Source organism: Amblyraja radiata, chromosome 8, assembly GCF_010909765.2.
Source record: "Amblyraja radiata isolate CabotCenter1 chromosome 8, sAmbRad1.1.pri, whole genome shotgun sequence".
NCBI classification, from domain to species: domain Eukaryota; kingdom Metazoa; phylum Chordata; class Chondrichthyes; order Rajiformes; family Rajidae; genus Amblyraja; species Amblyraja radiata.
The window spans coordinates 62,391,381-62,463,469 of NC_045963.1; the positions used below are offsets into that span (position 1 = coordinate 62,391,381).

Below are 72,089 nucleotides of genomic sequence, written 5' to 3' on the forward strand. Positions count from 1 at the left end.
AAAGGAGTAAAGAGGTTCTTCTGCAGAGGTTACTATAGAGCTCTGGTAAGGCCACATCTGGAGTATTGTGTACAGTTTTGGTCTCCTAATTTGAGGAAGGACATCCTTGTGATTGAGGCAGTGCAGCGTAGGTTCACGAGATTGATCACTGGGATGGCGGGGCTGTCATATGAGGAAAGATTGAAAAGGCTATGCTTGTATTCACTGGAGTTTAGAAGGATGAGGGAGGATCTTACAGAAACATATAAAATTATAAAAGGACTGGACAAGCTAGATGCAGGAACAATGTTCCCAATGCTGGGTGAGTCCAGAACCAGGGGCCACAGTCTTAGAATAAAGGGGAAGCCATTTAAGACTGAGGTGAGAAAAAACGTTTTCACCCAGAGAGTTGGGAATGTGTGGAATTCCCTGCCACAGAGGGCAGTGGAGGCCAAATCACTGGATGGATTTAAGAGAGAGTTAGATAGAGGTCTAGGGGCTAGTGGAATCAAGGGATATGGGGAGAAGGCAGTCACGGGTTATTGATTTGGAATGATCAGCCATGATCACAATGAATGGCGGTGCTGGCTCGAAGGGCCGAATGGCCTCCTCCTGCACCTATTTTCTGTGTTTCTATGCTTCTAATACAGGATATTGGTTGATATGATTTATTCATGGCCAGCTGGAAACTTAACAAGGCTGCACAGACAGTTGGATGTATCTGACTCAAATCACTGTGAACGACATGTGGCTTAGATCAGTGCCTTGAATCATTATAAACTGTGGGAATAATTTAGAAATATCTGAACCATATCCCTCAATATCAATGTTTAACTTCATCTAGATAGTTAAATATATTTCCTAGAATTTTTATGCTGGTATTAACCTAAACATCTCTTTGTGTGGTTGTAAAAATATATAATATGTGCCAGAGACCCGGGTTGGGTGGGAGTGTGAGAGTGTGTGAGTAGGAGAATCTGTGGGGAGGTGGCGGGGATGCGGGAAAAATAAAAAAATAGTCTTATTCAGGATTATTGTAAATGGTTGGCCTAGACTCGGTGCTGGGTGACTCAATGACTTGTGAAGATAACATAGCATTAGGGACCCGAGGTCAGAGAGAGAGAGTTGAATAAGAAAACTTTGATCACATCACTGCAGTGACACGGTGTTTTGTGGAAATGTGGGAGGAACAATATATGAGATTAATGCAGTGTCATTGTAAATGAGTGGGCTGTGGTTGGCCTAACCCGAAAGGCATGTTTCTGTGCTGGATGACTCAACACATTAAAAATAAAACTTCATCACGAGCCACAGAGAGAGTAAGAGGAATAAGAAAACATAGATTACATCAGTTGCCTTAAGTGACACAGTGCCATGTGGCATTACACCATGTGGCACATCACAGTTATCCTGCTCATTGACATCTGAATCTGACCACTCAATCGCCCGCAGCTGATGACTGAAGGTTGTCAGCATGTTAACAGTGTTTGGCTCCAAATGCAGAATCTTCCCCTCTAGCAGGTTAGGCAGCTTTAATATGTGGTCAATTACGTCCTGTACAACAATGATCAGAGCATCCAGATTCAGGAATTTCTCACTGCGCCATTCCAGCACTTCCACTTTCCCGAGCAGTTCACTCATACTGAGTGTTCCATGTTTCAGCTGGCAATCTATAGCGAAGAAATATTCCAGTCGCTCTTGCTGCCTGTTCAGTTGATCGTCCACAGCTTGTATTCTTTTTTCAGTCTGGTGAATCTCGTTTCCCATCTTCTCTATGCGTGAGATACAAGATTGCAGATCTGATGAACATTTTGAAACTTTCTTCTCTCCTCTCCGCACTTCTTCACCAAGCGATCGACAATTGCCCTCTGCCTGAGCTCTGCTGGCTTCACAAACAAGGGCAGATATACCTCCTGTGGGCAGAAATGATTTTACTGAATGAAATATTTAATTTTCATTATTAATTGTTATAACACTCAATGACGAGCTTGCTGTGCTTTGGATTATATACTGATATCTGGCCAGTGGACAAGGCCATTCATGAAAAATGTTGCTCAATAAGCAACAGTTCACCAAATTATGTGACATAGATTTTGCAGCATAGAAATTGGCCCATCAGCCAAACTGTAGGGATAGGAAAGAGCAATCCCTGCCACATCTTCTCTCCGAAATCATCCTCCCTGGAAAGTCTCCATTCCTTGTCTCTGTTCCCTGTCATGTGCCGGGGAGCTGCCAGTAGAGGGAAGTGCCTTGTGAGAAAAGTGCGAGTCTTTGGCTCAAGAGTGTTCGGCGAGGAGGCTGAGGCAAGGAGGCTACACTTGTTGGAAATTGAGACTTTTGTCTTCTGGGAGAAAGGGGAGTAACCATGGAGTGCAGGAGACCCCAGTGGCTGTGCCAGATGGAAACAGGTACACCCCTTTGGGAGCTGTCGAAGCAGACGACACTTCCAGACCAAGCGGCGGACAGGTCGGTGACTCCATGCCTAGTGATGAGACTCGAATGGCGAGACCAACGTCGGGCAGAGCTATAGTGGTAAGCACTCCATTGTCCGAGGTGCGGACAGGCAATTCTGTGGCGTCAGGCGAGATGCGAGGATGATCTGTTGCCTCGCTGGTGCCAGGGTGCAAGATATCACAAACCGAATTCAGAAAATCCGCAAGAGGGAAGGTAAACAGTCCACAGAAGTTGTGCACGTGGGCACAAGCGACGTCGGGAAGAAGAGGAAGAAGGTTCTGCAAAGCGATTTCAGAGAGCGAGGAAGAAAACTGCAAAGCAGGACATCTAGAGTGATTATCTCTGGATTGCTTCCGGTACCTCGTAATAGTGAGGGCAGGAACAGCGAAATTGGGGATCTGAATCTGTGGCTGGTGAAGGGAGCAAGGATTTAGCTTCATAGACTACTGGGATCTCTTCTGTGGAAGGCGTGACCTGTACAAGGGACGGGTTACACCTTAACTGGAGGGGGACCGACGTTCTGGCAGGCAGGTTTGCTAATGCTACACATGTGGGTATTAACTAAATAGTCGGGGGGAGGGATTGACAAATTGGGAGTATAAAGATGGAGTTAAAGGGGAAGTGAGTTTAGGAAAAGTGACAAAGGACTCCCGTGTTAGTGGGAATGAAAGTTCAAGAAGGGATAAGTGAGTAAGGTCAGGGCCAATAGTGACCGGTGTGGGAGGGGAGGTGAATACCGAAGTCAAAGTGATGTATATGAATGGGCAAAGTATAAGAAATAAAGTGGATGAGCTTGAAGCTCAGTTAGAAATTGGCAAGTATGATGTTGGTGGAATTACAGAGACATGGCTGCAAGAGGACCAGGGCTGGGAACTGAATAGTCAAGGATATACGTCCTATCGAAAAGACAGACAGGTGGGCGGAGGGGATGGGGTAGTTCCTGAGAATTGGAGGGTAGCTAATGTAACCCCACTTTTTAAAAAGGGAGAGAGAAAACGGGGAATTACAGACCAGTTAGTCTAACATCGGTAGTGGGGAAACTGCTAGAGTCAGTTATTAAAGATGGGATAGCAGCACATTTGGAAAGTGGTAAAATCATTGGACAAAGTCAGCATGGATTTATGAAGGGAAATCATGTCTGACGAACCTTATAGAATTTTTCAAGGATGCAACTAGTAGAGTGGATAAGGGAGAACCAGTGGATGTGTTATATCTGGACTTTCAGAAGGCATTCGACAAGGTTCCATATAAGAGATTAGTATACAAGCACACAGTATTGGGGGTTCAGTATTGATGTGAATAGAGAACTGGCTGGCAGACAGGAAGCAAAGAGTAGGAGTAAACGGGTCCTTTTCACAATGGCAGGCAGTGACTAGTGGGGTACCGCAAGGCTCAGTGCTGGGACCCCAGCTATTTACAATATATATTAATGATTTGGACGAGGAAATTGAATGCAACATCTCCAAGTTTGCGGATGACACGAAGCTGGGGGACAGCGTTAGCTGTGAGGAGGATGCTAGGAGGCTGCAAGGTGACTTGGATAGGCTAGGTGAGTGGGTAAATGCAGTATAATGTGGATAAATGTGAGGTTATCCACTTTGGTGGCAAAAACAGGAAAGTAGACTCTTATCTGAATGGTGGCCGATTAGGAAAAGGGGAGATGCAACGAGACCTGGGTGTCATAGTACACCAGTCATTTAAAGTAGGCATGCAGGTGCAGCAGGCAGTGAAGAAAGCGAATGGTATGTTAGCATTCATAGCAAAAGGATTTGAGTATAGGAGCAGGGAGGTTCTACTGCAGTTGTCAGTTACAAATCACAACTCAAAACACACCTGTTTAATTAGCATACCCGACATAACTTCCATCATGTTCACCCTGATTTTAATGACTTAAAATGTTTTGTGTATTTTTTGTTATTTTTGTTTTTTGTTTTTAATCAACTTGATTTTAATATTGATAAATGTATTGTGATTTTATGTCCTGTAAGGTGTCCTTGGGTGTCCAGAAAGGCGCCAGCATATAAAATGTATTATTATTATTATTATAGTTGTACAGGGTCTTGGTGTGACCACACCTGGAGTATTGCATACAGTTTTGGTCTCTTAATCTGAGGAAAGACATTCTTGCCATAGAGGGAGTACAGAGAAGGTTCACCAGACTGATTCTTGGGATGTCAGGAAGTTCATATGAAGAAAGACTGTATAGACTCGGCTTATATTCGCTAGAATTTAGAAGATTCTAAAATGCTAAAAAGATTTACAAAATTCTTAAGAGGTTGGACAGGCTAAATGCAGGAAGATTGTTCACGATGTTGGGGAAGTCCAGAACAAGGGGTCACAGTTTAAGGATAAGGGGGAAATCTTTTAGGATCGAGATGAGAAAAACCTTTTTCACACAGAGAGTGGTGAATCTCTGGAATTCTCTGCCACAGAATGTAGTTGAGGCCAGATCATTGGCTATATTTAAGAGGGAGTTAGATGTGGCCCTTGTGGCTAAAGGGATCAGCGGGTATGGAGAGAAGGCAGGTACAGGATACTGAGTTGGATGATCAGCCATGATCATATTGAATGGCGGTGCAGGCTCGAAGGGCCGAATGGCCTACTCCTGCACCTATTTTCTATGTTTCTATGTTTCTATGTCTATGTTGGTGAGGAATGAAATTCAGTCCCTTGTGAGGGGTGACATAGAATCAGGAGATATAGTCAGTATGGATAGAACTGAGGAATTGTAAGGGTAAAAAGACCATAATGGGAGTTATCTACAGACCTTCTTGGATTCTTAGAGCACCTTGTACTGGAGCCTACCAGGAAGGCAATTCTGGATTTAGTGTTGTGTAATGAACCAGATTTGGTTAGGGAACTCAAGGTAAAGGAACCATTAGGAGGTTGTGACCATAATATGATGTTTTAATCTCCAATTTGAGAGGGAGAAGGGTAAAACAGAGGTGTCGGTATTACAGTTGAACAAAGGGGACTATGGAGCCATGAGGGTGGTGTTGGCCAAAGTTGACTGGAAAGATACCCAAGCAGGGATGACAGTGGAACAACAATGGCAGCTATTCCTGGGAAAAATACAGAAGCTGCAGGATCGGTTCATTCCAAAGAGGAAGAAAGAGTCCAATGGGAGTAAGGACCAACCGTGACTGACAAGGGAAATCAAGGACAGTATAAAAATAAAAGAGAAGAAATATAACATAGCAAAGATGAGTGGGAAGCCAGAGGATTGGGTAACTTTTAAAGAGCAACAGAAGATAACTAAAAAGGCAATACAGGGAGAAACGATGAGGTAGGAAGGTAAGCCAGCCAAGAATATAAAGGAGGAGAGTTAACGCTTATTTAGATATATGAAGAGAAAAAAATAGTTTGGGCAAAAGTTGGACCTTTGAAGACGGAAAAAATGTGAATTTATTATGGGGAACAAGGAAATGGCAGATGAGTTGAACAGGAACTTTGGATCCATCTTCACTAAGGATGACACAAACAATCTCCCTGATGTACTAGTGGCCAGAGGATCTAGGGTGACGGAGGAACTGAAGGAAATTCACATTAGTTAGGGAATGGTATTGGTTAGACTGATGGGACTGAAGGCTGATCAATCCCCAGCGTCTGAATGTTCTGCATACAAGGGTACTTAAGGAAGTGGTTCTAGAAATCGTGGATGCATTGGTGACCATTTTCCAATGTTCTATTGATTCAGGATCAGTTCCTGTGGATTGGAGGGTAGCTAATGTTATCCCACTCTTTAAGGAAGGCGGCAGAGAGAAAAGAGAAAATTATAGACCAGTTTGCCTGGCATCGGTGATAGGGAAGATGCTGGAATCAATTATAAAAGATTAAATAGCGGCACATTTGGATAGCAGTAGCAGGATCGGTCCAGGTCAGCATGGATTTACGAAGGGGAAATCATGCTTGACTAATCTGCTGGAATTTTTTGAGGATGTAACCAGGATAATGGACAAGGGAGAGCCAGTGGATGTAATGTATCAGGACTTTCAGAAAGCATTTGATGAGGTCCCACATGGGAGATTAGTGGCCAACATTAGAGCACTTGGTATTGGGGGTAGAGTGCTGACAATGGGTAGAACATTGGTTGGCTGACAGGAAAAACAGGGTAGGGATTAACGGGTCCCTTTCAGAATGGCAGGCAGTGACTAGTGGGGTACTACAAGGCTCGGTGCTGGGACCGCAAGCTATTTGAAATAAATATTAATGATTTGGACGAAGGGATTAAAAGTAACATTAGCAAATTTGCAGATGACACAAAGCTGGGTGTCAGTGTGAACTGAGAAGAGGATGCTATGAGAATGCAGGGTGACTTGGGCAGGGTGGATGAGTGGGCAGATGCATGGCAGATGCAGTTTAATGTGGATAAATGTGAGGTTATCCACTTTGCTGGCAAAAACAGGAAGGAAGATTATTATCTAAATGGTGTCAAGTTGGGAAAAGGGGAAGTACAACGCGGTCCTTGTTCATCAGTCACTGAATGCAGGTACTACAGCAGGCAGTGAAGAAAGCGAATGGCATGTTGGCCTTCATAACAAGAGGAATTGAGTATAGGAGCAAAGATCTCCTCCTGCAGTTGTACAGAGCACTGGAGTGTTGTGTGCAGTTTTGGTCTCCAAACTTGAGGAAGTACATTCTTGTTATTGAGGGGTGCAGCATAGGTTTACAAGGATAATTCCCGGGATAGCGGGACTGTCACATGTTGATAGATTGGAGCGGCTGGGCTTGTATACTCTGGAATTTAGATGGATGAGAGGGGATCTTATTGAAACATATACGATTATTAAGGGTTTGGACATGCTAGAGGCAGAAAACATGTTCCAAATGTTGGAGAAGTCCAGAACCAGGAGCCCTAGTTTAAGAATAAGGGATAAGCCATTTAAATTGGAGATGAGGAAAAACTTTTTCACACAGAGAGTTGTGAGTGTGTGGAATTCTCTGTCTCAGAGGGTTGTGGAGGCCGGTTCTCTGGATGCTTTCCAGAGACTGTTAGATGGAGCTCTTATGGATAGCGGTTAAGGGATATGGAGAGAAGGCCGGAACGGAATACTGATTGTGGATGATCAGCCTTGATCACATTGAATGGTGGTGCTGGCACGAAGGTTCAAATGGCCTACTCCTGCAACTATTTTCTATTGTCCTTCAAGCATGTCAGATGATAAGGAAGATTTGACACAAATGTTTTCACCACAGGGAGAATGTGGTGCATGAGACATAACTACAAGATAAGGAACTGGTCGCTTCAAACTGAAGTAAGCAGAGCCTTGAACTACTGAAGAAGAGTCCGAAGATGGGACCCAACCTGAAACGTCATTTATCAGTGTGACGATTGAGGATAAATGGGGATCCTGTGGATAGGGTGAGCTGTTTTAAATATCTGGGAGTCCACATCTCTGAGGATATGACATGGACATCACACGCCACAGCACTCGTGAGTAAGGCAAGGCAGCACCTTTACCACCTCAGGCAATTGAGGAAATTCAGAGTGTCTCCGAGGATCCTCCAGTGCTTCTACGCAGCGGCTGTGGAAAGCATCTTGTCCGGTAATATTACCATCTGGTTTGGGAATTGCTCTGCCCAGAACAAGAAGGCTCTGCAGAGAGTAGTGCGTTCAGCCGAACGCAATATGGGAATTTCACTCGCCCCCCTGCAGGAACTATACATCAGGAGGTGCAACTCCAGAGCCAATAAAATCATGGGAGACCCCTTCCACCCCTGCAACGGACTGTTCCAGCTGCTACGGTCAGGCAAACGCCTCCGTTGCCATGCTGTGAGAAAGGAGAGGTTGAGAAGGAGTTTCTTCCCAGAGGCCATTCGGACTGTAAATCTCACCAGGGACTAACTTTACTGAACGTTTTTCCTTCCAATATTTAATATGTAAAAGAATATGTGTGTGTTTATGAGTGTGTTTATAGTTTGTTTCTTTGTCTTTTTGCACAAAGTTCACGAGCATTGCCGCTTTTCATTTCACTGCACATCTCGTATGTGTATGTGACGAATAAACTTGACTTGACTTGAACGAAGGGTCCCGACCCAAAACATCACATCCATTTTCCCCAGAGATGCTTCCTGACCCTCTGAGTTATTCCAGCACTTTGTGCTGTTTGAAGTAAGCAGAAATTCTCTCTTACAGCAGCAGGATAAGGCCACGATCCCTCAGGTCTGTCCCTAATCTAATGTAATTGTGGCCAGTCAGTATTGACATCAACTTCGGACACACTTCCTCCAGTACCATGAGCTCTTCATTTATGCCCTGGACTTATGTGGCATCTTGTCAAACGAGTTTTGGAATTCTAGAGGGCCACAGAGAACATGGAAAAGTACAGCACAGGAACAGGCGCTTTGCCCCACAATGTCTGTGCCAAACATGATGCCAAGCTGAACTAATCTCGTGTGCCCACATGTGATTTATACTCCTCCATTCCCTGTATGTCTAAATGCCTATCTAAAAGCCTCTTAAATGTAATGATTGTATCTGCCTCCACCACCATTCTTGAAGGTTTGTTCCAAATACTCACCATCCACTCTGAAAACAAAAACTTAAAAAAAAAATCATTTAAAAAAATATTTCACCTTGGGTAAACCTGCACCCTCGCTGAAACAAACTTGAAGATATATTGTATTTATTAAGTTTCCCTGTCAAATTCCCATATAATGACAGCAAATTGGTCAAACAGGCTTTACCTATCATAAAACTGTGTTGACTTGGTTTCCTACAAAATCAGCTACTTCATCTTTTGATTTCTCACTAGCACCCTGCCAACAAAAAAATGTTAGATTAATTGGACCATAACTACCTCCTTGAACACGGGAGTCATATATGATACTCTTCTCAAAAGCTTCTCTTGAGATCCTAATTTTTGTTTTCATTCATGCATCCACAGCAAAAAAAAACAAAAGCAAATTGCGTCAATTGTTGGATATTCGGAAGACATTTTCTTTCCCATTCCCACTTAACCGAGGCTGCATTCACCACCACTGCTCTAATGAAGCCCATTTAAGCTCAGGGACTGCACCTCATCTCCCAATGGGACACAACTTTGGGAATCAACACTGAGTTTGGGGCATTGAGATAATCAACCATCCCAGTCACCTGTTGTTATTCTCGATTCCCTTTACCACACACTTTCACTGAACACCTTTTGTCATCTAAAACCCTCTGTCCTCCACCCGATCACAGATCTTGCCGGTCTCTCAAGATGTACTCCACATCTTGAAACTGATTTATTTCCATTTTTTACACAGTTCTGATGAAAGGTCATAGACCCTTCATCAGATAGCTTGTAGCGTTAACGCATCTTCTTTGTCCACAGATCCTGCCTGACCCACTAAATGTGTCCAACAGTTTTATTGGAAAGGAACGAGTCAGTGTTTAACATCTTTTCATTTACTCTCAAGATCCGTTGCAATGTCCATCGTCTGAGAACTGCTGCTGGATGTTCTAAACTTCCCTCTCACTCGGACTTCTGACAAATCAAAATGAGGATGAACTAATACATTCAATCTATATTTGGATCTTCACTTCACATTAACTCACCTGCTATGGTGCCAATAATGGGAATAAGCATTATCCACATGCTCACATTCCGCCCAGTTTCCATAGACTTCTCATGTTCCCTTTGTCTCTCCAATGCTTTCTCTGCCACTCTCAGTGACTCTGTTAAGCTATGCATGTAATGTTCTTGCTTGTCCTTCTCCTGTCTAATGGTTGGTAGCTGTCCTTGTAAAGCGCTCAGTTCCTGTTTCTTCCGTTTCATCTCTTCTTGCATTCTTCCTTTCTCTTCCATTAGGTTCTCACAGACTGATTGAACCTCTCTCAGATAGCCATCAGCCATGCCATAGGCCTCCTTTGCTTCACAGTGTGCTTTCTGGACCAGCCGCTGGATCACATCAATATCTGCTTTATTCGGGGCTCTGTTCCCAATCCTGGTCAGTTTGCTGGCCAGCAACTCCACAGTTTCGATCTGTTTTGAGAGACGCTCTCCAATCTTGTTGGCAGCTTCTTTCTCCGTAAAACACTTTGCAACCGCCATGGTCCTTTTAGAAATACAGAGGAGGGATATTAATAACGTTGGGGGCTCCAGGGTCCTGAATTATCCTTATTTCCTCTTTTGAACAAGCTATATTAATTGCTCTCCAATCCTCCATGACCTGATCTGTTAATAGTGAGGATGCAAAGATCTTCATCTGGGCCCCAGTATTCTCCCATTTTGTCTCTTTTAATAATCTGCGATAGATCCAATCATACTCTGAGGACATGTCCACCTTAATGCTCTTCAACACACCTAGCCCCATGCCCTTCTTGATCTCATACTGCCTCAGCCCACAAGATCCCTTTCCCAGCTCGTATGTCCTTCTCTTGGTGAATCCTGATGCAAAGTACTCATTTCCTACCTTTCCCATGTCCTGTGTAGATCAATAGTAAGATTAAATGAGAACTTACCAGTTTGAAGTTTGATCTTTATTTTATGAGGAGTTACGATGAGGGATTACGTGAAGAAGACCCCGGTCGTTCGCATGCGCGTCAATCTTCAAAGCAGCGGTGTGAAATCACAGATGATAGCAAATGAAGTAACATAGTAAGACCAGAGAAGATTAGAACTACCAGATGGCCTTCATGAGGGTTGGGAGCGGAGGGCACGTAATCCCTCATCGTAACTCCTCATAAAATAAAGATCAAACTTCAAACTGGTAAGTTCTCGTTTAATCTTACTATTTTACTTCGGAGTCACGTGAGTGACTACGTGAAGATTTCAAAGCTCTGTGATTTCATGCCGTGAGAAACGAGTCTACACAACCACAATTGCTTCATTGACAAATGAGGGAAACATTCATAATGCATTGAGTCATGAGAAATCATAGATTTAAAAACATGCTGATGCTGTTAAATGAAGTAATCATAATAGTCACACCTCTTATCCGGATGGAAACTATAAATAGAACGTAAAATATAGTTGACAAATACCCCTGGTTCTGTACTCTTAAAATATAGTTGACAAATACCCCTGGTCTGGCAATGGGTTATTATAAAATGTTTGGAAATTCGTTTGTTTGACCATGCTGCAGCCGTTAGGATGTGGTCCAGTGGAACATAAATAACCCTTGCTGCTAATGTTGTAGCAGCCCTGGTGGAGTGAGATCTGGAATCAGTATCTACTCCTGCATAATCAAACTTTGTTTATCACCTGGAAATGGTCTGAACAGATACGTTCTTATAAAGTTTTTTCTAACTAACAAGCATAGCTAGTTCAGAGCTTTGAAGGCTCTTGGTGACCTTGATGTATTGTTGTATATGTGTGCCCTCACATAACCAAAGGTCCCTGGGTATGCCTTGAACTATTTTGAGACCTGACACCCCTGCTGCTCTGCTTAAGTAAATTATAAACATAAAATACTATACATATTATTTACAGATGTAATCATCCTGTCCCGTCGCAATTATGTAGCGACTGACCTGTTGCGCTAAACCAGCGCCAGGAGGATAACTTACCTAAACTAACCCTGGTGAAATAGTGTTAACACAATGTCAATATCCCATACTGTATTGTACTTGTCCTGGGAGAACTTGGGTTAAAGATATTGTAGATGGTTTATGCATGCAACCTATAATGTAGCTACCTCATCACCATTAACCACGCCCCATCATATTAGTATAACTGTGGTATCCTCCCTTTGTTCCTCCCACTAGGTCCCGGTACGCCTGAAGGCTGGATGCATTCAGTGCTGGGACGTGTGTGCCATGTGCTATAATAAACTCCTAGTAAAGGTTACAGTGTGTCAGCTATCACTCCTTTACATGGTGTCAGAAAGTTAAACTCGCGCCTCCCGTTTACCGGTTTTCTTTTATTTGTCCCCTGAGTGCCCTGTGTTGGGCTTCCCTTGATGTGGCATCCTCATGCCAAAAGCCATCTCCCCTTGTCTTTGACGCTGATATTGCGGAGTGATGGTCGACTTTTGTGATGGACTACACTCACTTCGTCAATATTGCGCACCGGCATGACCCAGCCGCGGTCAAAGCATCACTCCTGCTCAACCTGGCCGGTCCCGACGCAATGAAGAGAGCTCAGGCTTTCGTCTATGATCCAGCAGTACTGGATGACAACGGCCAGCCTGTCGAGCCAGCTGAATCTGCCGATGACCCGGTATGTCTTTTGCGCAAGTTTGCGGAGATTTGCGACCTGCCCTGGTCTATGGAAGGGATGTGGCTGAACATGACCGCCACCTCCGACAGATTCTGGACCGCGCACGGCAGATCAATCTAAAGCTGAACCAGTCAAAATGCAGGTTCCGGGTGCCTGAGGTCCCATATGTTGGCCACATTTTCACGGCCCACGGGTTAAAGCCCGACCCGCAAAAGACCAGCGCCATCTCAGAGCTGCCTGCCCCGACAGATGTTACCAGTCTACAGCGCTTCCTGGGTATGGTCAACTACCTGGGCAAGTTTATCCCTGACCTCAGCGAGTTGAGCGCACCCCTGAGACAACTTACTAAAAAGGACATTGCTTGGTCATGGTTTCCACACCACCAGCAGGCGTTCGATCTGCTAAAGACGAAGCTGATCAGCACACCTATTCTGAAGTTCTTTGATCTACTGCGTCCGGTCGTGGTTACGTGCGACGCTTCTCGTTTTGGACTGGGTGCTGCTTACCTGCAGCCCCATGATGGTGGTTCGCTGCAGCCTATCTCTTATGCCTCCAGGACCATGATGGACACAGAGCAGCGCTATGCGCAGATAGAGAAGGAGCTGCTGGCGGTGGTGTTCGCGTGTTCAAAGTTTATGGACTTCCTCTTTGGCACCAGGTTCACCGTTGAGACGGATCACCAACCCCTGGTGATGATACTGAACAAGCCTATACACAGCGCTCCAGCCAGGCTACAGCGGATGATGCTGCAGCTGCAGCGCTTTGACTTTAAAATCGTATATAAGAGGGGCACCGAAATGCATGTGGCTGACGCGCTGTCCCGGGCCCCCCGGACCTCCTACGACCAGCATCCCTTCGAGCAGTCAGACCTACAGGTACTGAACGTAAACTTCGTCCCTTCTAAGCAACTCCAGTGCCTGGTTGAGCACACCGCTAATGACCCCGACCTGCAACAGCTTGCTGCTGTCATTAAGCACGGGTGGCCTACCAAATGGACTTCATTGCCTGCTAGCGTCCACCCCTATTTTCTGGGTCACGATGAGTTGGTCCTCCGGGACGGTATTATTATCAAGGGACACAAAGTGGTCGTCCCTGCCTCGCTGCATGGTTTGTACTTCAAAGCTGCCCACATGGGGCATCCCGGGGCAGATGCCACCATCTCGCATGCCCAGGAACAATATTACTGGCCGGGCATGGCAAAGTACATCAAGGCCAGGGTGGCCTCCTGTCCGGACTGCAACTCTCTTGCCCCGCATCAGCAGCGACAGCCGCTTCTACAACAGCCTGCCCCTGACATGCCCTGGTCTTCACTGGCTGCTGATATTTTCGACTGGCGTGGGAAGAAGTACCTTGTGTTGGTAGACTCTTACTCAAATTGGTTCGAGGTGGACCTTCTCCCTGCCATCACCTCCGAGATGGTAATCAGTAAGCTACGCCGTCACTTTGCCACGTTTGGTCCCCCTGTTCGGTTGCAGACAGACAACAGCCGCCAGTTCACTAGCGCCGAATTTCAAGCTTTCGCTGCGAAGTGGGACTTCAATCATTTCACCAGCAGCCCGGAGTACCCGCAGAGCAATGGACTGGCTGAACGGGCGGTCCACAGTGCAAAGCACTTGCTTGAACAATCCCGTCTCTCCAACGGTGATTTCTATCAGGGTCTCCTGAACCTTCGGAATATTTCCAGAGACAGTACAATGCGATCCCTTGCCCAACGCCTCATGTCCCGAGTTATTCGCCCTCCGATGCCGATCGCCCAGCAGTCCCTGATGCCCAAAGTCCTGCAGCCTGCTGATGTCCAGCAACGAATTGCTCAGAAGCACGAAATCCAGCTCCGCTCGCACGACAAATCTTGCCGCCCTCTATCCCCACTGCTGCCTGGCCAGGTCGTCCGTTTGCAGACGTCTATCGGTTTTTCCCGACTCGCCACCGTGGTCGGGTTCGACAGCTCGCCACGGTCCTACCTGGTGGATTTTGAGGGGACTATATACTGGCGCAGCCGCCAGCACCTGTTGGCGGTCAACGAGCCCAAACCACCTCCTGCGATTCCGTATACCCCTCCATCGCGTGTCGAGCCTTCCTCCACTAACTTACCCTCTGCTCCCTGCATGCCCCGGTCAGTTCATTTGCCTCGGTCTCCTCCCCCTGCTCTTCCAGGGTTCGCTCCTCCGGCCCTGCCGTCCCCTGTCAGGTCTTCTCTCTCTCCGACTTCTGCTCATTCTACCCCTTCTGTTTCACCTGGCTCACCTGTGCCTCTCGGTTCCCCTTCCCACCTTCTCTCTCCCTCCTGTTTCTGTTCCTGTCCCTCCTCCTATTCTTTCGGGTGGGGAGGGTGAGGGTGCTGTGCGCACTCGCTCGGGTCGGATTGTCAAACCTCCGGCTCGATACGGAGAGTTCGCTTAGCTTTGCAGGTACTGTATAACCAACCTGCCATTGCCGTAACTTGTTTAATTTGTAAGGGGAAGGATGTAGATGGTTTATGCATGCAACCTATAATGTAGCTACCTCATCACCACTAACCACGACCCATCATATTAGTATAACTGTGGTATCCTCCCTTTGTTCCTCCCACTAGGTCCCGGTACGCCTGAAGGCTGGATGCAGTCAGTGCTGGGACGTGTGTGCCATGTGCTATAATAAACTCCTAGTAAAGGTTACAGTGTGTCAGCTATCACTCCTTTACAGATATCCTTTCCAAACTCGATATCCGGGGTGAACCCAACAGAGTGGGTCTCGTTTGCTGCAGCAAATCAGATGGGAAGGCACGTTGGCATAGTTAATAACCCTATAACTCAATTATTGTCAAAAGACCACTTAAAATGAACTCCAAGACGTCAGTAATCTGTACCATTTTAAATGAAACATGAGCATTAAACAAACGCTTCCCATCTCCTGAAGAAGAAATGTACTGCTTTTTTGGTGCTATCCCAGCACTCTGAACACATACAAGGATAGGTGTGACAACCCAAGTCGTAAGACAGTCTATTGAGAATCTGCAGAACATAAATTGATTTTATCATGCAACGCCTGATTTCCCGAGCCACAGGCTGAACCAGCAAAGTTGCGTTTAGAATAACCATATAAGGTTGTATTATTATTCCCGACAAATCGGGAATCAAAGCTGCATAGGACAATCACACAGTAGGAAACCTAAAGCGGGCTCTTGATGACTTTATTTGAAGATCCGACTGATGAAGCAAAATGGAGGAAGATATTCCTCCTCCTTGTGGCGAGAATGTATCTTTCGCCACTGTTATGCCACATATTTTTGCAACCTGCGAATAAGCATGAAAACAACATATGTAACTTGTTCGGTGTTCCATTGAATCAGTGAACGGTTCATATATCGTGATCAAATACGGTGTGATCCAACATCCATTCTGTGTTGTCATTGATCTGTACTTGATGATACTCCAGTGGCAAATGAGATTATTTAACTATTACAGGATTCTTTTACTTGATTGCACTCACGTGACTAACATATGCCACATGTGTATCAACCTGAAGTTGAGCATGCAGATATGCATATTTGCTCAATCACTCTTTAACCCATAAAATGCACATAGGGTCTATAGATAGTTGATACCAATAACTGAAGAATTGGTAACATGCAAATCTCCTCCACCTCCAAACTAGAGATGACATTCGCAATTTCCCACGTTAGGGCCATTAGCATTATTTTGCAATATTGATGAAATATTTACTGACCAAACTACTGGAGCAATGCTGAATACTGTTTGTCCATCATTGTGACTGTGGTAGCTTCAGCTGGTAATAGCAAAGGTGTGTTAACAATGACCTACATGGCACTTTAGAATTTGCCATTTAGCATGATGTCAGTTCTCCCACTTGCACAGCTGAATCACATCTATTATATTGGCAATTAGTCTTAATGAATAGAAGGCTGCTTTATAACAAAAAGGTTGTTACAGGTTTCTATTGACCAATCTGTTGCCCAAGGTGGAGTCATAGGCCAATTGATAGCTAAAGGTAAATTCCAATGACCAACAAGTCTATTTGATAACAACTTAATTTTAACTGGATACAGGAGTCCAATTTCTCAAATATAGTTTGAGACTGAAACAGTGGATTTTAGCAAAATACAGCGTTAAAATATCATCCAGACAATACATAACAAGTGTTTTTGAACTCTGGGTAGTCGTCTTTGAATGCTTTATTGTCATCATACTGTTATATTGCCTCATCATAGCAATGCCTTCAGCAAATATATCCGATGATCACTGTAAATGGGAACACCCTATGAAATCAGTTGTTAATCAGCCATCTTTCATAATGAACAGGCCACGCCTGCCATTATTTCATGTCTGCCTGAACGACAACTCTGGCCCGATTTCCGAGCCTGTCTTACAAGACAATCCTGGCCATAATACTGACCCTGTCAACAATTCTGACCCTGCCTAGAAAGACAATTCTGCCCATATTTCCGAGCCTGTCTCGAAGGCAATCTTGGCCAAAATACTGAGCCTGCCTTAACACAATTCTGGTCCAATTCCAACCTGCTTGGAATGCTAGTATTGTCCAGTTTTACATGGTTAGATGACAATGTTTTAATCATTTGCATATTGTACAACCAAGTGTAAATCTTACCAACTTGTAAGTGGTCCCTTAGTTGTAGAGTAGTACTGTTAGATTGCATGGAACCTCTGGCCAGCTTTCATGCTGCCATCAGCTTCAGTGAACCTCTTACTGCTGATGAAGACGTGGGGTGCGTTGTCGCTGAAACTATGAAGCCTTGCTCGTCATTGGCCTTGATTGGTCCAACAGCTTGTGCTTCGTCCTCTAGGTTTTGCCTGTTGAATAGGTCTTACCTGAATAGAAGCTTCGGCGGCTGGCTCTAATGTCCCCCTGATAGCGGTGTTCACTGCATTGTGTTGGGATGGCAAACCTTGCTGCCAGGATGGTACCTCTGACATGTGCCCTTCATCCCTTGGGGTATGCTCCACGGCTATACCCTCAGACTGCGTCAGATTCACACTGACCCGGCATGCTCTCCTCCTCCATGAGGGAGACATTAAGCAGCCCTGCTACAAGGCGCTGCTGGCGGGGCTTCTTCAATAGGCTGACGCTGCCATGGACTCAGCATCAGACTAATACTGACCCGGCGGCTTCCATGCCTTGGGGTATGCTGCTCTGCAATACCTCCAACTTCAGGGTCAGAACAAAACTGCCCCGGTAAGCTCACCTCCTCCATGAGGGAGACATTATGCAGCCCTTCTACTGGTGCTGCTGCCATACATTAAGCAGCCCTACTACAAGGTGCTGCTGTCGCGGCTCTCCCATATGCTGGCGTTGCCATAGACTTGGCATCAACATTAAACAGCCCTGTTACAAGGTGCTGCTGGTGCGGCATCTCCCATAGGCCGGCACTGCTATAGACTCGGCATCCCCATTAAGCAGCCCTGTCCAAGGCGCTGCTGGCGCGGGCTCAAACATAGGCCCGCGCTGACACAAATCCTGCTGTTGGAGTGTATCTAGATGGAGTCTCCTCTCCATTAGGAGCTCCATCCTGGCCAAGCTCCAAATTTTTACACATTACCAGAGGGGAACCCTCCCGGCACCAGGGCTGACCATTTTGGTCAATTTACCCCATATCCTGGGGAACACTGCGGTCTGGGCGCTGCATTGCTGCTGGATTTCCCCTCCCTGGGAACCCCAGCGTCGGTATGCATTACCGGAGGGAAACCTCCCGGCACCTGGGCTGACCGTTCTGGTTGGTTTAACCCCATATTCTGGGGGCCCCTGCGGTCTGGGAGCCGCATTGCTGCTGGATTTCCCCTCCCCGGGAATCCCAGCATCTGGAAGTCACTGACCGTCTTGTCAGTGACTGGGATCGCGAACCCGACATTTGCCAGCTACCCGCTTCCGTGGTCGGACCCGGGTTTTCCCACAGCCCATAGCTGGATCCCTCGTCGGCCTTCGCGAAGCATCTGGCAGGAAAACGCTGTAAAAGAGATTTCTGCAAGAAATCAAAAACAGGTAAGAAATACAAACTTACCTGAAGATTAAACTTACCGCTGGCGGGAGCGACGTTCCTGCCAGTCCGGTGCTTCGCCATGCGAGCGCCGTAATGACACGCATGCGAATGACCGGGGTCTTCTTCACGTAGTCACTCACGTGACTCCGAAGTAAAACTTACTTTAGTTTAGAGATCTTGCATAGAAACCAGCCCTTCAGCCCACTGAGTCCATGCTGTCCATTAATCACTGGATCACACTAGTTCTATGTTATCCAACTTTCTCATTCAATCCCTAGATATGAGGGACAGAGACAACATTCCCTACAAACATACACGTCTTTGGGATGTGGGAGGAAACCACAGCACTTATAGGAAACAACCAGTTCATGAGAACGTATAAATTTCAAACAAACAGCACCCAAGGTCAGGATCGCTCAGGGGTCTCTGGCGCTGTGAGGCAGCAGCTCTACAAACTGCACCACAGTTCACCACAATTAATTTCCTGTCCTCTTTTATCTGATAGCAAGCAGGAGAGTCTGGATCAATGGCATGGTCTCCCTGCTCCTTCAAGATGAATGAAATTCCTAGAAAGGTGGCTGAGGAATGACATCATCAGTGTCATTCATATTGTCTCTCCGCTGACTGGATAGCATACAACAAAGGCTTTTCACTGTGCCTCGGTGCAGGGGCGGAAAACCCAGGTGTCCCCCCCCATTATTTGAGAGGTGGGGGACGTCACCCCCCAAGTTTTTGTGATCCAGATTTTAAAACCCAGTGAAATCTCCGCTTTCCGCGAGACAGTGGGGGTGGGACATGATCGAGGGCGCCGATTGGACGAGAGAGACGTTGGTCAGCAGGCAATGGGGACATGATGATTCAGCGCGATGATTGGAGGAGGGAGGAGTGGGTGGGACTGAGGATAGAGTGCGGTGATTGGAGAAGGGAGACGTGGCACAGACCTGCGCCTCATCCGCAGCCAGGATCCATCCCGGCCGGCTCTCCAGCACGGTGCCCCCAGGCCCACAGCCAACACAGAAAAGCAGCACTAAACCCAGCTCAATTCTGCCTGTCCCGCCAGGTGAACCTACAGCCCTTCCTGGACTTGCGGGAAATATGGCCAGCGCGGAGAAGCAGCACTGGTGTCCCGTCAGTCCAGACAGGGCTGTAGTTAACCCGGAGAGACAGGCAGAGTTGAGCTGCATTTAGCACTGGATTGAGCATCCGAAGCTTCGCACGCGCGTGTGTGTGTGTGTGTGTGTGTGTGTGTGTGTGTGTGTGTGTGTGTGTGTGTGTGTGTGTGTGTGTGTGTGTGTGTGTGTGTGCGTGCGCGCATGCATGCGTGGCCGCCTGTCCCCCTGTCCCCTCCATGTTTTGATAGCGAGTTCCGCTCTTGCCTCGGTGCACGTGACGATAAACTAAAGTAAACAAAAGTGGAAATGAGCTCAATGATCCATAAAGACAAAGGCCTCCCTCCAGCACCAGCTCCGTTGCTATATATTTAACTGCACGATCTTCCTATTTCTTGCCTGACTAGCATTTGGCATTGGATAGTAATCCTGAGATTACATTCCAGGAAGTCCGGCTTTTTAGCTTGCGCCTCAAATTCTCTTTGCAGGACTTCATCTCCAATCCTACGCATGTCAATATGGATCCAAACATCCGGCTGCTCACACTCCCCTGTCAATGTGGGTGGAGAAATGGCAGATGGAGTAAGTATGAAGCGAGCAAGCATGAAGTGTTGCACTTTGGGAGGTTAAATGTTAAGTGGAAACTATACAGTTTATGACAGGGCCCTTAACACATTTGATGCACAGAGGGATCTTGGGGTGCAAGTCTAAATCTACCTGAAAGTTGCAACTTAAGTAGATATAATGAGAAAGAAAACAAATGTTATGCTTGCTGTCATCAGTCAGGGCATTGAATACAAGAGGCAGGAAATCACATTGCAGCTTTATAAAAGGTTCGCTGAGTCGTATTTGGATGTCTCCTTGCACAACACAAACTCCTTTCATTTCTTCTGTAGTGACTGTGGATAGCAAGATCTTCACACTATTATTAATCCTGTCTATTCTCGTCTGCACACATTTTTCATAAAACTCCTTGTTCATCTTAACAAGATCCTCTCTGGCTTTTGATGCTTCATCACAGTCCGATCCAAACATCTCATGTTCCCATTCCCATTCTGTCCCAGTTTGGGTCCCCTTCCAATCAACCTCCTCCATTAAGAGAGCGGTGAGTGACTGGAACACATTGCTGGGGGTATTGGTAGAGGCAGATATGATAGTGGCTTTTAGCTCGGAAAAATGCTGAAAAGCAGGACCTCCAGGGTTGTTATCTCCGGTTTGCTTCCAGTTCCTCGTGCTGGTGAGAGCAGGAACAGGGAGATACGGGACCTGAATGTGTGGCTGAGGAACTGGTGCACGGGGCAGGGATTTAGATTCTTAGATCACTGGGATCTGTTTTGGGGTAAGGGGGAACTGTACAAAAGGGACGGATTGCATCTTAACAGGTGTGGGACCAGCATTCTGGCAGGCAGGTTTGCCACTGCTACACGGGTGGTTTTAAACTGAATAAGGGGGGTGGGGTGTCGAATGGGATAGTGGAGGATGGAGTTAAAGGGAAAGGGTTTCTTAAATGTGTGAGCGTAGAGACAGAGGGGTGTAAAATGAGGGTAGAAGCAATAGGTAGCAAGGTGAAAAGTAAAAGTGGCAGGCCGGCAAATCCAGGGCAAAAATCAAAAAGGGCCACTTTTCAGCATAATAGTATAAGGGGTAAGAGTGTTGTAAAAACAAGCTTGAAGGCTTTGTGTCTCAATGCAAGGAGCATTCGTAATAAGGTGGATGAGCTGAATGTGCAGATAGCTATTAACGACTATGATATAGTTGGGATCACGGAGACATGGCTCCAGGGTGACCAAGGCTGGGAGCTCAACATCCAGGGATATTCAATATTCAGGAGGGATAGACAGAAAGGGAAAGGAGGTGGGGTAGCGTTGCTGGTTAGAGAGCAGATTAACGCAATAGAAAGGAAGGACATTAGCTTTGAGGATGTGGAATCGATATGGGTAGAGCTGCGAAACACTAAGGGGCAGAAATCGCTAGTGGGAGTTGTGTACAGGCCACCTAACAGTAGTAGTGGAGTTGGGGATGGCATCAAACAGGAAATTAGAAATGCGTGCAACAAAGGTAAAACAGTTATAATGGGTGACTTCAATCTACATATAGATTGGGTGAATCAAATTGGCAAGGGTGCTGAGGAAGAGGATTTCTTGGAATGTATGCGGGATAGTTTTCTAAACCAACATGTAGAGGAACCAACGAGAGAGCAGGCTATTCTAGACTGGGTATTGAGTAATGAGGAAGGGTTAGTTAGCAGTCTTGTTGTGCGTGGCCCCTTGGACAAGAGTGACCATAATATGGTTGAGTTCTTCATTAGGATGGAGAGTGACATCGTTAATTCAGAAACAAGGGTCCTGAACTTAAAGAAAGGTAACTTTGAGGGTATGAGACGTGAATTGGCCAAGATAGACTGGCGATTGATTCTTAATGGGTTGACGGTGGATATGCAATGGAAGGCATTTAAAGACTACATGGATGAACTACAACAATTGTTCATCCCAGTTTGGCAAAAAAATATATCCGGGAAGGTAGTGCATCCGTGGATAACAAGGGAAATCAGGGATCGTATCAAAACAAAAGATGAAGCGTACAAATTAGCCAGAAAAGGCAGCCTACCAGAGGACTGGGAGAAATTCCGAAACCAGCAGAGGAGGACAAAGGGCTTAATTAGGAAAGGGAAAATAGATTATGAAAGAAAACTGGCAGGGAACATAAAAACTGACTGCAAAAGCTTTTATAGATATGTGAAGAGAAAAAGATTAGTTAAAACAAATGTAGGTCCCTTGCAGTCAGAAACGAGTGAATTGATCATGGGGAACAATGACATGGCACACCAATTGAATAACTACTTTGGTTCTGTCTTCACTAAGGAAGACATAAATAATCTGCCGGAAATAGCAGGGGACCGGGGGTCAAATGAGATGGAGGAACTGAGTGAAATCCAGGTTAGACGGGAAGTGGTGTTAGGTAAATTGAATGGATTAAAAGCCGATAAATCCCCAGGGCCAGATAGGCTGCATCCTAGAGTACTTAAGGAAGTAGCCCCAGAAATAGTGGATGCATTAGTGATAATTTTTCAAAACTCTTTAGATTCTGGAGTAGTTCCTGAGGATTGGAGGGTAGCTAATGTAACACCACTTTTTAAAAAGGGAGGGAGAGAGAAAATGGGGAATTACAGACCAGTTAGTCTAACGTCGGTTGTGGGGAAACTGCTAGAATCAGTTATTAAAGATGGGATAGCAGCACATTTGGAAAGTTGTGAAATCATTGGACAAAGTCAGCATGGATTTATGAAGGGTAAATCATGTTTGACGAATCTTATAGAATTTTTCGATGATGTAACTAGTAGAGTGGATAAGGGAGAACCAGTGGATGTGTTATATCTGGACTTCCAGAAGGCTTTCGACAAGGTCCCACATAAGAGATTAGTATACAAACTTAAAGCACACGGTATTGGGGGTTCAGTATTGATGTGGATAGAGAACTGGCTGGCAGACAGGAAGCAAAGAGTAGGAGTAAACGGGTCCTTTTCACAATGGCAGGCAGTGACTAGTGGGGTACCACAAGGCTCAGTTCTGGGACCCCAGCTATTTACGATATATATTAATGATTTGGACGAGAGAATTGAATGCAACATCTCCAAGTTTGCGGATGACACAAAGCTGGGGGGCAGTGTTAGCTGTGAGGAGGATGCTAGGAGGCTGCAAGGTGACTTGGATAGGCTGGGTGAGTGGGCAAATGCATGGCAGGTGCAGTATAATGTTGATAAATGTGAGGTTATCCACTTTGGTGGCAAAAACAGGAAAGTAGATTATTATCTGAATGGTGGCCGATTAGGAAAGGGGGAGATGCAACGAGACCTGGGTGTCATGGTACACCAGTCATTAAAAGTAGGCATGCAGGTGCAGCAGGCAGTGAAGAAGGCGAATGGTATGTCAGCATTCATAGCAAAAGGATTTGAGTATAGGAGCAGGGAGGTTCTACTGCAGTTGTACAGGGTCTTGGTGAGACCACACCTGGAGTATTGCGTACAGTTTTGGTCTCCTAATCTGAGGAAAGACATTCTTGCCTTAGAGGGAGTACAGAGAAGGTTCACCAGACTGATTCCTGGGATGTCAGGACTTTCAATGAAGAAAGACTGGATAGACTCGGTTTGTACTCGCTAGAATTTAGAAGATTGAGGGGGGATCTTATAGAAACTTACAAAATTCTTAAGGGGTTGGACAGGCTAGATGCAGGAAGATTGTTCCCGATGTTGGGGAAGTCCAGAACAAGGGGTCACAGTTTAAGGATAAAGGGGAAATCTTTTAGGACCGAGATGAGGGAAACTTTTTTCACACAGAGAGTGGTGAATCTGTGGAATTCTCTCCCGCAGAAGGTAGTTGAGGCCAGTTCATTGGCTATATTTAAGAGGGAGTTAGATGTGGCCCTTGTGGCTAAAGGGATCAGGGGGTATGGAGAGAAGGCAGGTACAGGATACTGAGTTGGATGATCAGCCATGATCATATTGAATTGCGGTGCAGGTTCGAAGGGCCGAATGGCCTACTCCTGCACCTATTTTCTATGTTTCTATGTTAAGTGACTTTTGGACAGGCACATGTATATGCATGGAATAGAGGGATATGGATTATGAGCAGGCAGATAAGTGTTCGTCTTGGCATCATGTTCGGCACAGACATTGTGGACCTAAGCATTTAGTGCTGTGCTGTACTACTCTATATGCTATGTTCTATGTGGGTGCCCTTGGTTTTGAGTGTACAAGTGCACATTGAACAGTTTCCAATTTGGCCTGACGAGTACCTGCTCTCCTGCAGAATTTTGTTTGAGGTGGATTCAATATTATGGCAAGAAAGACAATTACAGTTGAAAGTCTTCCAAGTTTTGCTTCAAATAGATGTCAACTCCATTGCTCTCTGCTGAACTCACACCCATTCTGAACAGTCAGAAAGTTGAGCATCAGGTGTTTAGTCCATACTGTAGATGGCTTTTATAGTGCTGCTACTGAGGAACCAACTGTATGTCTGACAACTAGTTGCTGAGTCTCCTACCCTCTTTCCATCCACCATCAGTTTGGTCCCAGATTACCTGATGTTAATTTGCCTTTAGGTCTTTGTAATCCTTCAAATTCACAAGAAGGACACGTGAACCAAGGTCTGTGTCCTCACTCAGCCCAACATCCCCAACTGTGTCTTACCCATAGGATTTTCTTCAATTATTTCCTGGCCACTAACAAACAATGCACTGTCCTGTAGTTACCTGGCTTATCCCTGCTGCCCTTCTTATATAAAGGAAGAAAAATAGCACTCCTCCAGTCTTCTGGCATCTCCCCTGTGGCAAATGGAGATGTAAAAATCAAGGTCAGAGTCCAGGAATCTCTTCCCTTGCTTCCCATAGGAACCTGAAGTAGGTCTCATTGAGATCTGAGACATCCAGGGCCTCCAATAGTCATTTCATGTGAGAAAGAGTTTCACGTGCACCTCTTCTAACCTCATCTACTGCATCCAGTGTTCCCGATGTGGCCTGTACATTGGCGAGACCAAGTGTAGACTTGGAGAGTATGAATTGGTGATGTTTCAGCTTGGGGAAGAGTGACCCAAGGAGTTGCGGAGGGAGAGGTCTCTGCGGAAAACGGAAAAGAGTATGAATTGGAAGATGGGACCAGCGGTGGGATAATGTTGAAGGTGGTGGAAATGTTGTATAATAATGTGTTGGATGCAGTTGGATGTGTTGGGGTGAAAGATGAGATCCATGGAAACTCTATCCTTGTTCTGTCTGGGTGAGGGCGAGCAAGAGCAGAACTACAGGGCACAGAGGAGACATGGATAAATGATCCATCTATGACAGGAGGGGAGAAACCATGTTTAATAAATAAAGACCCTGGATGTCCTAGAATGGAAAGACACATCTTGGGATAAGATGCAGTGGAGACAAAGACATTAAGAGTAAGTGATAGTGACATTGCAAGAGTCAAGGTGTGATGAGATGCTGTCCAGATAACTGTGGGAGTCAGTGGGTTTTAAATAGACACGAGTCAATAGTCTGTCCCCCACGATGGAGACAGAGTTCAAACAAGGGGAGAGAGATCTCACATATATCCAGGTAAATTTTAGAGCAGAGTGGACAGGTGCAGAATGTAAAAATCCAATGCTACAAGGTAAAGCTTTAATGTGAGATGGGCAAAGTTTGAAAGGGATGTGCGGGGCAGCTTGTTTCACACAATGTGTGACGAGTTCCTGGAACATGCTGCCGGGCGGGGATAATGATTGAGGCAGATACGATAGTAACATTTAAGGGGCTTAGACATATGGAAATACAGGGTCTGGAGGTATATGCATCATGCACAGATATATAAGAGATGGTCTTGATATTATGTTTGGCACAGACATTGTAGGCCTAAATGCCTGTACTGTTCTATGTTCCATGTTAAGAAAGGAGTAATGGAAAGACACAAATGCTGGAGTAATTCAGCCTGTCAGACAGCATCTCTGGAGAACATGGATGAGTGACGTTTCAGGCTGGGACCTTTCTTCAGATGGATTGCAAGCTTGGGGGCAGTGGGTAGGTGTGGGGTGGGGAGAAAGCTGGGAGTGTAGAAACAACACAAAGTATGACAGGTCATAAGTGACCACAGGCAAGGAGGGGGGGGTTATAGGCAAAAGGTTGCACAATGACCAGAGATGCACACACAGAAGTATTATAGAGATGCAAATATTGAAGCTGGAGAATTGACGAGGTGCGAGTTGTGTCGCTAGGGGAAGGAATGGTGGTGGAGGGTGAGGAGAGCGGAGAGATAGTTGCAAAGTCAGCTGGGGCTCAATAGAGGAGGGGAAAACAAAAGGTAGACATTTATAGGGGAGAAAAGAGAGACAAGGGCAGGGGAGGTGGAGGGAGGCTATGACTAGAAGGATACGGGCCTAATGTGGGCGAATGGCTTTAACATTTAAGAGTCACAGTTGGCAAGGATGACATGGGCTGGAAGGGCCATTTCTCTGCTGCACTTTGTTAAGAATATAATTCACACAATTATTCTCTTAAGTAATTGACCTTAAATGTAAAGTTGCACTGGAGACTTCAAAATCTTTGAAAGGACATAGCTTTTATTCTCCGTTGTCCTCAGATTATTATAGCTCTGATAGTAGAAAGAATGTCATTAAGACACATCGGTGATCTTAAAGGAATTATCAATGAATGTGAGAAAATTCAAGGATTTGGTCAAGCATCTTATCAAGCATAAATAGTTTATTGAAAAGTGAATGCGAAATATTGAACATATTGTTGGATATCTTTAGCAAATTACAACACAGCTTAATCTCAGGCAAATGTGATCCTGGGCATGTGTCTCACTTAAAGCAATTAAAAACAATTATATTCTAATAATCAAATAATAAATCAGAAGTGTAAGATATTTTACTGAATCACAGAATAGGTAGAAGCAAAGGAGGAGGCCAACTGGGCGATTGAGTTAATGTTATGTGTCTGTCAAGAAATCTATTCAAACTCATCCTTCCAGTTTACACAGAGCCCTATAATTTATTTACGTGGAGCCTCAATTTATTTAGCTTACATGCCTTCCCAAATCTCCTTGGAATGCTACAATCAATTATATTTCCATCATCTTTAGAAACTGCAAGTTCCGGATTATAACCATTTACTGGACAAAAGTCATTTACTCACACATCACTTGCCATTTGCCCATCAATTAATATCAGTATCGACTGGAGCTGCTAATGAGAACAGGTTCATTCTATTTAATTAATCCTGCCATGTTCGTTCCTTAACTCTCTCCAGAATCTTCAAACCCTTCACAACAACACAGGTGAATATTTCAGTTGTGACTTAACCTTAGAAATGTTCAGTGTCACCTCATCTTTTGGACACAGTGCCCCTGCTTCCGTGGCTTCAGACCCCATTTTGCTCACTACGTTCTGCCACTTTAATAAATTTACGTGAAAATGTTTTGATTCTTAGAGTCAACGTGTCAAACAGCATGGAAACAAGCCCATCGGACAAATTCATCCATGTTAACCAAGTTGCCCATCTGAGCTAGTTCCATTTGGCCATGTTTGGTCCATATCTGTCTAAAGCTTTTCTATCCATGTACCTGTAGAAATATTTTATAATTGTTACTATACCTGCCTCTATGACATCCTCTGACAGCACATTCCATATACCAACAAGCCTCTGTGTAAAAAATTGCCCCTCGGATTCCAATCAAATCTTTCCCTTCTCCCCTTCAACATACATACATACATACTTAATTATGTCCCGCTTTGGATCGAGTCCCAGTAATTTCCCCAGGCAGTTGATTCGATCCATCAGGTGGTGGGTGGAGACCTGTACGTAGGTTTCAGCAATCATGTGGACAAGGCTGGCAATGTTGGTGGCATGAGAGATCTGTGTGTACAGTAGATCCTGTGTCAGCTGGTTCGGTGAATAGCCAGAAATATTTTGACTGTACTCCGTGAATTTGAGAAGTGATGGGTTCAGTGAGCTTTCGATCAGGTTTGACATCATGGTGAAGAAGAGCACCATCTTCCCCCATTGTTCCTTCACACGGCCTAATGCATCCAATCCCTTCAGGAGCATCTCCACAGTTGTATTAAAGTCTATTTCCTGAACATTACAACGCTTCAGAGTCTCCAGGACCTGTTGGAGTTCTTTGTTATTCTCCATTATATTCTCAAAGCTTTTCTCATACATCTCCTGTGAGGCTCGTAGCTGAGCTGCAGACTGGTCCACTTTGATTCTGGCATTGAGACTGGCTGTCTGTACACCACTGAGTCCCTCTGCTGGTTGAGCTGTAGCAATGTGTGGTGGACTGGCAGTTAACCCCATGGATCCTGTCTTTCCCTTGCTAAGAGAGGTGAATGTAATTGATTTCTGCATCACTTGTTTGATCTTCACAGCTAGATCAGCCATTTTGTTTTTGTCAACTTGTTTAGACTTTCCCATTGTTACCAGCTCCTCACATATTCCAATTCCTGCTTTACAGATCATCAATGCTGTGTGCTTCTCTTTGCAGTCCATTCCATCTGTTGCTTTCTGCTGCAAATCATCCAAGCTTTTTTTACAATAGCTTAACATGTCAGCTCCATCTGCACTGTTCAACTTACTCAAGTTAATTTTGTTATCCTCATTCAGGAAAGGACGAATATGCTGAATAACATTTTGTAGAGTCTCTGCTTTATAAATGATATCATTCTCAACTCCTTCAGCAGAATTCGGATAGGTGTTATTATGATCATTCCTTGAACTGGAATTATGACATTTATTACTGCTTTCCCCAGAGAAAGCCTTCAACACGCTTCCACTGATGAATGCACTGAAACCATTCACAAGTGTTTCTGCCATAGCCATGCCCACAGCATCCCAGCCAACAGGTATGGAATCCATGCTGGCTTTGTAATCTTCCTTTGCTTCCTTCATTTGGGCTTCCAGTTTTTGATGATGTTTTTCTATCATGGCTTTTCTTTCTTTAGATGCTTCCTCCTGCATTGCAGCACGTTCCTTTTCAAATTGTATTTCATGTAATTGTTTATCATAATCTCCTTTGGAACTTGTACAGGCCTCCAGTAGTTCATTGATCAGACGGATGACTGCATTAAATTTCTCCTCCACAACCGTGGAAAGCTTCAAGCATTTATCTGTAGTAGATTTGATGCTGTTCAGAGGGATCGGGAGGAAATCTTCAGTGTACTTTGGATTCTTCTGCATGAAGAACTTCACAACATCCTTCATGTCAGTCGGAACTGTCACAGAGAGAAGCCGGATTTGGTCCATGTTCTTGTGAGCTATCTGAAAAGCCTCCCAGCCCTCATTGCTCACTTGCACTAAAGAGGTACGGAATGATTTGGGATATTTCATGAACTTAAATCCTTCCTTGGGCATACCCTTGTCAATTGCAAAGTCTTGTCCTGCGGAAAGGAATATTATTTCACCTAAAATGGCTACAGAGAGTGGGCCAGGCATTAGGAACTGTTCCCAGTTACTGTATGGCTGCAAGAACAAAGCATTGTCTTCCCTGACGTCAGATGCTTTGGTGACGCTCCTCACGGCCGTCTTTATGGGAGCAACAGTTTTACATTCCTCACTGGCCATGGTGGCTGAACTCTTCTCCTGCAAGGGAAATAGTTGCAGTAAACACAAAGGATGTTTGAGTACCCAATATTAAAGAGGTAAACCTCTTGGGTGGCATGGTGGCACAGCGGTAGAGTTACAGCCTTACAGTGTTTGCAGCATCGGAGACCCAGGTTCGATCCTGACTATGGGTGCTGTCTGTATCGAGTTTGTACGTTTTCACCATGACCTGTGTGGGTTTTCTCCGAAGTCTTCGGTTTCCTCCCACACTCCAAAGACGTACAAGTTTGTAGGTAAATTGGCTTGGTAAATGTGAAAATGGTCGCTAGTGTGTGTAGGATAGTGTTAATATGCAGGGATCGCTGGTCGGTGCAGATCTGGTGGGTTTCATGTGACATAGCTCCCCCCAAAATGATAGAGTGATTCACAGACTGCAGTATCTCACATCATCCCAATATCCTGTGGAAGTGTCTTCTTGGTGACTGGGAACTGAACAGCTCATTCTGGAGGATGGACTGTGTGCAGAGGCAAATGACAGATGGGAAACAGTTCACTGTCATTTGAGAATCTTTTAAATATTTAACTTATTTCCAGCATCTTGCTGCATTGTTAACATTTTGACGATGGTTTAAATGAAATGTGATGGAGGGTTAATCCGAGCCTTAGTTCCATCCACACACCCATGTTATGTACCCCTGAAAAACCTTAACGTGTGTTTGGAAATTAAGGACCTGACAGTGTGAAGAATGCGAGGTTGATTTCAGGGATTTGTGGCATCTAGTTAGTGTCACTGGAGGCATCAGAATTCTGAACTTTGGTAGAAATAGGAGTTCTGTACTTGGAAGGGTGCTGGCAATCTAGATGATAATGTGCTGAAGTCTGATGGATACATTTACAAGAGTCGCAGTCAGGTGTTTCCGATGGGACCTGAAATTTGGCGAGTTATGAGATGAAGTGGGAGAGATGATGCCAAGAGCAAATTTGTGGAAGTGAGGTGGAGTGAGTGGGAATATGATACACAGAGAGACTTGTCAGAATAGACATAGAAACATAGAAAATATGTGCAGGAGTAGGCCATTCGGCCCTTCGAGCCTGCACCGCCATTCAATATGATCATGGCTGATCATCCAACTCAGGATGTAGAATGTAAATATCTACAATTTTGCAAATCCAATTTTACTTAATTCTGAACTATTAGTGTCTGTTACATTGCTAGCTAAATCATTAAATCAAGAAAATTTTAGCCAGAAGGCATCCTGCTGTTCCTTGTCTCTATCCTGCCCATAGATAGACTTTAGACTTCCCGGCTCAGTGTATAGTCTGACAGGTCATGGTTCTTCAAGATGTCATCTGGGTACGTTAACTCAAGATCCAGACCACAAGTTAAAGTTCTGAATTGGGGCAAAGCCAACTTTGATGGTATTGGACAGGAATGTGCCAAAATTGCTTTGAGTAGCTTGTTTGTGGGCAAAGGGACGTCTGGAAAATGGGATGCTTTTAAAAGTGTGATGTTGAAAGTTCAAGGCACGCATGTTCCTGATTGAGTGAAGGGCAAGGAAGGAGGGAGTAAGGAGGCCGGATGTTGAGAAGGATAAAGGAGGTGTCGGCTAGATATCGACAGATGAGATCAAGTTTTTGCCTGGTGGCATTTAGGGGACTGAAGAGCATACTTAAGAGAGAAATCAGGAGGATAAAAAGGAGGCAGAAGATAGCTCTGGCAGACAAGATTAGGGAGAATTCAAAAAGTTTCTATGCCCAATAAAGGAAAGAGGATAACCAGAGACAAAATAGGGCCGCTCAAAAATGAAGTGGTCATTATGTGTGCAGTCACGGGAGAGGGGCAAGATCCTTGCTGGGTATTTTTTCTCTGCTGAGGTGAGATGAGGGAACTTGGGAGTGTCTTGAGGGCAGTCCACAATATGGTTAAGGTGGTGTTGGATGTCCTAAGGCATATAAAGGTGGATAAGGTTCCTGGGCCTGATCAGAAATATCCAAGGACACTACAGGAAGCTGAAAAATAAATTGCAGGAGTCCTGTCTGAGACATGTAAATTATCATTAGACAAGGGCATGGTGAGGTGACTGGAGGATGACTAATGTTGTCCCTATGTTTGAGAAGGTCTGCAAGAAAAAGCCTGGCAAGTCCATAGAAGTTGTTTATATGGACTTCAGCAAGTCCTTTAATGATGTCTCCTGGACAAGGGGTCACATTTTAAGGATAAGGGGGAAATCCTTTAGGACTGAGATGAGAAAAACATTTTTCACACAGAGAGTTGTGAATCTCTGGAACTCTCTGCCACAGAAGGTAGTTGAGGCCAGTTCATTGGCTATATTTAAGAGGGAGTTAGATGTGGCCCTTGTGGCTAAAGGGATCAGGGGGTATGGAGAGAAGGCAGGTACGGGACAATGAGTTGGATGATCAGCCATGATCATATTGAATGGCGGTGCAGGCTCGAAGGGCTGATTGGCCTACTCCTGCACCTATTTTCTATGTTTCTTTGCATCTATGTCCCACAAGGTAAACTGCTCTGGATGGTTAGGTTGCATGGCATCCAAAGAGAGCAAGTTAACAGGACATGGAATTGACTTCATGGAAAGAAATAGAGGATGGTGGTGGAATGTTTTTCGGACTGGAGGCAAAGGACCCATTGCTTTTTGTGGTTTATATCATCAATGTACATGAGAATGTACAAGGCATAATTATTAAATATACAGATGACACTAAAGTAGTTGATATCATACAATAGGTGGTAAAGTAGGTAGTATCGTGAAGATGTTTATTAAAAATTGCAGGAAGTTGATCAGCAGGACAAGTGGGCTGAGGAATATCTAATGCAGTTTAATGAAGATACGTGTGAGGTGTTACACTTTGGGAAGTCAAACCAGGCCAGGAACTTCAGGGTGAGTGGTAAGTCCCTGGCGAGTATTGTATAGCACAGGGATATGGGAATGCAGATACATGATTCCCTGAAAGTGGCATTACTGGTAGATAGGGTGGTGAAGAAAGCTTTTTTTTATCAGTTAGGTATTGAGTATAGAAGTTGGGACATTATGTTATAGTTGTACAAGGCATTGGTAAAGGTTTGGGAGATATGGGGCAAATGGATCTAGCTTGCATGGGGCATGGTGGTTACCATGAACAAATGGCTGAAGGGCTTGTTCCCATGCTCTATGACTTTTTATTGCTTTGTCTCCGTCTCCTTTCTTTCAAATGAAACAATCACAGCCTAGATAGTTTATTTTTATAGCTTTCTCCATCCTGCCAATATCTTTTAGCAACAAATTATGCCATATACATATTGCAGGTTTTCAGGCACATAAAAATGAACTTATTCCCAGGGCCTGACCATGTGTCACCTTTGAACGTTTTGGGAAGTGAGGAAAGAAATTGCTGGGGTTACCGTGGAGACTGATGTATCTTTCTTCACCACAGGTGCTGGAAAGACTGGAATGTGCATAATGCTGTGTCTTTATTTTAGAAGGGTTGCAAGGCCAACCCACATCCTGCTAAAAGGGCATACTGTCATCTCCACAGCATATAGACCAAGGAAGTCACACAAAATAAAGCTAAAAACTGACCATCCCTTAATCTGGTCCTCAGTGAAGCCTCGTGATCCAAAGTTTCATTGCTTGCCCTGAGCACAGCACTTGCACCTTAACACACAGCCTCTCGTTAACAATTAGTTAATTAGTTGGAGGACCTGACGAGGTGTATCATAGGACATTGTGAGAAGCTAGTGAAGAAATTCCTGGGGTTCAGGCTGTGACTTTTGTATCTTTGTTTGCCACGGTTGTGCTTCCGGAAGACTTAAAGGTGCATTAAGCTCTGCCTTTATTTGAGAAGATTTGTGAGAACAATTCAGGGAACTGCAAGCCAGTGAACCTGACATTCTTCAGACTGAAAGTCACGGGAAAGTTGTGAGCCTGTGGAATTCTCTGCCTCAGAGGGCGGTGGAGGCCGGTTCTCTGGATACTTTCAAGAGAGCTAGATGGGGTTCTTAAAGATAGCGGAGTTAGGAGATATGGGGAGAAGGCAGGAATGGGGTACTGATTGGGGATGATCAGCCATGATCACATTGAATGGAGGTGGTGGCTCGAAGGGCAGTTTGACCTACTCCTGCACATACTGTCTATTGTCTATTGAAAGAGAGATATAGACGATGAAATAGAGAGATATAGAACAAATGAAAGATAGGCAAAAAATATATGTGATAAAGGAAACGGGCCATTGCTAGTTGTTTGCTAGGTGAGAACGAAAAGGTAGTGTAAATTGGGTGGGGGATGGATGGAGAGAGAGGGGATGCAGGGGTTCCAGGTGTACACTGGTCCTATCCCCGAACTCTATCTTCATTACATTGATGACTGCATCAGTGCTACCTCCTGCTCCCATGCAGAACTCATGTACTTCATTAACTTCACCACAAATTTCCATCCTACACTCAAATTGACTTGGACCATCTCTGACAAATCCCTCCCCTTTCTTGAGCTCACCATCTTCATTATGACACTAGAAGTTTATCGACTGATGTCTATTAGAAACCCACTAACTCCCACAACTATCTCGACTAAACTTCTTCCCACCATGCTTCCTGCAAAGACTCTATCCCCTACTCCCTTTTCTTTTTTTTTAAATCTTTTTATTAGTTTTTTTCCAAAAAAACAAAAACAAAACATAAAAAAGAGCAAAAAGAATAATGAAAAACATAACAATGGTATTGATACATAGGGATCAGGATTACATTAATAACAGGTATAACCTAATATGAGTAGTGTCAAAATACACATTTAATATAGACCTCCCGGTCTCTATGAAAATATAGTTAAATACTTAAAAGAAAACCTATAGGTAGAAAAAAAACACAAAGATAAAAAGAGAAAAAAAAGAGGAAAAAAATAAACTAAAGAAAAAAAGAAAGGAAAAAAAGAAAAAAGTAAATAAATAAATCAAAGCAAAGCAAAACAGAATCTGAACTGAGAATTTCAACAATTTAAGTCTGTCTGTCATCAAGTCCATTCCACCATATAGAGGTAAAGTAGTTTTTAAAACAGTTAGAGAGGGAGCAATTTATGTTGTATGAAAGTGTTGAATAAATTTTCCCCAAGTCTTATCAAATTTAACCAAGGGTTCAACAATGTCACTCCTGATTTTTTCTAAATTTAAACATGATATCGTTTCAGAGTACCACTGGAGTGTGGTCGGAGGGTTGGAGTCTTTCCATTTAAATAAAATAGATCTTCAGGCGATTAGTGTGGTAAAACCAATCAACCGATGGGCAGAGCGGGACAGCTGAATAAAATCTAACATTGATAGCCCAAAAATTGCAGTAATAGGATGAGGTTGTAAATCAATACCTAAGACTACAGAAATAGTATCAAAAATGTATTTCCAATATTTTTCCAAAAGTGGGCAGTACCAAAACATATGGGTCAGTGAGGCCACTTCAGAGTTACATCTGTCACAGGTAGGATTTATATGACCATAGAAACGAGCCAACTTATCTTTTGACATATGAACTCTGTGAACCACCTTGAATTGTATCAGAACTAATTGATACGTGTCTTGCACACATTGAAGAGGTATTAACTAATTGAAGAATCCTCTCCCATTTCATCATTGATAGAGAAATTTCCATAGATAGAGAAAAAGAGAAAAAGAGTTCTCTTTCCCAGTCATTCTTAATTTTATCAAATATATCTATTTGTAATTTCAAAATCAACTCTAAATAGTCGTTATTAATCCTTTCTGATAAGGGTTCAAGTGTAATTGTTTTTCCAAAATTTCGGGTTGATGTGGTAGAAGACAAAGGGGTAGAGTAGCCTTCAAAAAATGTCTAATTTGTAAATATCTAAAAAAGTGTGAATTAGGTAAATTATATTTATTGGAGAGTTGTTCGAAAAACATAAAACAACCATCTAAAATCAAATCGCGAAAAGCTACTAATCCCTTCCTCTTCCATAACAAAAAGACTTGATCAGTACTAGATGGTTGGAAGAGAAAATTGGATAAGATAGGAATCGATAAGATAAAACCATTTAGTCCAAAAAACTTACGAAATTGAAACCATATTCGAAACGTATGTCTTATTATTGGGTTAGTCGTATATTTATTCAATCTCGTAATTGTAAAAGGTAACGAGGCCCCTAGAATAGAAGCCAATGATAGCCCTTGTAAGGAATCACGTTCAAGATTTATCCATCCTGGGCATTGGGTAACTTCTAAATCTTTTGTCCAAAATGTTAGATAACGAACATTGACTGCCTAACAGTAGAATCTAATGTTCGGCAATGCCAAACCACCATCTTTTTTTGATTTTTTACTTAGTCTGGAATTTTTATTCTGCCATATATATGAGGACATTTTGGAATCTATAATATCCAAGCAAGCTTTTGGCAATAAAAATTGGTTTCGTCTGAAATAAATACAGAAATTTAGGTAAAATGAACATTTTAAAAGCATTGATTTGGCCGTTTAAGGATAAGGACATTGGTGACCATTTAGTAAACTGTTGTTTAATATGGTCAATTAAAGGCATAAAATTAGCTTTAATTAAATCCTTGTGTTTCTTGGTGATCTTAATACCTAGATAAAACTTTTGGTAGTCAATCTAATGGAAACTGTCCATAATTCGAAACTAGATTATTTAATGGAAAAAGCTCACTCTTACTAAGATTTAGTTTATAACCAGAAAAACTACTAAATTGATTAAACATAGAAACATAGAAATTAGTTGCAGGAGTAGGCCATTCGGCCCTTCGAGCCTACACCGCGATTCAATATGATCATGGCTGATCATCCAACTCAGTATCCTGTACCTGCCTTCTCTCCATACCCCCTGATCCCTTTAGCCACAAGGGCCACGTCTAACCCTCTTAAATATAGCCAATGAACTGGCCTCAACTACCTTCTGTGGCAGATAATTCCAGAGATTCACCACTCTGTGTGTGAAAAATGTTTTTCTCATCTTGGTCCTAAAAGATTTCCCCCTTATCCTTAAAATGTGACCCCTTGTTCTGGACTTCCCCAACATCGGGAACAATCTTCCTGCATCTAGCCTGTCCAACCCCTTAAGAATTTTGTAAGTTTCTATAAGAAGCCCCCCCCAATCTTCTAAATTCTAGTGAGTACAAGCCGAGTCTACCCAGTCTTTCTTCATATGAAAGTCCTGACATCCCAGGAATCAGTCTGGTGAACCTTCTCTGTACTCCCTCTATGGCAAGAATGTTTTTTCTCAGATTAGGAGACCAAAACTGTATGCAATACTCCAGGTGTGGTCTCACCATGACCCTGTACAACTGCAGTAGAACCTCCCTGCTCTTATACTCGAATCCTTTTGCTATGAATGCTAACATACCATTTGCTTTCTTCACTGCCTGCTGCACCTGCATGCCTACTTTCAATGACTGGTGTACCATGACACCCAGGTCTTGTTGCATCTCCCCTTTTCCTAATCGGCCACCATTCAGATAATAGTCTACTTTCCTGTTTTTGCCACCAAAGTGGATAACCTCACATTAAGTAATGCTACTATTGCTGGAATAGATTTCTCAGGGTTAGAAATGAATAATAACAGATTATCTGCATAAAGAGATAGCTTATGTGTCTTATTCCGGCGGACAATACCAAAAATATTAGGGGATTCCCTAATAGCGGTGGCCAAAGTTTCCAAAGCAATATCAAATGGTAAAGGACCTAAGGGACAGCCCTGTCTAGTACCTCGAAAGAGCCTGAAAATAGGGGATCTCTGATTATTAGTAAGTACAGAAGCCTGAGGTATATGATATATCAGCTTGATTCAAAAAATAAATTTTGGACCAATCTTAAATTTTTCGAGTGTATTGAATAAGTATTCCCCTACTACTCTATCAAACCCCTTATCGGCATCAAATGAGATGACACATTCTGGGGTTTTATTTGACGCTGTATATACAATATTCATTAATCTCCTAACATTAATGTATGAGTAACGATTTTTAATAAAACCTGTCTGATCTTCAGAGATAATTTGCAGTAAAATATTTTCCAATCTCATAGCTAATATTTTGGAAAGAATTTTGAATCTACATTTAACATTGATATAGGTCTCTATGATGTTACTTCAGTAGGGTTGTTATCTTTTTTAAGGATTAAAGAAATAGATGCTTCATAAAAAGATTGTGGTAATCTATTCCTTAAAAAAGGCTTCTTTAAATACCTTGCATAGCCAGGGAGACAATAAATTTGAAAAATACTTTAAAAATTCTACTGTAAACCGATCTAAACCGGGAGCTTTACCAAAATGCAATGAAATAATTGCTTTCTGTATTTCTTCTTCCATGATGGGTTCATCTAACAACAGTCTCATAATATGGTAAATTTGCTAAGTTCAGTTTCTTTATAAACTCATGCATTATATTGGAATCAGTAGGAAACTCTGATTGGTATAGGGAGGTATAAAATTCCTGAAAGGATTTATTAATTTTGTCATGGTCTACAGTTAGTGTACCATCCCATTTACTCACTTTAGTAATCTGACGCTTGGCCGACACCGCTTTCAACTGATTAGCGAGCAATCTATCAGATTTTTCACCATGTATATAAAATTGACTTTTGGTTTTAAGTAGCTGGTTCTCAATCGGTGATACTAATAACAAATCATGTCTCAATTGAAGTTCAACTCTATTCTTATAGAGCTCTAAACTAGGAGCTTTTGAATATGTTTTATCAATTTCTTTCATCTCGCCAGCTAATGTACGTATTTCTTTTTTTTTAAATATTTTTATTAGAAGCATGTGCATATCATAATCAAAACACATTTTGTATATCAATTACATATTGTTAATAGATGGGATTCCAGTTATCAATTGTATATTAACCCTGCTTCTATTTGTTTATTTTTTTTTATAGATAGGGAGAGAGAAGAAAAAAAACACGATAAAAAAGAATAGAATAATTTACCAATAATACAACTTTGGAGATAAGTTTGTAGATTATAAAACATAACTATTTATCTAATCCTGGGTTCAAGCTTCAGTCAGACTTCCGTGCTGGACCAATTTACCCTTTCAAAAAAACAATAAATGGAGACCATATTCTAGCAAATAATTCTTGTTTGTCAATTAAGACAAGTATAGTTCTTTACAAATGTAAGGTCTCCGACATCTCCATAATCCACATTTTAATTGTGGGGGTTGTTGGACTTTTCAAAAATTTGAATATTATTTTTTCCCCAGTTATTATACTATAATCAATGAAGTTTCTTTGGCTTGTTATAAGTTTTAGGCTTTGTTCTGATATTCCTAATATTATTAGTTTTGAGTCAGGATCCAATTGGGTGTTAACAACTTCAGAAATTATTCTAAAAATATCCGTCCAGAAATTTTTTTTTTATACAATTTACAAAAGTATGAGTTAAATTAGCCTCTGAGTATTGACATTTATCACAGATAGGAGAGATAAATGGGAAAATTCTACTTAATTTTGTTTTAGAGTAATGCAGACTATGTAATACTTAAAATTGTATTAAAGAATGTCTGACATTTAACGAGCATTGATGTATATGTTGTAGACTTTTGTCCCAAATATCTTTCATTATAGGTTGGTCTAATTCATTTTCCCATGTTTGTCTATATAACCATATATAACCATATAACAATTACAGCACGGAAACAGGCCATCTCGACCCTTCTAGTCCGTGTCGAACATGGGATTCCGTCGACGGGACCTCACTATCTAAAAGGATATTATAGATATGATATATTAATTTATCTGTATTAGGATGTTTATTCAAACATTCATCAAGAGTTTCTGGCTCTCTAGTTCTATAATCTTGTGTATGTGATTTAACATAATCTCTAAATTGTAGATATCTGAAAACGTTATTTGAGTGTAGTCCATAATTCTGTTGTAAATCCTTAAATGAAAGAAAAGTGCCTTTCCTATAAAGATGTCCCACCTTTTAAATGCCATAATTTTTCCATTGTGTAAAACCTTTATCCAACAGAGGGTTTAAATGAAGGGTTGTTTACAATGGGGAGGAAGAGTGATAAATTATCCAATTTTAAAGTCTTTTTTAATTGTTTCCAAATTCGTACACCACTGTATATTATAGGGTTTTCACTATAGGTTTTTTTGTTGTGTTTTGTGGGAGCTAACAGAATCGAGCCAATTTCAAAAGGCAAGCAATCTTCCTTTTCCATCTTTAACCAGTCTGGTTGCTGATCCATTTCTTCCAACCAGAAGTTCATATTTTTAATATTAACTGCCCAGAAGTAAAAAAAAAAAAATTGGTAAAGCTAATCCTCCATTCGTCTTGGATTTACATAAATGTTTTTTACTTACTTTATGGTTCTTATAATCCGAAAAAAATGTGACAATGGAATCAACTTTAAAAAAAAAAAAAAAAGTTTTGAAAATATATCGGGATTGATTGAAAGAGGTACAATAATTGTGGGAGAAAGATAATTTTTATAGCATTCTACCAAACATTGAGATAGGACGTGTTTTCCAATACTGAATATTCCTATGTAGTTTATTCAGTAAAGGTAGGAAATTTAATTTAAATAAAGAAGTATATTTCTTAGTCACATAAATTGATAGATATTTAAATTTTTCATTGAATATTTTAAAGGGGTTGTTGCAATGTATGTGATTTGATTTCCATTATTGGCATAATTTCACTTTGATTGATAGTTTCAATGGTGCGTGATCAGAAATAGCAATTGCATCATACTCACATGCAGTGACCGATGAAACTAGCCGAGAATCTATTATAAAGTAGTCAATCCTAGAATAACTATGATATACATGAGAGAAAAAATAAAATTCTTTGTCATTTGGGTGTACGAATCTCCAAACTTCTAACATTCCAGAGTTAAGTAAAAAATAATTAATAAAACTAGCTGATTTTTTTGGAAGCACATGATCAGATGTAGATCTGTCAATCAAGGGGTTCAGACAGCAGTTGAAATCTCCACCCATTATTAAAAAGTGTTCATTTACATTAGGAAAGGATGCAATTAACGGTTTAAAAAACTCAGGGTGATCAATATTTTGTGCGTAAACATTCACCATAGCAACTATTTGCTTATAAAGAACACTGGTAATCACCAAAATCTGTCATAAGGATCAGAAATTGTTTCATAATGAACAAACGGAATTGAGGAGTCAATAAAAATAGAGACTCCTTTCACCTTAGCCTGTGAATTTGAATGAAACTGCTGTCGTCTCCAAAACTTGAAGAATCGTTGATTGTCATCTTGCCTTACACGAGTTTCCTGAACAAAGATAATCTGAGCATTTAGTCTGCGAAGAACTTTAAAAAATGTTTTCCTCTTAATGGGATGGTTCAAGCCATTCACATTCCATGAAAGGAAGTTAATAACTTTATCCATATTGCTTGTAAAAATCATGTGGGATGTGAAGGGTTAATTTCTTAAAGTCTAATAGTTCATGATACTGGAAGAAGAAAAATCTAGGGTGGAGCCAGAAGTGATGACATTTCAGACATTTCTGTAGTTCAGATTTTGCACAAATGAAGAACACTAAATAAGGAACAAAAGACCCCTCCCACCCCTGTAAAGCCCAAAACTGACCAATAGACAGCCAGTAAGCTACCTAATCCCTTCCCTACCCCTATCTCTCCTAACAACCGCACCCGACATAAAGAAGATCATATTTTGCCACTCCATAGCCATAACACGTTCATTGGTGTCGTTTGAAAGAGAAAAAAAAAATACATGCTGGCAATGGAACTGAAGAGGGAGTGCTATATATTATTATTCAAGGTCAAAATATGAAAAACGAGAACTGCGTTCCATTAGTTTGTCTAACGACAGGGGGACACAAATTAACCAATAAATTCTTAAAAATTAGTGTATATAATAGAACAACAACTCGTCCAGCTAAATTCTTAATCATTACTAAACGATATGTTGTCAAACTAGGAACAGTAAATCTCCAATTTTACTTCGGAGTCACGTGAGTGACTACGTGAAGACCCCGCCAGCACGCATGCGCAATATATCGTCTCTCGCATTGCGCAAACGACAGGCTGTTGGAGCGCTGCTTCCAACAGCTTGGACCTGAAGGTAAGTTTTTAACTTTTTCAGGTCTGTTTTTTACTGCAGGAAGCATTCAGAGCTCCAGCTGGAGGTCCGGGGTCGGAACCCCAGCGCCACCCGGCTCACTATTACAGGGACCGCCGGGGGGGGAATCCCGGCTGCGAATCGCGGGGATATCCGAAGCCGACCACAGAATCGCGGGGAAGCCCTTTATCAGGGGCCGCGAGGGAAACCCCGTTTACTAAGCCACGCAGGCTTGGAGAAAGCCCTAAAACCAAGGGAGCATTCAAAAAGGGAAATCCCGACTCCCGACACTGCAAGGTCCCTGCCACAAGGTTCCATAGATGCTGCTGCAACCGCTGAGTTTCTCCAGCATTTTTAGGTCCCTATTGTGAGGGATAAGATGATTAAACCACCATCATTGTGAGGGGCCGAGTGATTGAAGTCACCGACCTTGTGATGGGCCGAGGAGTTGGAATCACCAACTTTGCTACAAGGGCCGTGGGGGAATGTCGACCATGGGGAGAAGCCTGGCTGCAGGGACCACGGAACCTGAGAAGACCGCAGGTAACTGGCCTTCCGAGACCGCGGGAAGACCGCGGATAACCCGTCTTCTGAGACCGCGGGTAACCAGACTTTGGAGGCCATGGGAAGACCACAGGAAAACCTGACTTGCGAAGACCATGGGAAGACCACAGGAAAACCCGATTTCGGAGACCACGGGAAGACCGCAGGAAACCCGACTTTGGAGGCCACGGGAAGACCACAGGTAACCCGACTTCAGAGACCACAGGAAAACCACGGGTAACCCAGCTTCAGAGACCGTGGGAAGACCACGGATAACCCAGCTTCAGGGGCCATGGGAAGACTACGGATAACACAGTTTCAGGGACAGTGGGAAGACTGCGGATAACCAAGCTACAGGGACCTTGCGAAGAACATGGGTAGAACAGTGCTTGGGGGAAACCTCAGCTACGTGACCATGGAAGACCATGGGTAGAACCATGCTTGGGGGAAACCTCAGCTACGGGGACCGTGTGGAAGACCGAGGGTTGAACCGTGCTTGGGGGACACCCCAGCTAGGGCCGCAGAAGAGCGGGTAGCTGGCGGCGAATTCAGACTCTGGCTTCCCGAGGAGGGTAAGAGCTAAATAGGATTCTGAAAGGCCTAGACTGGTCAGGCCAGGAGGGTCCCCTCCGACATGAGTTCGTCCTCGGACGTTTTTACCCATCCTGATTGGCCAGGGAGGGCATTATCTGCATAGGTCTCCTCGAGAGCCTGTGGCAGCACCCTTTTCAGGGCTGCCTACAAAACTCCCTTCTGCGAAGGTGAGTGCGAGGGGTCAGTTGGCAACTAACTTTGAACTCGGAAGCATGTCCGAGGAACAGGTGCCGGCGGGGAGATACCATGCACCTGGAAAGACATGGGTCCACATACACCAGCAGCCCTACGCTCCAATCAACGGAAATCGAACCCGCATCGGGGGCATTTTGAGCTAACCATAAAACCACCGTAGCCATGACGGTAGGTGGGTCTGGTTCTTTCCGAAATGTGGGGTTGTGGACCATTTACAAGAAGGTTGGATGAAATAGTTCATACTGCGCAGTACAAGCGAGACAGTCTCGGAATATGGCTGGAGTTGCCTCTTCAGGCAGGCTCGCTATTATGACAGATGAGGCCTGTTTATTATCAACAAGCCCAACTCGCATGTGCAGCATAGACATTGAAACTTTGTGACTATTAATTCCCATGGGGTCAGCTTCATTCACAGGGCACTGGAAATATCTGAAAGTTAACTGGATGGGGCAATGATACAGTTAAAACATTGCAAAATAGGCTAACTTCAGCTCCCAGGTTATTTACTAAATTAGTGCTTCGGCTGCTCAGAGCTAAAAAATATTGTTAAGAACTATCTGGATGAGATTTAAATGCTGTATTTTGCTAAGTTAACTGTATCCGCCACAAAACCCCTTGAGAAATTGGGTTCTCATCTGTCCAGACAAATTTAAGTTGATACCAACTGAAATTATTGATGATTGGGATTACCTTTAACTATTAATCGTCTGGGGCTCCACCCTGAGGTAAGGGATTGGAATTAATTGAAGCCTGTAACAAAACTGATCAAACAGCCTTCTATTCATCAAGTATAATTGGCCTACAGCAGTGCTATTTGGGCCTTTGCACAATCAGAACTATACAGCATGTAAAAGAAGTAAGCACCCAAGTACCATGTGGTCATTGTTACCAGCTCTATGCTATTCCACTAAATCAGTAAATCTTCAGTTAAATTACAAACTGATGCTATTGTTCAGGATGAGAAATTGCTCATGCCATCTAGTTACAGATGTGGATGGGAGAGTTACCAATTCTTCAGTTACATGGTATCAACTACCTATAGACACTGGGTGCATTCTGTGGATTAAACGTTTATGCAAATATGCCTAATCTGCATGCTCTAGTCCAAGTTGATACACTTCGGTGGTGGTAAATGTCTATTTACATGGGTGCAAACAAGTCAAAATATCCGGTGATAGTTTACCCAAACCTCATTACGGCACACAATATGAGTGTTGGATCACAAAGTATTAAAATACATCGTGAACATTAAAGACCAAGAAGCATCCAGGCTCAATCACCAATGGAAAAATATGTGGCATATCAGTAGCAATGGTTACATTCTAGCTACACTAAGGAGGAATGTTCTTTTCCATTTCTGCCTCATCAGACGGGTTTGCAAAATTCAGCAAGTTCCCGCCTCAGGCATTTTCATAGTGCCTGCAAGGAGCATTCGTAATAAGGTGGATGAGTTGAATGTACAGATAGCTATTAATGACTATGATATAGTTGGGATCACGGAGACATGGCTCCAGGGTGACTAAGGCTGGGAGCTGAACATTCAGGGATATTCAACATTCAGGAGGGATAGACAGAAAGGGAAAGGAGGTGGGGTAGCGTTGCTGGTTAGAGAGCAGATTAACGCAATAGAAAGGAAGGACATTAGCTTTGAGGATGTGGAATCGATATGGGTAGAGCTGCGAAACACTAAGGGGCAGAAAACGCTAGTGGGAGTTGTGTACAGGCCACCTAACAGTAGTAGTGGGGTTGGGAATGGCATCAAACAGGAAATTAGAAATGCGTGCAACAAAGGTAAAACAGTTATAATGGGTGACTTCAATCTACATATAGATTGGGTGAATCAAATTGGCAAGGGTGCTGAGGAAGAGGATTTCTTGGAATGTATGCGGGATAGTTTTCTAAACCAACATGTAGAGGAACCAACGAGAGAGCAGGCTATTCTAGACTGGGTATTGAGTAATGAGGAAGGGTTAGTTAGCAGTCTTGTTGTGCGTGGCCCCTTGGGCAAGAGTGACCATAATATGGTTGAGTTCTTCATTAGGATGGAGAGTGACATCGTTAATTCAGAAACAAGGATCCTGAACTTAAAGAAAGGTAACTTTGAGGGTATGAGACGTGAATTGGCCAAGATAGACTGGCGATTGATTCTTAATGGGTTGACGGTGGATATGCAATGGAAGGTATTTAAAGACTGCATGGATGAACTACAACAATTGTTCATCCCAGTTTGGCAAAAAAATAAATCAGGGAAGGTAGTGCATCCATGGATAACAAGGAAATCAGGGATAGTATCAAAACAAAAGATGAAGCGTACAAATTAGCCAGAAAAAGCAGCCTACCAGAGGACTGGGAGAAATTCAGAGACCAACAGAGGAGGGCAAAGGGCTTAATTAGGAAAGGGAAAATAGATTATGAAAGAAAACTGGCAGGGAACATAAAAACTGACTGCAAAAGCTTTTATAGATATGTGAAGAGAAAAAGATTAGTTAAAACAAATGTAGGTCCCTTGCAGACAGAAACGGGTGAATTGATCATGGGGAACAAGGACATGGCAGACCAATTGAACAACTACTTTGGTTCTGTCTTCACTAAGGAAGACATAAATAATCTGCCGGAAATAGCAGGGGACCGGGGGTCAAATGAGATGGAGGAACTGAGTGAAATCCAGGTTAGCCGGGAAGTGGTGTTAGGTAAATTGAATGGATTAAAGGCCGATAAATCCCCAGGGCCAGATAGGCTGCATCCCAGAGTACTTAAGGAAGTAGCCCCAGAAATAGTGGATGCATAAGTGATAATTTTTCAAAACTCTTTAGATTCTGGAGTAGTTCCTGAGGATTGGAGGGTAGCTAATGTAACACCACTTTTTAAAAAGGGAGGGAGAGAGAAAACGGGGAATTACAGACCAGTTAGTCTAACGTCGGTAGTGGAGAAACTGCTAGAATCAGTTATTAAAGATGGGATAGCAGCACATTTGGAAAGTGGTGAAATCATTGGACAAAGTCAGCATGGATTTATGACGGGTAAATCATGTCTGACGAATCTTATAGAATTTTTCGAGGATGTAACTGGTAGGGAGAAGCAGTGGATGTGTTATATCTGGACTTCCAGAAGGCTTTCGACAAGGTCCCACATAAGAGATTAGTATACAAACTTAAAGCACACAGTATTGGGGGTTCAGTATTGATGTGGATAGAGAACTGGCTGGCAGACAGGAAGCAAAGAGTAGGAGTAAACAGGTCCTTTTCACAATGGCAGGCAGTGACTAGTGGGGTACCGCAAGGCTCAGTTCTGGGACCCCAGCTATTTATGATATATATTAATGATTTGGACGAGGGAATTGAATGCAACATCTCCAAGTTTGCGGATGACACGAAGTTGGGGGACAGTGTTAGTTGTGAGGAGGATGCTAGGAGGCTGCAAGGTGACTTGGATAGGCTGGGTGAGTGAGCAAATGCATGGCAGATGCAGTATAATGTGGATAAATGTGAGGTTATCCACTTTGGTGGCAAAAACAGGTAAGTAGATTATTATCTGAATGGTGGCCGATTAGGAAAGGGGGAGATGCAACGAGACCTGGGTGTCATGGTACACCAGTCATTAAATGTAGGCATGCAGGTGCAGCAGGCAGTGAAGAAGGCGAATGGTATGTTAGCATTCATAGCAAAAGGATTTGAGTATAGGAGCAGGGAGGTTCTACTGCAGTTGTACAGGGTCTTGGTGAGACCACACCTGGAGTATTGCTTACAATTTTGGTCTCCTAATCTGAGGAAAGACATTCTTGCCATAGAGGGAGTACGGAGAAGGTTCACCAGGCTGATTCCTGGGATGTCAGGACATTCATATGAAGAAAGACTGTATAGACTCGGTTTGTACTCGCTAGAATTTAGAAGATTGAGGGGGGGGGGGGGGGATCTTATAGAAACTTACAAAATTCTTAAGGGGTTGGACAGGCTAGATGCAGGAAGATTGTTCCCGATGTTGGGGAAGTCCAGAACAAGGGGTCACAGTTTAAGGATAAGGGGGAAATCTTTTAGGACCGAGATGAGGAAAACTTTTTTCACACAGAGAGTGGTGAATCTCTGGAATTCTCTCCCGCAGAAGGTAGTTGAGGCCAGTTCATTGGCTATATTTAAGAGGGAGTTAGATGTGGCCCTTGTGGCTAAAGGGATCAGGGGGTATGGAGAGAAGGCAGGTACAGGATACTGAGTTGGATGATCAGCCATGATCATATTGAATGGCGGTGCAGGCTCAAAGGGCCGAATGGCCTACTCCTGCACCTATTTTCTATGTTTCTATGTTTCCCTACTCTCAATGGGAAAATATTAACCACGTCAACTCTGTCTATCCCTCTCAACATTTTAAAGACCTCTATCAAGTCCCCCCCTTAACCTTCTGCGCTCCAAAGAATAAAGAGCTAACTTGTTCAACCTTTATCTGTAACTTAGTTGCTGAAAACCAGGCAACATTCTAATAAATTTCCTCTGTACTCTCTCTATTTTGTTGACATCCTTCCTATAATTAGGCGACCAAAATTGTACACCATGCTCCAGAATTGGCCTCGCCAATGCCTTGTACAATTTTAACATTACATCCCAACTTCTATACTCAATGCTCTGATTTATAAAGGCCAGCACACCAAAAGCTTTCTTTACCACCCTATCTACATGAGATTCCACCTTCAGGATGCTATGCACAGTTATTCCTAGATCCCTCTATTCAACTGCATTCCTCAATTCGTTACCATTTACCATGTACGTCCCATTTTGATTTGTCCTGCCAAGACGTAGCACCTCACGCTTATCAGCATTAAACTCCATTTGCCATCTTTCAGCCCACTCTTCCAAATGGCCTAAATCTCTCTGTAGACTTTGAAAAGCTACTTCATTATCCACAACACCACCTATCTTAGTATCATCTGCATACTTACTAATCCAATTTACCACACCAACATTCAGATCATTGATGTACATGACAAACAACAGTGGACCCAACACAGATCCCTGTGGCACCCCACTAGTCACCGGCCTCCAACCTGACAAAGAGCCATCCACCATTACTCTCTGGCATCTCCCATTCAGCCACTGTTGAATCCATCTTGCTACTCTACCATTAATACCCAACAATTGAACCTTCTTAACCAACCTTCCATGAGGAACTTTGTCAAAGGCCTTACTGAAGTCCATATAGACAACATACACTGCTTTACCCTCATCAATTTCACAAGTAACCGCTTCAAAAAAATTCAAGAAGATTAGTCAAACATGACCTTCCAGGCACAAATCCATGTTGACTGTTCCTAATCAGACCCTGTTTATCCAGATGCTTATATATATTATCTCGAAGTATCGTTTCCATTCATTTGCCCATCACTGACGTCAAACTAACAGGTCGATAATTGCTAGGTTTACTCTTAGAACCTTTTTAAACAATGGAACAACATGCGCAGTACGCCAATCCTCCGGCACTATTCCCGTTTCTAATGACATTTGAAATCTTTTTGTCAGAGCCGCTGCTATTTCTACACTAACTTTCCTCAATGTCCTAGGGAATATCTTGTCAGGACCTGGAGACTTATCCACTTTTATATTTTTCAAAAGTGTCAGTACTTCCTCTTCTTTGAATCTCATAGTTTCCATAGCTATACTAGTTTCCCTTACCTCACATAATTCAATATCCTTCTTGGTGAATACCAAAGAAAATAAATTGTTCAATATCTCCCCCATCTCCTTTGGCTCTGCAGATAGTTGTCCACTCTGACTCTCTAATGGACCAATTTTATCCCTTGTTATCCTTTTGCTATTAATATAGCTGTAGAAACCCTTTGGATTTACTTTCATCTTACTTGTCAAAGCAACCTCATATCTTCTTTTAGCTTTTCTAATTTCTTTCATAAGATTCTTTTTACATTCTTTATACTCCTCAAGCACCTCATTTACTCAATGCTGCCTATAATGCTCCGGAGGAGGCGCTGTCCTGAACGGCTGCCTGTCCTGCAGCTGTCCGTTTTTTTCCCCTTCTTTTTTATTATTTTGAGTTCGTTAAATGTACAGTCAGGGGGTCTAAATCTTTTATGTGTGGGGGGTGGTGGGGGGGAAGGGGGAAACTGCTTTTCTAAGTCCCTACCTGGTCGGAGGGGTTGCCTTCCTCCGAGCAGCGACTTTGACCTGTCCTCGCGGCCTACCAGCGGGTCCTGGAGCGACGTTTCCCTGAGGACCTGGCCAGAACATCGGCGGTGGCGGCGGCGCGGAACGTTGGCGGCGGCGGCGGCGCGGAACGTCGGCTTTGGCGGCGGCACAGCGCTGGAGCGCTATTGCGGAGCGGGCGATGCCTTTCCTGGGTCGCCGCGCTGGAACTCCGGTATGCTGGGACCGCCGAGGAAAACATCTTGGAGCCGCGGTTCTGCGGAGCGGCCAGCTGCGACGTTGAACTTACATCTCGCCGAGATCACCGGTGTGCGGAGCTCCGTCTGGTGTGGTCTGTTGGCTTGAAGCCGCAGGCTCCGGTGGGAAGGCGGCCGTTCCTGGCACCCCAAGCTGCTGAGGGTTCTCCCGACGCCGGAGTACCATCACCCGGCGAGAACATCGGGCGCCGTGGCGGCGACTGTGGAGGCCTCAATAGGCCCGACTATGGGTGGACAAAGGGATGGGGACTGGACTTTGTGCCTTCCCCCACAGTGGGAATCACTGTGGGGGGATGTTTTGGTGTTGAATTTCTTTGAATACTGTGTTGTATTTTATTAGTGTGCTGCATGGACATCAGAATTTCCCCTGAATAAGGGGATTAATAAAGTAAAATCAATCAATTATTGTAGATCTCTCTCTTTTTCCGAACCAACTGTCCAATTTCCCTTGAAAACCATGGCTCTTTCCAACTTTTACTATTTCCTTTCAACCAAACAGGGACATAAAGATTCTGTACTCTTAAAATTTCACCTTTAAATGTCCTCCATTTCTCTTCCACGTCCTTCCAATAAAACAAAATGTCCCAATTCACTCCTTTTAAATCCTTTCACATCTCCTCAAAGTTAGCCATTCCCCAATCAAAAATCTCAACCCTAGGTCCAGTTCTGACCCTCTCCATAATTATATTGAAACTAATGGTATTGCGATCACTGGACCCGAAGTGTTCCCCAACACATACCTCCGCCACCTGACCCGTTTCATTTCCTAACAGGAGGTCCAGCACTGCCCCTTCTCTAGTAGGTACCTCTATGTATTGCTGCAAAAGACTATCCTGCACACATTTTACAAACTCCAAACCATCCAGCCCATTTACAGAATGTGTTTCCCAGTCTATGTGTGGAAAATTGAAATCTCCCACAATCACTACCTTGTGCTTACTACTAATATCTGTGATCTCCTTACATATTTGCTCATATATGTGATGGGACACAATGTCCTTGGAGACGGCTACTGATTGGATGGGAGGAGACCGATTTGTTGATTGGATGGGAATTTTTATGGGAATCTGGTCGGTGATTGGACGCAACTCCCTTAGAGATGGCAGTTGATTGAAACGCCACCCACTCCCTAGAGCCGCCACCCGTCCCGCTGAGCCACCCCAGCCCCCCCCCAATGTCCACCTTCAACTCCAGAGCCAAACAAAAAACACAGAATGCTGGAGGAACTCAGCGGGCCAGGCGGCACCTGCAGAGGGAACGGACCAGGAGCCACCATGGGCCAGGGTTTCCCCCCCCCACCCCCAGCCCCCACCCACCAACAGGAAGGAACTGCAGATGCAGCCGTCCCCGCAAAATGGCAAGTGATTCCGGGAATGCCGAGGCAAGAGGGTGAGAGAGATCCAAAGGACTGATTCGGATCCCAACTACGCCTCGCTGAGACATCGCCAGAAGTTTAAAACCAATGGCCCCCTCCAGTTTGAGCCACGTGGACCAAGATATCACGTTGTAAACAACCACGTTCGCTACTTTGACTGGGAGTTCGCTTTCCGCCACAGTCCCGCTAGCGGATTACAGCTGTTTGATATCCGCTTCAGGAAGGAGCGGGTGGTCTACGAGTTGAGCGTCCAGGAGGTGAACTTCGCTTACGGCGGAGAGACACCAGGTCTGACGAGGGCCAACTTCTTAGACAATCATTATGGAATTGGGAAAAGTACCAACGAGCTGGTGAAAGACGTGGACTACCCTTACAGCGCCACTTTCCTCTACACACTCCATCTCATTGAGACTCGGAACCAAAGTTTTGGTCCCCTAATTTGAGGAAGGACATTCTTGCTATTGAGGGAGTGCAGCGTAGGTTTCCAAAGTTAATTCCCGGGATGGCGAGACTGTCATATGCTGAGAGAATGGAGCAGCTGGGCTTGTACACTCTGGAGTTTAGAAGGGGATCTCATTGAAACATATAAGATTGTTAAGCGTTTGGACACGCTAGAGGCAGGAAACGTGTTCCCAATGTTGGGGGAGTTCAGAACCAGGGGCCACAGTTTAAGAATAAGGAGTATACCATTTAGAACGGAGACAAGGAAATACTTTTTCTCACTGAGAAAAAGTCTGGTGAGTCTGACTGGTGAGTCTGTGGAATTCTCTGCCTCAGAGGGCGGTGGAGGCAGGTTTTCTGGATGTTTTCAAGAGAGAGCTGGATAGGGCTCTTAAAAATGGCAGAGTCAGGGGATATGGGAAGAAGGCAGGAACGGGGTACTGATTGGGGATGATCAGCCACGATCACATTGAATGGTGGTACTGGCTCGAAGGGCCGAATGACCTACTACTGCACCTATTGTCTATTGTCAAAGATCCTATAGTGGAGCAAGATAGTTCACTTGACAAAAAAGCCGTAGTAGGGTCATGGGTAAACTTCAGCACCATTTCCGTAACCGGCTTCCGTCACCGCTCTAGTATCTTTGCTTTGGTCATGGTGTCTTCCTGCCCAAATCTTTTTTTTTCTCAGCTGCAGGTGATCAGTTTGATATTTGATATCAGTTTGGAATCTCATGTAGATAGGGTGGTAAAGAAAACTTTTGGTGTGCTGGCCTTTATAAATCAGAGCATTGAGTATAGAAGTTGGGATGTAATGTTAAAATTGTACAAGGCATTGGTGAGGCCAATTCTGGAGTATGGTGTACAATTTTGGTCGCCTAATTATAGGAAGGATGTCAACAAAATAGAGAGAGTACAGAGGAGATTTACTAGAATGTTGCCTGGGTTTCAGCAACTAAGTTACAGAGAAAGGTTGAACAAGTTAGGGCTTTATTCTTTGGAGCGCAGAAGGTTAAGGGGGGACTTGATAGAGGTTTTTAAAATGATGAGAGGGATAGACAGAGTTGACGTGGAAAAGCTTTTCCCACTGAGAGTAGGGAAGACTCAAACAAGGGGACATGACTTGAGAATTAAGGGACTGAAGTTTAGGGGTAACATGAGGGGGAACTTCTTTACTCAGAGAGTGGTAGCTGTGTGGAATGAGCTTCCAGTGAAGGTGGTGGAGGCAGGTTCGTTTTTATCATTTAAAAATAAATTGGATAGTTATATGGATGGGAAAGGAATGGAGGGTTATGGTCTGAGCGCAGGTATATGGGACTAGGGGAGATTATGTGTTCGGCACGGACTAGAAGGGTCGAGATGGCCTGTTTCCGTGCTGTAATTGTTATATGGTTATATGGTTATATATTCCTGCCTAGTCCTCCTTTTTAGCTTTGAACATACAAAATATTCCCATTTAGAAAGGAGCTCCAGAAAATCCTGTACCCACTCATGCTCCCCGTCTATCCCTTTCTTCCCCCTCCACCGTTCGACTCTCTCTCTCCCCCCCTCCACCCGGGGTAGATCTACCTTAGCCGAGAGTAGATTACTCTGGCGAGCCCCCCCCCCCCCCCCTCTTCCCTCCGACATTGACACGGAGCGATCGCCGACCCCTTTTTTTTTGATAAACATCTATTTCCTTCGGGTGTTATTTTTTTAATTTCCTCCTTACCATTTCCGTACATTTTCGATAGCTGCCATGACCCGTTTGATGGCATCCTTCGCCCTGCTCCTGGTCTCTGCCCGCACCGATCTGCCGGACATGCTGTATGTGTGTGTTTGTTTGGCGGAGTCTGAGGGGAAAAGCGCCGGCACCAAGAGCGAGCGAACGCGCGGACAGACAGACGAAAGCAAATAGAGCGGAAAAGGTGGCATTTCGGGTCGAGACCCTTCTGCAGACACACAGTCAAGGGAAACGGGAGGTATAGGCATTTCTTCCGTACCGTCTTCTTAGTACCGTCTATCTATCTTGCTTCTCTCCCCCCTGACTCAGTCTGAAGAAGGGTCTCGACCCGAAATTTCATATATTCCGCTCAATGTTCGTTGCTTTCGTCCGTCTGTCCGCTCGTCCTTGGATTAAGTAGCGCAGGATAAAGATGCGAATTCACGCTCAGGATGGAAACTGGAAACTGAAAACTGAAAACTAGGGCTAACACAAGAACTATGACCTTGTGGCCCATCATGTTTGTGACATATCCATACTGATCAAGAATCTGTCAATCTCTGCTTTGAAAATACCCATTGACCTGGCCTCCACGCCTTCTCTGGCAATGAATTTCACAGATGCATCACCCTCTGGCTAAAGAAATCCATTCTCATCTCCTTTCTAAAGGGATTATTTTGCTGATATCTGAAGAGATTAATCAGGGAGTTGCCTGGAATAGAGGAAGAGGTTGGATAGGCTGAAAGTGAAACAGCTGTCAGGGGCTGAATAGCCTCCTCCTCCTTTACGTCTTATGTTCTTATTGCTATTCAGTGCTGAACACAGAGACCCTGCTGAACACAGAGACAAGGAACATTCTGCAAGTGACATGTACATGTACATGTGACAACTAAACTAAACTAAATTAAACTTGCAGAATTTTCCTTGGTTCCTCCCATTCTATCATCTGATGGGGATTTTCCCACATTATTCCCAGCTTCTGTCGAATGATAAACTTACCATCACGTCTCTTGACTAATGCTAGAGGGGTGATATGAACTGGATCCACCAGGATCTCTGTGTTCAGCACTGAATAGCAATAAGAACATACAAAATAAAGTAGGAGGAGGCTACTTGGTTGAAAGCCAATTTTTAGCTTGCAGAACTTGCAGGACAACAATGACATCCAGTGAATCCAACCGTGATCATTACACCTCATATGTGTGGGGATACCGACTGTGTGTTGTACTTATCTCTGTATGGTTGTGTCCCTTTGGATCACAACCAGCAGATATGAGTACAGCTGGAGGTCAACACCTAACGCCTGTTTGGCATGAGTAGCCACAGCTCAATGTTCACTGGACAATGCAGAATACATCGACAGATGCAAGAGGACTAGTGCTTTAAGCATTCTATTGACACTAGTTGACACGACTTCAGGAAGCGACTTCAGGAAACTAATAGCAGTACACACACCGTACATTGATGGCGCCGAAGTAGAGATGGTCGATAGCTACAAATTCCTAGGAATAAATATCATCAGCAATTAGTTTGCTGTGTAACCAAATTACGGGCCAAGCTCCAAGAGGAAACATCTGGAGAGAGTTTGAGCTGTGATTTGTGAGTGGGTTACTGCTCAGATGGTGGAAACAGGCAACTTTGGATTTGTTCCCAAAACCCTCCCATTTCCTGAATCTGTCCTCATATCCCGGTCTGTTAGAGTTATGTATCACGTGGAAAGTATTGAAATTGTTTGTCTGATTTTTTATTCTTGTACAAACCTTTTTGATGAGATGTTTTACTAAAGTAGGTTATTTAATTCTGTGTACAAAAGGTATGGCTCTGATGGAGAATTGATACATTTCTCATTACATTTATAATGAACAAAGTCCGAGCGAAAATAAGTTCCACATTTATAAAGTGCCTTTCATGATCTTAGAGTGCTCCAAAGCATTTTATGAAAATGAAGTATCTCAAAGTGGACCACTGTTGCTCTCCAGAAAATAAGGATGTCCATTTGCTTACAGAAAAATTGCACACAGTGGTCTGAATGTGATAACAAGTAGTAAATTTGGTTCAGGGATGCTTGTTAAGGTATAAGTGTTTTCTAGGATACTGGGGATCTCACCTGGTCTTCTTCCAAATGGTGCTATAATGTCTTTCATGTCACTGGGTTCTCAGTTCATCATTTGCAACAATGCAGCATTCCCTCAGCATTTCACTGTGAGAATAGCGTCCCACTGATGCTTGCTGATCGGGAAAGTTTCATTCCAAGTTGCTGATACAACTGAAGTCAAGAATGGGGTTTACTTAACTGAGATAGATTCAAAGTGCTGAAGTAATTCAACGGGTCAGGCAGCATCTCTGGAGAAAAAGATAGGTGACATTTTGGGTCGGAACCCTTCTTCAGACTGAAAATTGGGGGCAGTGGGGGTTGGGGGGGAATGAAGAGCTGGGGAGATAAAGGACCAGGGTGGCACCATAACTGAGGTCTTCATGGCCGGCCCCGATTGGTCCTGGTCTTTTCTCGCCTCCATCTCCCAACCCTCACCCTGTACTATCAGTCTGAAAAAGAGTCGTCACATGAAACGTCACCTATACTTTTTCTCCAGAGATGCTGCCTGACCCACTGAGTTACTCCAACACGCTGTGCCAATCTTTAGTATAAGTCAGCATCTGCTTTGTTTTTTGTTCTTTGTTTCTACATTCTGTATTTAATTGAGGTGACTGTAAAATTGTAGCAGAATAGACAGTTAACAGTGTAAGAAGGAACAGCAGATGCTGGTTTACACAGAAGTTAGACACAAAATGCTGGAGCAACTCAGCGGGTCAGACAGCATCTCTAGAGAAAAGGATTAGGTGACGTTTCAGGTTGAGACTCTTTGGACTGAGTCAGGGGAGAGGGAAACTAGAGATATCAAAATGTACAAAACAAATCGGAGCAACAACCGATGACCAAGAAAAGGTAGAGCCCACAATGGTCCATTGCTGGCTGAGAAAGAGGTGATAATAAAGGGATATGAACAATGAAACTACCAAGATGACCAGGGTGTGGGGAGAGGCGGAGAGAGAGGGAATGCAAGGGTTTCTTGAAATCAGAAATATCAATATTCATGCCGTTGGGTTGTAAGCCAGTTAACAGTGACCTCTTTCATGTAGTGGAATTGCCTACAGAAAAGGAGAGAGGAACTATTAATAACGCATTTGCCTGGGGATATAAATGTATCTACTTTGGAATAATAGACAAGGCTATATCTATGAATATTTCTCAATTGATACTGCAGATGAATCCCAAGGGATGTAACTAAAGGGATTGAAAAAAATAGCTCCTGGATATGTCTAATCTGTGAATCCACTCCACCCTGGCCATTTACATTCCAGAATGATGCTGCTATCACAAGAACACAGGAACTATCTTGTCCCACATAAGATGATGCTTCTGCTCCCTGCGCAACTGTTCCGCTGCTTTTTATATTCATTCCCTCACACCTTTGGAAAGCAGCTAATTGAGGAAGCATAGGATTGAAATTCACCTTTGGCTAAGTGTGGAAAAGGTATGATATTCCAGTGTGATTATGTGTTGAACTCTGCACCTAAATTTAGCCTCTTTTGACAATGGAGTGTCATTTCAAAGAGGCACAGTGGCACAGCGGTAGAGTTGCTGCCTTACAGCGCCAGAGACCCAGGTTCGATCTTGACTACGGGTGCTGTCTGTACGGAGTTTGTATGTTCTTCCAATGACTGCAGAGGTTTTCTCCGGGTGTTCCGGTTTACTCCCACGTTCCAAAGACGCCCAGGTTTGTAGGCTGATTGGCTTCTGTAAATTGCCCCTAGGATTGTAGGATGCGAAACTAGGATAACATGGAACAAGTGTATGGGTGATCATTAGTCGGCACAGACTCGGTGGGCTGAAGGACCTTTCCACGTTTTATCTCTAAACTAAACTAAACTACATTAAACTCAAACTAATCCAGCAGAACAATCAATCTCTGCGGTATCAGTGATACCGCTGCATCACTGAACTTTTTTAAAAAAATTTTTTTTTTAATTGCTGTTTTTTTCCCTTTTTCCCTCCGCCCACAATATTTAATATGTAAAAGAATATGTGATTCTGTTACATTCTGTTTGTAATTTGTTTGGTTGCTTGTTTGTTTGTCTTTTTGCACAAAGTCCGCGAGCATTGCCTCTTTTCATTTCACTGCACATCTCGTATGTGCATGTGACGAATAAACTTGACTTGACTTGATATATTTCTAAACCAACAATATCTGGTGTTACTGGAGTCTACTCTTTCTACATACAGGGCATCTCCACATGGAGGACACTGTGGTTGTGAACATCTGCACACATTTGAGGTATGCTTGGGTTTATACTTGAGGAGTTAATTGTTATTCCCAGCCCCGTATACTACATTGTCATCAGTGAAACAGGTAGTGGAGAATAGCTCGTACATTTGAGTCATACTCATCAATCTGATTGGAAAGGTCCTTTCAAAGTTCCTCGCTTACACTCTTGAGTTAAATGTTACAATTCATTGGTCAGTGGAAGTAGGCCTTTGCTAGTTATTTTCCTTATTACTTTATGAAAATGCGAGACAAATACAAATCCGACATTTCCCAGTCCCGTGGATGGAACTCCATTGTCCCTGGCTCTCTCATACCTACTGGCACTACATTTGTGACCATCTTCACAGACACAACTTGGCCTTGACAATCACCTGGAATTGAAGTACTCAAAACTAAAGCCAATATTTTGACCATGGCCATCCTCGAGATCTGGAGGTCAAGCTTCACTTTTATGTCTGTTCATGATGGTTTTAGAGAATCAATGTGGAAACCCACCATTTGGCCCACCGAGTCCACACCCATACACTAGTCCTATGTTATCCCAATTTTGCATCCTACACACTAGAGGCAATTTACAGAGACCAAGCGACCTACAAACTTACATGTCTTCTGGATGTGGGAGGAAACCGGATCGCCCAGAGAAAATCAATGCAGTCACAGGGAGAGCGTACAAACTCTGCACAGATAGCATCCATTGTCAGGATTGAACCCTGTTCTCTCGCACTGTGAGGCAGCAGCTGTACCGCTGCATCACTGAGCTAATTATTTGCTTTGGTGTCATTGGGTCTTGCTGACTCTTCGAGATTATTCTTTAATACAATGTGACTAACCACCTTCTTGATTGGCTGTTCCCTGATTCAGCAAATTCTGTTTAGCTTTTTTTGCTGCCGTGCCAGTTTTGAATTCAATTAGGTACTTTTCAATTTGTTTCATGAGCCTTAATCTGATTAAGAGTCTCATCCAAGTTTAGGTAAATGGTGCTCTCTGAGAGATTTCTAATTGTGAATCCTCATGGGAGTCTCACATCAGACGTTACATGAGATTCCCCATTGTCTCAGACAAGCTGACAAGCCCAGGTGATCAATGGGGCCTAGCAACTAATAAGGAGAACACAGGGAAGAATAGGCTGCCAGAGAAACTGTGAATGGGCAAATGAAGAAAACTAAGGACAGAAGATGATCACATTAACCAAACGCACCTGTCAGTATCAGGGATACAGCTTTAGTTAATGTTTAAGAAAGAACTGCAAATGCTGGAAAATCGAAGGTATACAAAAATGCTGGAGAAACTCAGTGGGTGAGGCAGCATCTATGAAGTCAAGGAAATAGGCAACGTTTCGGTCTGAAGAAAGGTTTTGGCCCGAAACAGTCTGAAGAAGGGTTTCGGCCCGAAACTTTGCCTATTTCCTTCGCTTCATAGATGCTGCCTCACACGCTGAGTTTCTCCAACATTTTTGTCTACCTACAGTTGAGTTAAGTTAAGTTTAGAGATACAGCACGGAAACAGGTCCTTGGGCCCCCGAGTCCTCACCGACCAGCGATCCATGCACACTAACACTATCTTATACACACTAGGGACAATTAACATTTTCACCAAGACAATCAGCCTCCAAAGTTGTATGTCTTTGGAGTGTGGTAAGAAACTGGAGCTTCCCTGAGAAAATCTACGCTGGTCACAGGGAGAATGTACAAACTCCGTACAGACAGCATCCATAGTGCGGATTGAATTCAGGTCTCTAGCGCTGTAAAGCACCAACTCTACCGGTGTGCCACCATGCCGCCCAAATGGAAAGTTAAAAAACAAACACTCTTGTTGAAATGCTTCCATTCTGGTTTATGGGACTTGGTGGGGGATTGACAGACACAGAGGAGATGAAATCTTTCAGATTGGACTGAGAGTGATAAATACTGTCCAGGTATTAAAGCTATCATTGAGTACATGAGGCAATGAGTAGTTAGTTAACGTCTGCAAGTATTAAAGTATAAAAAATGAGACATCACGTCTCACAAATTTGATTGAGATTTTTGAATAGGGTTCTGCATGACATATTGATCTGAGAGCTTACATCACGAGGGATCCAAGGGGAGCTAGCTAATTAGGTATATAATTGTATTGATGGCAGGAAGCAGAGGGTGAAGGTGGAAGGATGTTTATCGGATTGGAAGCCAATGATGAATGGTGTGTTTCAAGTGTCAGTGTTCATTGTTGCTTGTATTCCATGTTGACGATGTGGATGAGAATGTACAAGGCCTCTTCAGTAAATTTACAGGTTACTAAAACTAAAACAGGTGATAGCAAAGATGGCTGTCAAGAATTAGATCAGGGTCTTGAGCAGTTGGACAAATGGGCCAAGAAATGGCTAATGGAGTTTAATTTCAGATGTGTGCAGCGTTGCATTTTAGGAAGTCAAACCAGGGTAGGACTTCCACAGTGAATGGTAGGGTTCCAGAGAGTGATGTAGAGCAGAGGGGCCTGGGAATAAAAGAACATAAGTGGCATCGCATAGGGGGATAAAAATAGGGTGGTGAAAAAAGCTTTTGGTATCCTGACCTTCGTCAGTCAGTTAGTGTAAATGTTCTATGTCCCACCATGTCAAGAAAATTATGATGCTATGCATCTCTTGTGGAAATAAGGACAGCTCTGATTTATGGTTCAATCACCAGATTTGGTCTGGCCTAGACCCTAAGGTTTTAGAGCTGGGCTCAGGATCAAGTGAAGCCAGCACTGAGTGTCAGCCTCTCTCTGCTGCTCAGTTTCCTTCAGGGCCCAGCTTGGGGTGAGGCCAAGGTGATTTTTCCTCAGACACCTGGCTCTGTGTTTAAGTTTAGTTTATCGTCACGTGTACCGAAGCACAATGAAAAGCTTTTTTTGCATCCTAACCAGTCAGCGGAAAAACAACACATGATTACAATTGCACTGATACATTATAAAGGGAATAACGTGAATACCATTTAGTGCAAGTTAAAATCAATAAAGTCCAATCAAAGAAAGTCCAATGAGGTAGATAGAAGTTCAGGTCTGCTCTCTAGTTATTGGTAGGCTGGTTCAGTTGCCTGATATTAGCTGGGAAGAAATCTGGAGGTGTGCATTTTCACACTTCTATACCTTTTGCCCGATGGGAGGGGAGAAGAGGGAGTGGCCAGGGTGCCACTCATCCTTGATTATGCTGGTGGCCTTGCCGAGCAGCATGAGGTGTAGATGGAGTCAATGGAAGGGATGTTGGTTTGTGTGATGGTCTGGGCTGCTTCCACAAGTTGCTGGAAAAGGAGAAGTTTCCAGTCCAGTCCAACTCCTGGGTTATGTTTCTTCACCCTGGATTGACCTTCCTTCCCTGATGGGTCCCCTGAGAGAATCAATCACCCAGTTTATAATCTTCCCATCTTCATCTCAGGGAAAAGGCAAACATTGCAACTACATTACAACATTAGAGTGGACTAAAACATTCACTACAACCCTACAAACTCCCATAGATACCTGAATGTAGTTCTTCCCACCTGCCTCCTGTGAGGACTTTATCTCCATTGCATTGCTCCACTGATTAACCATTTTACACAATTGCCTCTGAAATAAATTACTTCTTCCTGAACTGCAGATTCCCCCCTACAGGAGAGAGGGGGACCTCATCTACTTCCTGTACATCGGGTCTCACCTCCTGCCTGCCTGCCAGAATAAGAAAGCATCGAAGGGACACCAGTCCCGACTGTCTCCGAAAGGCCAGTGAAGAGTCTTGGCAAGGTGTTTAACAGCAGCCTGAAGGATACAGCAGCCTGAAGGATACAGCATCAGTACAGGCAACCTGTTAGGAGCTGGAGAGCTGTTTGAGAGCGGTGGACTGGTCGGTGCTTCCTGGCAATTTCAAGGCATGGATTTACCAGCATGGTATCCTGCCAAGGATACGCTGGCTACGATATTGCTTGTCTACAATGTCCCAATCTCTGTAGAAATATTGGAGAGAAAAGTCAGCAGCTTCCTTCAGAGGTGGCAGGATCTGCCTAGGAGTCTTAGCAGCATCGCCCTTTACGGAAATAACACCAAGCTCCAGCTGCCCCTGAAGTCCCTGGAGGAAGAGTTTAAGGTGACTCAGCTCCAGAGAGGTGACTCCAGCGACCCCAAGGTGGCTCAGGCAGGGGTGGAGGTGAAAACTGGGAGGAAGTGGAGGGCCGGAGAAGCCGTGCTGCAAGCGGAGTCTCGGATACGCCAAGGAGTCCTGCTGGGAGCAGTGACTCCAGCAAGAGCTGGTCTGGGAATCTTCCCAACTCCCCAGTCTGACAAGGCCAAGGGGAAGGAGAGGCGGAGGCTGGTCCAGGAGGAAGTAAGGGCAGCGGTGGAGGAGGAGAGGTCTACCAGAGCGGTTGGCTTGAGGCAGCAGGGAGCCTGGACAAGGTGGGAGCAGGACTGAGCTCAGGCACAACGCATCAAGTTCCTGGTCCAGCTCTGGTAGACCTCTCCTCCTCCACCGCTGCCCTTACTTCCTCCTGGACCAGCCTGCGCCTCTCCTTCCCCTTGGCCTTGTCAAACTGGGTTGCTGCTGTATCCTTCAGGGGTTTCTGTTAAACAATTTGCCAAGACTCTTCACTGGCCTTTCGGAGACAGTCGGGATTGGTGTCCCTTCGATGCTGAAGCAAAACCTTTCTTATTCTAGCAGGCAGGGCAGGAGGTGAGACCAGATGTACAGGAAATAGATGAGGTCCCCCTCTCTCTTGTAGGAGGGAATCTGCAGTACAGGAAGAAGTAAGTTATTTCAGAGGCAATTGTGTAAGATGGTTAATCAGTGGAGCAATGCAATGGAGATAAAGTCCTCACAGGAGGCAGGTGAGAAGAACTATATTCAGGTAGCTATGGGAGTCTGTTGGGTTGTAGTGAATGTTTTAGTCTACTGTAATGTTGTAATGTAGTTTCAGTGTTCGCCTTTTACCTGAGTGTACGATGTCTTTCCCAGCCCATCGAACCTCTTCATCTGGGGCAAAGCGGAATCTCCGGATTGCCCCCAATGCTCAGGCAAGGGGACGTTGGAACACATCCTGAGCTACTGCCCAAAGACTCTTGGGCAAGGCCGGTACACCTGGCATCACAACCAGGTTCTTAAGCCCATTGCAGAAGCCATCAGCATGGGAATCAGCAGCTGCAGACGAGCACGCCCCACCACCCAGATGATCACCTTTGTGAAGGCTGGAGTGCAGCTGCCAAGAACCACAGCAGCCAGGAATCCGTCAGGAATCCTAGTGACTGCGCAGGACTAGCAGCCTTCTGTAGTCCTGGTGAAACAGCTGAAGTTCCCACAGCACATTGCCACGACCACCCTGAGGCCAGATATCCTCCTGGTCACAGAGGCGGCAAAAACATCGGCTTGTTGGAACTGACAGTGCCGTGGAAGGACCGTCTGGAGGATGCTTACGAGAGGAAGAAGACCAAGTACGAAGAGCTGGTCATAGACCACTGCAAGCAGGGCTGGAAGGCAAGGTGTATGCCCATTGAGGTTGGTTGCAGAGGTTTTGCAGGGCAATCACTCTACAAAGCCTTGAGTGCACTGGGCATCAACGGAATGGAGAGGAGAAGAGCCATCAAGATCACCACAGTGGCAGCGGAAAATCCTCGAGATGACTCTGGATTAGCAGAGGAGGTCCATGGGGGGAGCGAATGTCACCTGAAGACAAATCGTGGTAGATCAACCGCAGCTGGATCGCTTGGGTGAGGGTATTTGATGTTTTGCATCTCTCAAGATCAGCACACCCAGTATAGCTATGGAGATAGGCCCAGGCATCAGGAACTCCTCCCAGTTGGCGTTGGGCTCCATGATGAAATCAATGACCTTCCTGACTTTCTTTACCGAGCCCAGCATCATCAAGCTGTTGTCTTTCACCAAGGCCTGAGCCTCTTCTTCTGCCATGGCAACTGACATATTCACCTGGCAACAGAGACAAGAACACTGGGTATGGTTAGAGATGCAAGTGAGAAGTAGTTCAGTCAGTTTCACATTCAGCTGGAGGCTGAGAGTTTATGATTCACATCAACTTAATCAGGCACTCGGGATCCTTCTGTTGGAGGAACATCTTTCAGAGAAGTCGCACGTGATGTGTGGAGTCCACACTTCTCAATATCTTATATTGTTCCCTCTTCTAAACTCCTTTAGACACAACCCAACCCATGCAATCTTTTATCATAAGACTAAGTCAACCCACTCATTCCTGTATCAGTCTAGTAAACCTAACAGTGAGTTTGTGATGACCTGGGTGTGTTACTGCTGCCCAGGCTACACTGTGGTGACCTAGCTCAAACACTAGCCCAGAGAGTGCCAGGCATCCTTGGGCTTTTGCTTCTAAGGGTGACATTCCCTTTAATGCATCTTTAGAGATGCAGAAACAGTTTCCCAAAGCAAATCACACTACAAACATGTACGTCTTTAGAGTGTGGGAGGAAACCGGAGAACTCGGGAACAACCCAAGTGGTCACGGGGAGAGTACAAACTCCACACGGACTGCAGCCGTAGATCTAACGCGGGTCCCTGGCGCTGTAAGGCAGCAGCTCTACCACTGCCCCACTGTGCCACTCCAATCTCCATGTTATCTCCAAAGCATCAGTTTTCTGCCATTTATCCCCTTCAGTGGGAGGATTAGGTGAGACCGCTTCTCACTTTTAGTATATTCATTGTGGGTGTAGGCTCCACAAAATGAGGCAGCATTTAATTGCCCATCGCTAATTGACCTTGATAAGGTGTTAGCGAGCTGCTTTCTTGTTGTGTGCATGTGGGTACACACCTACAAGACTGTTTGGGAGAGAGAGCTCCAGGAATTTGACAGTGACGGTGAAGGAACGACAATATATTTCCATCACAGACTTCAATAAAAACTTTCCTTATTATCTATCAGTTCCAGAACTGTGAAACTATTGAGTTCCAGCCTTGAAGGTCCTGTCAATATCAATCTGAAGAAGGGTCTCGACCTGAAATGTCACCTATTCCTTCTCTCCAGAAATGCTGCCTGTCCCACTGAGTACTCTAGCTTTTTGTTTCTATCTTCGGTTTTGAAAAGGGATCTGCAGTTCCTTCCTAAACATCACCACTAAATTAAAGTAGCTCATCGAACTACTGATCTTTATTTGTCCTGACGCTATCTTCACAGCAGTGAGTACTAACAAACCATAGCAGTCAGTTGCGGGGGAGTTCCAAATGTAGCTGAAACGACAAGGATCCCAACACTGTCTCCCGAGCATAATTGTAGCTAACTTAGAACAAGGCTGTTGTTTCAACGTTGAGTTCATTTGTTTAACTGAAACAAGACTCAGCCCTGATCCACCTGACCCTGTTACCCAACTTGAGGGCTTTTCCATTTGTCATTTGGACCGCACAGGATCCTCAGGCAAGAGAAAAAGTGGCCGCACCTGATTTACAATCAGTGATTTTGATAGATTCTTGATTGGACGGATGTCCGGGGTTATAGAGAGAAGACTGAATGGGGTTGAGAGCGGACTTTGGCTGAGGACTTCAATCAAGCTAACTTAGTAATATACTACCTAAATACCATCAGCATGTTTCCTGTCCCTAATGGGATGTTAACACTCTAGATCATTGCTACACCATCATCGTGTATGCCTATCACTCCATCCCTCACCCCACTTTCCTGCAACTCCTGCCGGCTTACAAACAGAGCTTGAACCTTGAGTAACCAATGAAGAGAGCAGTGGTCTGAGGAGGACGAAGATCTACTTCAGGATTGCCTTGCATCTGTGGATGAACCTAAGTGAAAGGAGCAGAATTAGGCCTTTCAGCCCATCAAGTCTACTTCGCCATTCAATAATGGCTGATCTATCTGCCCCATTCTGTCATCTCCCCATAACCCCGGACATCCGTCCCAATCAAGAATCTATCAAAATCCGCCTTAAAAATATCCATTGACTTGGCCTCCACTGCCTTCTGCGACAATGAATTTCACATGTTAAATGTTCAAGACCACTTGATCACAATGTGCAAGATCACTTAATGCAGCCTGAATGCGTGCACTTTATACAATATATATAACACGTGTGTGTGTGCACAGCTGTCACCAGTTTCATCATGAACTACATTGGGAGCTACCAGGGCCGGATTTACGTATAAGCTAGACAAGCTTAAGCTTAGGGCCTCGAGATCTAGGGGGGCCTCTGCTCGCTGCACCAAGGTGTGGTAAACTTTTGAGATAGTGACGTTGTTACAAACCCTACCATCGGTGGCGCTGTGCAATAGTGGCTTTGTTACAAATTCTACCATCGGTGGCGCTGTGCTTGCGATTCCGGAAGCTTTGGTGGTGTGGGGGGGAGGGGAGGGGAGGGGGAGGTTAAAATGCAGGCGAGATTTATATTTGTTGTGGAGAGGAATTTGCTCCACAGATCCTTGGATCATTGGAAGTGCAGGACAAAGCAAAAGCTATGTAGTTTATTTAACCCTTCCCCCCGCCGAACCTCGCTGCTGCACCTGGGGGCCTATCCACCTCCAATCCGCATTGGGGGCCTACACACCTCCAATCCGCACTGGGGGCCTACACATCTCCAATCCGCACTGGGGCTTATCCACCTCCAATCCGCACTGGGGCCTATTATCCACCTTGCCGCCGCACCGGGCCGACCCACCTTGCACTGAGCCCATCCAACATCGCCGCCGGACCGGGGCTCTCCGAACATGGCCGCCGCACCGTGCCCTACTCACCTCGTCGCCTAACCGGGCTGGCCGATCCGCGCTGCCCCACCGACCATCCGCCCACCGGGAACTCCCACGCACCACTCGCCGACCCCGACTCTACTGCCCGCGGACTCCTACCATCGGGTCCGCCGACCCTCGCCACTCCATTGCCCTCCAGCAGCCCACAGCCATCACCTTACCTGGAGACTGGGCCTGAAGCCTCCACGCTGCTAACTCCCACTCCCCTAGGTTTGACTCCACTGGGTCCTAGTGTCAGTCTCCCCAACCCTGGTAACCTCAGTGGCTGGTCTTCCCCATCCCCCTCAAACTATGTGACCCCTGCTCTTCCCCACCCACATTACCACCTACGCCCTGACCACCCACCCCCCCCTCCCCCGCCCCCCCATCATATATCGCCTCACTCACCTGCCTTCCTCCGACCCCAACCCCCATCCCTGCCGTGTGTTCACCATCCCCCCTGACCTCCCCCTCTCCACCACCAAATGGTCGGTCCTCAGCAGAGTCGTTAACTTTGTCCCCCTCCGTCCCCACCTCAATGAGTTCTGCGCCCACCACGACTTGGAGCTCTTCTACCGTCGCCTCCGCCTCACAGCGTTCTTCCATGGGAAGGAGTCCTCGCCCCCCCATTGATGACCCCTTTTCCCGTCTCCAACGCACCCCCTTCTCGTGGACCCCCCCTCATGGCCATCTTCCGGCTTTAGACCTTTTTATCCATAACGGACGACAGGGCATCAACCACCTCAACTTCTCCACTCCCCTGTCTCACTCCAATCTCTCCCCCCCTAAACATACAGCTATCAATTCACTCCGCAACACCCCAGACTGGGTGACCAAACCCACCGACAAGGGAGGTGCCGTGGTTCTCTGGCGCGTCGATCTCTACAAAGCTGAGGCCACGCACCAACTCTCGGACACCTCCTTCTACTTACCCCTGGACCATGAACCCACTGACGAGCACCAGGCCACTATCTCTAGCACCATCACTGACTTATCAACTCCCACGCCCTGACCCCCTGAGGCTCCAACCTCATCGTTCCCCAGCCCTGCACGGCCCGATTTTACCTTCGCCACAAAATCCACAAACCTGACAGTCCTGGTAGACCCATTGTCTCTGCCTTTTTGCGCCCTACCAAACTTATTTCCACATACCTTGACTCCATCCAACCCCCCCTGGTTAAATCCCTCCCTACCTATGTTCAAGACACATCAGACACTCTCCGTCGTCTCCGGGCATTCCATTCTCTAGGCCCCCATCCCCTCATCTTCACCATGGACGTCCAGTCACTCTACACCTCCATACCCCACCAGGATGGTCTCAAAGCCCTCCGGTTCTTCCTCGACCAGAGAAGCAACCAATACCCGTCCACTGATACTCTCCGCTGCCTAGTGGAGCTGGTACTTACCCTCAATAACTTCACATTTGACTCCTCCCATTTCCTCCAAATACAAGGCGTAGCTATGGGCACGCGCATGGGCCCCAGCTATGCCTGCCTATTTGTCGGGTACGTCGAACAATCCTTGTTCAATACGTACCAGGGCCCCATCCCCGACCTCTACCTCCGTTACATCGACGACTGCTTTGGTGCTACCTCCTGCACCCACACACAACTGACTGACTTCATCCGCTTCACCACTAACTTCCATCCAGCACTCCAATACACCTGGACCATTTCCAACACTCCCTACCATTTCTTGACCTCACTTTCTCCATCGCAGGTGATAGACTTCTGACCGACATCCACTATAAACCCACTGACTCCCATGGCTATCTAGACTACTCTTCTTCCCAGCCTGCTTCCTGTAAGGACTCCATCCCCTACTCCCAATTCCTCCGTCTATGCCGCATCTGCTCCCAGGATGAGGTGTTTCACACCAGGGCATCAAAAATGTCCTCCTTCTTCAAGGAACGGGGTTTCCCCTCTCCTACTATAGATGAGGCTCTCACCAGGGTCTCTTCCATGCCCCGTAAAACTGCTCTCTCTCCCCATCCCCCCCACTCGTAACAAGGGCAGTCCCCCTAGTCCTCACCTTTCACCCCACTAGCCGTCACATACAACAAATAGTCCTCCGTCATTTTCGCCACCTCCAACGTGACCCCACCACTCGTCATATCTTCCCATCTCCCCCCACCCCCTGTCTGCTTTCCGCAAGGACCGCTCCCTCCGCAACTCGCTGGTCAATTCTTCCCTTCCCTCCCGCACCACCCAAAGTCCACAGGCTGAGCAGGGTGGAGATTTATGCTGGCGGCCCTCGGCAAAGGGATCCCAGAGCTCCACGATGTTTAAATCAGCGCAGCCCAAAGTTGGGAGCTCCGCAAACCACAGCTCCATGACGTTGAAGCAGCAGGCCCAACACCCCAGAGCTTCAAACGGCGATCCAGGTAACGCATCGCCCGCTCCGCGGGAATCCAATATGTATTTTAAAACCAACTGTTTAATGACAACATACAGTAGGATCTAAAAGTGTCACACTGTCACTCTAGGGTAATCATGGTCCTCTAGTCGTGGGGGTGGGGGATTGGGATGGGGTGGGGCCTCACAAGTGAAATAGCTTAGTCCAACTCTTCATCTAAATCCGGCTCTGGGAGTTGCATACTGACCAAGGCAATTATCCTAACCAAAAACATTGAATGATCAAGAAGATTCTCTCTCTGCTAAAATCCAGATCCAAGGCTTTCAGGAGAAATTACCGCATACTGTACAAGAAAGGCCAAGTATGATCTTGCAAGGCTATCAGTGATGCCAAGAGAGAATTCCAGATCAAGTAGAGGCTTGATTCACTCAAACAATGCCAGGCGACTGACTGGGCCTGAATTCCATCACGAGCTATAAGACAAAATCTCTAAACTCTGGCAAGGATGTATTCTGACTGGATCTGCTTAATAACTTTTATGCCTGTTTTGAACAGATAAATAAAATTGCCAACATTAGTTTAGTTTAGGGTACACAAAATTGCTGGGGAAACTCAGCGGGTGCAGCAGCATCTATGGAGCGAAGGAAATAGGCGACGTTTCGGGCCGAAACCCTTCTTCAGACTGATGGGGGGTGGGGGGGGGGGGAGAAGGAAGGAAAAGGGGAGGAGGAGGAGGAACCCGAGGGCGGGCGGATGGGAGGGTGGGAGGAGACAGCTAGAGGGTTAAGGAAGGGGAGGAGACAGCAAGGGCTAGCAAAATTGGGAGAATTCAATGTTAATGCCATCCGGACGCAAGGTCCCCAGACGGAATATGAGGTGCTGTTCCTCCAATTTCCGCTGTTGCTCACTCTGGCAATGGAGGAGACCCAGGACAGAGAGGTCGGATTGGGAATGGGAGGGGGAATTGAAGTGCTGAGCCACCGGGAGTTCAGGTAGGTTATTGCGGACTGAGCGGAGGTGTTCGGCGAAACGATCGCCCAACCTACGCTTAGTCTCCCCGATGTAAATCAGCTGACATCTAGAGCAGCGGATGCAGTAGATGAGGTTGGAGGAGATACAGGTGAACCTTTGTCGCACCTGGAACGACTGCTTGGGTCCTTGAATCGAGGGGGGAGGTGAAGGGACAGGTGTTGCATTTCTTGCGGTTGCAACGGAAAGTGCCCAGGGAGGGGGTGGTGCGGGAGGGAAGTGAAGAATTGACGAGGGAGTTGCGGAGGGAGTGGTCTTTGCGGAAGGCAGACATGGGGGGAGATGGGAAGATGTGGCGAGTGGTGGGGTCACGTTGGAGGTGGCGGAAATGGCGGAGGATTATGTGTTGTATTTGCCGGCTGGTGGGGTGAAAGGTGAGGACCAGAGGGACTCTGCCCTTGTTGCGAGTGCGGGGATGGGGAGAGAGAGCAGTGTTACGGGGTATGGATGAGACCCTGGTGTGAGCCTCATCTATGGTGGCGGAGGGGAATCCCCATTCCCTGAAGAACGAGGACATTTCCGATGCCCTGGTATGGAATGTCTTATCCTGGGAACAGATGCGGCGTAGGCGGAGGAATTGGGAGTAGGGGATGGAGTCTTTACAGGGGGCAGGGTGGGAAGACGTGTAGTTTAGTTTAGTTTAGAGATATAGGGTGAAAACAAGCCCCTCGGCCCACCAAGTCCATGCTGACCAGAGATCACTAACATTATCCCATACACATTAGGGACAATTTACAATTTTACCTAAGTTAATTAACTTACAAACCTGCACGGCTTTGCAGCATGGGAGGATAGTAGTTCAGGACTGCTCTCTAGTTGTTGGTAGGCTGGTTCAGTTGCCTGATAATAGCTGGGAAGAAACTGTCCCTGAATCTGGAGGTGTGCATTTTCATACTTCTATACCTTTTGCCTGATGGGAGGAGGGAGAAGAAGGTGTGACCAGGGTGCCACTCATCCTTGATTGTGCTGGTGGCCTCGCCGAGGCAGCATGAGGTGTAGATGGAGTCAATGGAAGGGATGTTGGTTTGTGTGATGGTCTGGGCTGTGCCCACAAGTTGCTGGAAAAGGAGAGGTTTCCTGTCTAGTCCAACTCCTGGGTTATGTTTCTTCACCCTGTGATCTCCACCTAGATTGACCTTCCTTCCCTGATGGGTCCCCTGAGAGAATCAATCACAGTTTATAATCTTCCCATCTCTACCTCAGGGAAAAGACAAACACTGCAACTAAATTACAACATTACAGTAGACTAAAACATTCACTACAACCCTACAGACTCCCATAGCTACCTGAATATAGTTCTTCTCACCTGCCTCCTGTGAGGACTTTATCTCCATTGCATTGCTCCACTGATTAACCATTTTACACAATTGCATCTGAAATAACTTCTTGCTGAACTGCGAATTCCCCCCTACAGGAGAGAGCTCTTGATGGCACCTCATCTACTTCCTGTACATTTGTTCTCACCTCCGGCCCTGCCTGCCAGAATAAGAAAATAAGTTTGTCGGATCCATGTTTTAAAAGACAGTGTCCCTTTAAGAAGTTGTGTCAATGAGTGAGTATGTGGTGAATCTAACCATCCATCTTTTATTTCACTCTATTCTTTGGAATTTCTGTTAAAGTTTATCACCATGGAAATTAATTGTTTATTCTGATTTTTCAGTTATTTACCAAGTTTGTGGATTTTTAAAATCTTACTGATGTTTTACGTTTATGTTCTTTCTGATGAATATTGGAGAGAGAGAAGGGTTGGATTCCTCTCTGGCCATGTGGAATCCAGGCTGTCCAAAATGTAAGTTTCTCTTTTCCAGATATGAGGTTCCCATATTTCAGAGAGAAATTTTCATTTGAGGAAATTGGTGATTTGTACATACTTCAAATTGGAAATTCAAAATAGGCAATTTGGGTGATCAGAATAATTGGCAAGCAATCTTTAATGTCACCTTTGTTAATTAACAAGGACGGACAGCACAGTGATCACAGCGCAATGATAACGTTGCTGCCTTTTATGCAAGAGACCTAGATTCAATCCTGACCACGGGTGCTATCTGTACGGAGTTTGTACATTCTGCCTTTGAGCGCGTAGGTTTTCTGCAGGTGTCCCAGTTTCCTCCCACATTCCAAGGACGTGAAGGTTTTGTAGGTTAATTGGCTACTGTAAATTGTCCCAAGTGTGTAGGATAGAACTAGTGTGGTTGCTAGTCAGCGCGGCCTCAATGGGCCAAAGAGCCAGTTTCCACGTTGCATCTTGACCTAAACTAAACTAAGAATGTGTTTATTTGGAAGGTTAAAATATGTTGTTCAAGATGTCCTTTCTTTGAGGTTTAGAATTCTTTTGGAAAGCTTGTGCTTGATGTGATCAGTGTTTGTTTTGTAAAATGCACTTGTGGGTTCAGTTTAGATGATGGACTAGGCCGAACCACAGTTCGAACTTTGTTGGAGAATATTTCAGCAGCTCACAGATGGGGGGCGGTTGTCCTGTATTCCCTCAACTCATCTCATCAATGGTGGATTAAATGTAACATTTTAATTTGAACTGTATATCAGAGGAGAAACTATTATTTTTTACCTTTTGCCTTTCCCTCTGGGATCATGTTGTTCACCTCTTTGTTAACTGGGTTTTATTACTCTATTTGAATTGAGCTCAGCATTCACAG

The 72,089-nt window shown here is 44.6% G+C and overlaps 2 protein-coding genes across 2 annotated transcripts; both read right to left on the minus strand.

Annotated features, from left to right (window-relative positions):
* Positions 1-848: 848 nt before the first annotated feature.
* LOC116976507 lies at positions 849-10,469 on the minus strand. The gene is made up of 2 exons (XM_033026399.1): positions 9,974-10,469; positions 849-1,892 (listed from the first exon to the last, which is right to left on the minus strand). Exons 1-2 carry the CDS (start codon positions 10,467-10,469, stop codon positions 1,264-1,266), a joined length of 1,125 nt encoding a protein of 374 aa, XP_032882290.1. The 3' UTR covers positions 849-1,263.
* A 7-nt stretch (positions 10,470-10,476) lies between these two features.
* On the minus strand, positions 10,477-29,781 carry LOC116976508. The gene is made up of 5 exons (XM_033026400.1): positions 27,925-29,781; positions 20,556-20,805; positions 18,407-18,552; positions 17,284-17,386; positions 10,477-10,842 (listed from the first exon to the last, which is right to left on the minus strand). Exons 1-5 carry the CDS (start codon positions 29,766-29,768, stop codon positions 10,477-10,479), a joined length of 2,709 nt encoding a protein of 902 aa, XP_032882291.1. The 5' UTR covers positions 29,769-29,781.
* Between the last annotated feature and the right edge of the window lie 42,308 nt (positions 29,782-72,089).

Excerpts from the sequence above, each read along its gene's own strand:
- LOC116976508 (XM_033026400.1), bottom strand. The coding sequence starts at position 29,768 with ATGGCCAGTGAGGAATGTAAAACTGTTGCTCCCATAAAGACGGCCGTG. Across the intron at positions 17,387-18,406 it reads TCCCAGTCACTGACAAGACG|GCAAAACCTAGAGGACGAAG; the intron begins GTCAGTGACTTC and ends CCTATTCAACAG. Across the intron at positions 10,843-17,283 it reads ACCCCACGTCTTCATCAGCA|GACATGGGAAAGGTAGGAAA; the intron begins GTAAGAGGTTCA and ends TGATCTACACAG.
- LOC116976507 (XM_033026399.1), bottom strand. The coding sequence starts at position 10,469 with ATGGCGGTTGCAAAGTGTTTTACGGAGAAAGAAGCTGCCAACAAGATT. Across the intron at positions 1,893-9,973 it reads CATTATTGGCACCATAGCAG|GAGGTATATCTGCCCTTGTT; the intron begins GTGAGTTAATGT and ends TTCTGCCCACAG.